Source organism: Heterodontus francisci, chromosome 11 (assembly GCF_036365525.1).
Source record: "Heterodontus francisci isolate sHetFra1 chromosome 11, sHetFra1.hap1, whole genome shotgun sequence".
Taxonomy (NCBI): domain Eukaryota; kingdom Metazoa; phylum Chordata; class Chondrichthyes; order Heterodontiformes; family Heterodontidae; genus Heterodontus; species Heterodontus francisci.
The window spans coordinates 101,377,764-101,438,711 of NC_090381.1; the positions used below are offsets into that span (position 1 = coordinate 101,377,764).

Below are 60,948 nucleotides of genomic sequence, written 5' to 3' on the forward strand. Positions count from 1 at the left end.
TAAGAGGTGGTCATTTTGAAAGCTGCAGTTTCTTTTCTCGTAAAAAGCGATACCTATAATCTTGGAAAGGCTTGAATGTGCACGGCATTTTGCAGTGTGCAAAATTGCTGCCACATTTTCCTACATAATGATGGCCAGCACACTTTAAAAAGTAATTCATTGTGAGTGAAAGTCCTTGAAATGGTTCCAAGAGAGACAATCAGGCATTGTGTCAATGCAAGTGTTTCTTGCTTTTTTTTTAACTTCAGGAATATTCTATAAAATTAAGGAAGCTGGGCAGCAGTGTGGGCGAACACTGACCTTTCAGCTCTCAGGACTGAATGTGAACCTCACCCAGACTGACTGAATTAAAGTTTCTTCTCCCCAGTGTCAGTAAGGGTCCAAAGTGAAATTAAGTTAGGTAGTCATAATCCAATTGTCAATGAATATGACTCCACAGCATGAGATTGTGTAGTAGTTAGCACTATTGTTACTAAGTTGGGAACTCCGCACAGAGAGACCACAAAATTAACCAATGTAGGAAATGGAAAGGTCACATATCCAGCCGTGGTTGCTTTTCTGATGTTGCATTTATGATTGACTATGGGACCATCTGAGGGGAGGTTTTTTACCTTATATCATAACAAGAACTTACAGTTATATAGCATCTTTAACATAGAAAAACATCCTAAGGTTCTTCACAGAAATGTACACCAAGTTGAAGAAGTTCAGAGGGCGGGGGTAGGGAGTGGGTGGCGGAGGCTGACCAAAAGCTTGGTTAAACATGTGGGTTTTCAGGAGGGTCTTAAAGGGGAAGATAAAAGAGGGTGAGGCAGGGAGATTGAGGAGGGAATTTCAGAGATTAGTGCTATACAGCTGAAGGCATGGCCATCAATGGTGAGACGAAGGGAGTGGGGGATGCACAAGAGACCAAAGTTGGAAGAATGCAGAGTTCTCAGAACATTGTAAATTACAGAGATAGGGCAAGATAAGGCCATGAAGAAAGTTAAAGATGAGAATTTTAAATTTAAGATGTTGGAGGACCGGGAGAGAAGATAGGTCAGCGAGCAGAGGGGTAATGGATGAGCAGGAGTTAATGCGGACAGCAGAGTTTTGGATGACTTCAAGTTTAACAGTGTGGGAGGCCAACCAGGGAAGCATTAGAATAGTCGAGTTTGGAGATGACAAAAGCTTGGATGAGGGTTTCAGAAGCAGATGAGCAATATTACAGAGGTGGAAGTAGACGGTCTTTGTGATGGCGACGATATGGAGTTGCAAGTTCAGCTCAGGATCAAATAGGAAGCTGAGGTTGCAAACAGTCTGGTTCAACCTGACACAGTAACCGGGAAGGCAGATGGAATCAGTAGCAAGGGTAGAGAGATTTTGGCAGGGGCCAAGGACGATGGTTTTGTTCTTTCCAGGGTTTAACTGGAGGAAATTGTGACTCATCCAGAAATGGATATGCTGTCAAACATCATAGAGGCAGTGGAGGAGCATAGTAAACCTGAGCTGTAGATTGGTGGGGGGGAAGGATCCCACAGGCTCATTCAATCAAAATCATCAATCCTTAATTAAACAGAATTTGTTCGTTAGAGTCATAGAGTTATACAGCACAGAAACAGGCCCTTCGGCCCATCATTCTTTTTCAAGGGAGCCAAATTTTGTATCTATCAAAAGGAGGGGTCACAGCACAGAGTGCCTAATGCTGACACTGTATCATACATCACTTGTCCATGTTGATTGTAATAGTGGGGTAAGAGGGAGGAAGAGAAAATCAGAAGATTCATTTCAGGCCCTTTTTCAATATCCTCCCAATGACTGCCTTGTAATAGTCCTGAAGGACATTTCAGAACAGTTTACATCTGCATCTTAACCCTATCATAGAGTACAGTAGAATCATTATGGCACAGAAGGAGGCCATTCAGCCCATCAAGTCCATACCGGCCTTATCCATAACCCTTAATACCCTCATCTAACAAAAATCTATTTACCCACTGGCTCTCTCTGCTAGAGGACATTCCCAGTTTGGGAAGTTTAGGGAAATGGGTAGAAAGTAGCAGGCTTAAAATATTTCACAAAAAATGCTTTTATACAGTAATGTGATTAAAAATGAATTAATTTGTTGGTTCATCCCAACTGTTATGTCTTTATAATGATATTTAACTTTACATTTGGATTATTTATTTGTAAGAGTTATGTTCCTGGTAATTTTTACTAGAAAACATTATTGCTCAGGATCTCCTCAATTGTCCACGGACCCTGTGTTATGTCAGACTTTCTTGCCTTTTGTTAGGATTTTCAATCAACCTGTAAGAAATATACAAATCAGTTTTATTACTAATTCAATATCCTTTCACTTCTAACATGAAATATTTTCCCCTAAAATAAAAGCAAAATACTGCGGATGCTAGAAATCCGAAATAAAAACAAGAAATGCTGGAACCACTCAGCAGGTCTGGCAGCATCTGTGAAAAGAGAAGCAGAGTTAACGTTTCGGGTCAGTGACCCTTCTTCGGAACTGACAAATATTAGAAAAGTCACAGGTTATAAGCAAGTGAGGTGGGGGTGGGGCAAGAGATAACAAAGGAGAAGGTGTAGATTGGACAAGGCCACATAGCTGACCAAAATGTCATGGAGCAAAGGCAAACAATATGTTAATGGTGTGTTGAAAGACAAAGCATTAGTACAGATTAGGTGTTAACGGACTGAATATTGAACAGCAGCGAGTGCAAACCTGAAAAAAAACAGTGGGTAAGCAAACTGAACAAACTAAGATGAAATGAAATAAATGCAAAAAAACAAAAAAAAAAGATTGCCAAACATGTAAAAAAGAAAAAAGAAAAAAAAAGAAAAAAGAACTAAAAATGAAAGTAAAATGGGGGGCTGTCATGCTCTGAAATTATTGAACTCAATGTTCAGTCCGGCAGGCTGTAGTGTGCCTAATCGGTAGATGAGATGCTGTTCCTCGAGCTTGCGTTGATGTTCACTGGAACACTGCAGCAATCCCAGGACAGAGATGTGCGCATGAGAGCAGGGGGGAGTGTTGAAATGGCAAGCAACCGGAAGCTCAGGGTCCTGCTTGCGGACTGAGCGGAGATGTTCCGCAAAGCGGTCACCCAGTCTGCGCTTGGTCTCCCCAATGTGGAGGAGACCACATTGTGAGCAGCGAATACAGTATACTACATTGAAAGAAGTACAAGTAAATCGCTGCTTCACCTGAAATGAGTGTTTGGGGCCTGGGATAGTGAGGAGAGAGGAGGTAAATGGGCAGGTATTACACCTCCTGCGATTGCAGGGGAAGGTGCCATGGGACGGGGACGAGGTGGTGGGGGTAATGGAGGAGTGGACCAGGGTGTCGCGGAGGGAACGATCCCTTCGGAATGCTGACAGGGGAAGGGAGGGGAAGATGCGACTGGTAGTGGCTTCACGCTGGAGGTGGCGGAAATGGCGGAGGATGATCCTTTGGATATGGAGGCTGATGGGGTGGAAAGTGAGGACAAGGGGAACCCTGTCACGGTTCTGGGAGGGAGGGGAAGGGGTGAGGGTAGAGGTGCGGGAAATGGGCCAGACACGGTTGAGGGCCCTGTCAACCACAGTGGGGGAAAATCCTCGGTTGAGGAAAAAGGAGGTCATATCAGAAGCACCGTCATGGAAGGTAGCATCAACAGAGCAGATGCGTCGGAGATGGCGAAACTGGGAGAATGGAATGGAGTCCTTCCAGGAGGTATTTCCCCTGATGGCACAGTAGGCAAAGATGTTAGTACTAAACCACCCTGGCCATAATATCTAAGTTTGATGCCTGGTTTATGCTGCTTTAGCTCATCTCAGGTATTAGGATTCTTAAATTGGCTTTGGCATCCCTGGTCTAGGGACGGGAAAAATCTCCTATTCTACTTCGCTATTCACTGACTCCTGCTGGATAGTGTACATGTGTAGACGTTAGGTAAATGCAGGGCTGGTGCTGTTGCACTCCTACTCACAATTAAACATGAGAAATGGCCACTGAGGTATTCAGTTGAGTCAATGATATAGAAGATCTGGCACAATGTAAAATGAGCTGAAGATTTGTAATGAACCCCTTTTGTACTACTGGCAAAGACTAATTTCACTCCCAGGCCCTTCAGGAAAGGAGGAAAGACTGGGACTAGAAAATTGGGAAAATAATAATTTCAGGTAATATTTTAAAATTTCAATGAACAGTACTTGCTTATTAAGGATGTTTAATAGTCTACACATAGTCTTGGTTCATTGTTAACAATTGCTCTGTAAATTGCACTGTGCATATACAGATGGTACTTAAATTTGCCTTATCCCAGTTATCTAATAAGAACATGAGAATTTTTATGACTAGAAGAAAGGGGGCTATTGAACTTAACCAATCCTGTCCCTTTTTCATAGTTCATTGGCTAACAGGCATTTTAATTGCAGCACCCTTGGTGGCCATGCCTAGCCCCTAAACTCTGGAATTCCCTCCCTAAATCTCTCTGCCTCTCTACCTCCCACTCCTTCAAAACATTGACCAAAACTTTAGTCAACTGTCCTAATATCTTCTTATGTGTCTCAGTATCAAATTGTGTCTGATAACGTTCTTGTGAAGAGCTTTGGGACATTTTACTACGATAAAGATGCTGCATAATAGTGAGTTGTTGCTATTGGATATTGCTAGCTAGCCACTCAGTTCACCGATATAAAATTCCTACTCTATCTGAGGTGTCATGTGGGGAACTAGTAGATGTAGTATACCAGGATTTCCAAAAGGCATTCAATAAAGAGCCACACATAAGGTTAATAGGCAAGATAAGGGTTCATGGTGTTGGGGGTAATATATTAGCATGGATAGACAATTGGTTAACGGACAGGAAACAAAGAGTGGGCATAAACGGGGCATTTTCAAGTTGGCAGGCAGTGAATAGTGAGGTGCTGCAAGGATCGTTTTGGGGCTTCAGCTATTTACAATCTATATCAATGACTTCGATGAAGAGACAGAGAGTAATGTATCTAAGTTTTTTGATGATACAAATCTAGATGGAAAAGTAAGCTTTGGGGAGTAGACAGGCTGCAAAGAGATATAGAGGGTTAACTGAGTGGGCAACAAGATAGCAAATGTAGTATAATGTAGGGAAGTGTGAAGTTATTCACTTTAGTCGGAAGAATGGAAAAGCAGAATATTTTTTAAAAGGTGTGAAACCTGTAAGTGGTGATGTTCAAAGAGACTTGGGTGTGCTTGTACAAGGAACGCGAAAAGTTAACATGCAGGTACAGCAAGCAATTAGGAAGGCAAATGGCATGTTGGCCTTTATTGCAAGGGGATTGGAGTACAGGAATAAAAACAATTATACAGGATTTTGCTAAGACCGCATCTGGAGTGCTGTGTGCAGTTTTGATCTCCACATTTAAGAAAGGATATACGAGCACTGGAGATGGTACAGTAAAGGTTTGCTAAATTGGTCCATGGGGTGAGGGAGTTGTCCTATGATGAGAGGCTGAGTAAATTGGGACTATATTCTCTGGAATTTAGAAGAATGAGAGGCAATTTCATTGAAACGTACAAGATTCTGAAGGGGTTGGATAGGGTAGATGCTGAGAGATTGTTTCTGCTGTTCGGGGAGTCTAAAACACAGGGGCACAGTTTCAGGATAAGGGGCCGATCATTTAGGACTGAGATGAGGAGAAATTACTTCACTCAAAGGGTTGTGAATCTTCGGAATTCTCTACCCCTGAGGGTTGTGGTGCTCCATCGTTGAAAACATTTAAGGCTGGGATAGCCTTTTTGGTCTTTCAGGGAATCAAGGGCTATGGGGAGCAGACCAGAAAGTGGAGTTGAAGCCTAAGATCAGCCACAGTCATATTGAGTGGTGAAGTAGGCTTGACGGGCCTATGGTGTACTCCTGCTCCTATTTCTTGTGTTCTTATGTTGATTTGGAGCAGAGGCAAAGTAGCTTAACATAGGAAGGAGGTTAAAGTTGCTCTTGTGTACCTCCTTGATTGCAGGTTAACAAATAATTAAAAATATAATGCAATTGTCTCTTTTTTTACGGATATAGATGATCTTCCCTGCATGGGTGTTCTTGGAATTTTGGGATACAAATGAATGCACAGACTGTTGTGACTCCTGTCAATGCCCACCACTGTGCTGTCAAAGCTGTGATTGCCAGGGATGCCGTGAATGCCTCATCTGCAAGCCTTGTCCTACCTGTGACTGCCCATACTGCCGGAAATGTCAGTCGTGTGACCCTTGTCCTGCCTGTGACTGCAGACCTTGCCGTGACTGCCCTCCATGCCAATCCTGTGCCACCTGTGAGTGCCCGCGTTGCCGTGATTGCCAGATATGCAAACCTTGCCCCACCTGCGAGTGCCCGAGCTGCCGTGCTTGCCCGGAATGCAAGCCCTGCGAGTCCTGTGATTGCAAGCGCCTCTGTGAATGCCCGCCATGCAAGCCCTGTGAGATTTGTAACTGCCAACACTGCCGTGAGTGCCCACCGTGCAAACCTTGTCCCAAGTGTGAATGCAAACAGTGCAATTGCTGTCCCAAATGTGAATGCCCGCCCTGCTGTGAATGCCCACCCTGCTGTCAATGCCCACCCTGCTGTCAATGCCCACCCTGCAATTGCTGTCCCAACTGCGATTGCAAGACCTGCTGTAAGAACTTTTGTGGATGTGTGCTCCTTTGTGCATGCCTTGCTGCCATCGGTGAAGCCTGTAAAAGCCTCTGTAACTGCCCAGAATCCTGTAGGTGCAAGCCAAGCAGATGTATCAGAAATTTTCCGGTAAGGAATGCAAGCAGAAGGTTTTGTATTGCAATTGTTTAATGATATTTTCTTTGTTTTTATCCATCTTCCCATTCCCCCGCCCCCCCCAAGTTGCTTGCAATGTAGGTAGTTGACTGACGATTTAGCCTCTTCCAATGTAATCTGTCACTGGGTATTAAGAGATGCACATAGAAGACCCAGAGTGATTCTTTCTTGTGGAGAAGCATCTAGTTCTACCCTCCCCATGGTACAGTTGATATTGGGGGGAAGTGCAGGTCAGTCCATTGTGTTGGGGCTGCAATGCACTTTGTCATGCTGGTGCCCTAGTATATCTTTTTATGATAATTTTAGAACCAAACTCTAACTATATTAGTTACAGCTCAAAGGGCTGTCCATTTGGACCATGATACCTTTGTCAACCTTTTGCAATAGCTATAACTAACTTCATTGCCACATTCTCTCTTCATATCCCTGCCTCAAATGCTTATTTATTCTTCTCCTAAAAGATGCAATGGTCTCCACCTCAACTACTTCCAGTGGCAAAGCATTCCATGCTGCAGCCAACTTACTGAACAAAGACTTATCTGTTAATCTTCTCTCCACACTCACTTAGTGACAATTTTAAATTGATGATCCCTTGTCACAGAATCCCCAACCAGAGAAAATAACATTATCAAAGTCCTTCAAATTTTTTTAAGACTCTCTTCCTCTCTTACTTCCCCTCTTAGTCTTTGCTCCCATGGAGATAGTTCTCATTCAAGTTTGGCCTCCTAATGTGTTTTTCGTCCCTGGAATCATCCTGGTGAAACTATGTTATAAGCTCTTTGTGGGTTTAATGCCCTTTCTTTAAAGGAATGCACAAAATTGCAAACATTGCTATAACTGTAGCCTAGTCTCACCTTGCAAAAAAGATTATCATAAAAACTCTTATCTAATGTACTCTATGCCCCAGTTATAGAGTTCAAAATGCTATTGGCTTTTTGTGACTTACGTATTTGCACTCCTACATCTCTACGTTTATTCACACCTTTCAGCATCTTTCCATTAAATGCCGGCTCCTATTCATTAAAAATGCATCAGCTCACACTTCTCTGCATTAAGTTGCATCTGTCATCTCTTTGATCATTCTGTTCACCTGACTATGTCCACCTGAAGTCTTTTACAATTGTATTCACTATTTGCCATATGTCTAGGTTTGTGTCATCCACAAATTTCAATATCGTGCTCCCTATCTTCTAAAATGTCAAAGGTAAATTTAGGCCAGGCACTGATCCAAGGATACACCATTTCCAAATCTACTTCAATATCAGCAAGAGCCATTAACTCTAACCTTTTGTTTCTGATCAGTCAATCAATGTTCTGTCCATGCTGTCACATCTTCTCTTACACCGTAAACCACATAGCCTGAGAACTAATAAAAAAAGATAGAGCAAAGACTTCTTGGAATGGAAATTTTTTCCAAAGATTCTGGTGAAGCCCATGTTTTGAATGAGGGATCTGCACCCAGAAATGTACTGTCTAAAGGAGGATAAAGGAATTCACTGCTGAGGTCAGGTACCTGGGAAAGGAAGAAAAGAGATCCAAAGTTACAAGGGAGTGGAGTAAAGGACAAAGATAGGCAGACACAGCCAATAAAGTATGGTAGCATTGTGGTTATGTTACTAGATCAGTAATTCTAGAGGCATGAGTTCAAATCAGACCATGGCAACTGAGAAATTAATTTTCATTGTGGGATTATCTTAAAAATCCATCTGGTTCACTAATGCCCTTTAGGAAAGGAAATTTGTCATCCTTACCCAGTCTGCTCTATTTGTGACTCCAGAAACACAGCAATGTGGTTTGTTAGGGTCTGAAGTTCTGTTAATGGATAATAAATACCTGGTAGTTCAAGATAGGTGTTGGGTGTTAATTAGTTAATTGTATTCAAATGTGTATATATAAAGAAGAGCCAGCCAACACTGGCTGAGGGTTGTTAGGAGTGGAGAGGTAAGTTCTGTGGCAAACAATAAACAATCTCCACCTAAGCTTCCTGGTCTCAGTGTCTTCTTTGTAATCGGGCTTTGAGGTTCTATAACATGGTTAACTCTTAACTGAAACGGCCTAGCAAGGCACTCAGTTATATTCAAGAAGGTGATGCACCAGCACTTTCTCAAGGGATGGGTAATAAATGCTGGTTTTGTAGTAATCCCCATGTCTTGTGAATGAGTAAAAATAAAAACTGAAATGAGCATATGTGAGTGGAGAAATTAGACAAAAGATATCTTAGGAAGAAGAGTAGGTCACTCAGCCTCTTGAGCCCGTTCTGCCATTCAATGTGCTTATGGCTGATTTGTCTCTTAAATCCATCTACCTGCTGTGGTTCTGATACCCCAGCTAAACAAAAATCTATCAATCGCAGCTTTGAAATTTTCAATTGATCCCAACCTCAAAAGCATTTTGGGGGATGCTGTCCCATGTTTCCATTGCCCTTTGTTTCCTGACGTCACCCCTGAGCGACCTAACTCTAATTTGAACCTTAGATAAAATTTTTACCTTTGCTGTCACCTACTCTCGCAGAATCAAAGATAAAGGTTGAGAAAGAAAGAAAAAAGAGCCTAGGATGTGCTGCACTGAAACAAAAGGAGTGATAACTCCAAAACAAATCAGAAAAATTGTATTAAACGTGCTGATCAGTTAAAGTATTATGAAAGAGTCCGTTCCAAATTCTTGTGACAAGCTAAGTGTCTAGTGATTTAATTCAGCTCCTCTCTGTGGTTCTTTGTCTTTCACTTCATTTTTTTATTTGTTCATGAGATGCGGGCATCACTGGAAAGGCCAGTATTTATTGCCCATCCCTAATTGCCTTTGAGAAGATGGTGGTGAGATATCTTCTTGAATACAACTGAATGGCTTGAGAGTCCATTTCAGAGGGCAGTTAAGAGTCAACAATATTGCTGTGGATCTGGGGTCACATATAGGACAGACTGGGAAAGGACAGCAGATTTCCTTCCCTAAAGGGCATTAGTGAACCAGATGGGTTTTACAACAATCCAGTAGTTTCATGGTCACCATTACTGAGACTAGCTTTTTATGGCAGATTTATTTAATTGACTGAATTTAAATTCCCCAGCTGCTGTGGTGGGATTGAGCTCTTGTCTTTGGATGAATAAAAATGAAAGACTTGCATCTACATGGATTTTAGCAAGGCTTTTGACAAGGTCCCACATGGCAGACTGGTTAAAAAAATTAAATCCCATGGGATCCACGGAAATGCAGCAAGGTGGATACAAAATTGGCTCAGTGGCAGGAAACAAAGGATAATTGTTGACGGCTGTTTTAGCGACTGGAGGGCTGTTTCCAGTGGCGTTCCACAGGGCTCAGTACTAGGTCCCCTGCTTTTTGTGGTGGTAGCAGGACAGGTCGATAAGTTGGTTAAGAAGATATATGGAATCCTTACCTTTATTAGCTGAGGTATAAAATACAAGAGCAGGGAGGTTATGCTGGAACTGTATAACTCATTGGTTAGACCACAACTTGAGTACTGTGTGCAGTTCTGGTCACCTCATGACAGAAAGGATATAATTGCACTAGAGAGGGTGCAGAGGAGATTTACGAGGATGTTGCCAGGACTGGAAAAATTCAGCTATGAGGAAAGATTGGATAGGATGGGTTGTTCTCCTTGGAACAGAGAAGGCTGAGGGGAGATCTGATTAAAATGAACAAAATTTTGACGGGCCTGGATACAGTGGAGGTGAAGGGTCTATTCACCTTAGCAAAGAGATCAGTGATGAGGGGGCATAGATTTAAAGTGATTGGTAGAAAAATTAGAGGGGAGATGAGGAAAATCTTTTTCACCCAGAGGGTGGTGATGGTCTGGAACTCACAGCCTAAAAGGATAGTTGAGGCAGAAACCCTTAACTCGTTCAAAAGGAGTCTGGATATGCACCTCAAGTGCCGTAATCTGCAGGGCTAAGGACCAAATGCTGGAAGGTGGGATTAGAATAGGTGGATTGTTTTTCAGCCAGCACAGACACGATGGGCTAAGTGGCCTCTTTCTGTGCCTTAAACGTTCTATGATTCGATATAGTGCCTTTCCCAAACACAGACCATCTCAAAGCGCTTTACAGCCAATGAAATACTTTTAAAGTATAGTCATTGTTGTAATGTAAGAAAGGCAGGAGCAACTTTCTACACAGCAAGCTCCCACTAACGGCAATTATCATTATCAAACAATCTTTTTTTGTGATGTTGATTGAGGGGTAAATATTGGCCAGGGCACCGGGAATAACCCCCCTGCTCGTCTTCAAAATAGTGCTATGGGAGCTATACCCACATGACAGAGAGCAGGCAGGATCTTGGTATAACACCTTATCTAAAAGATGCCATTCCTGACAGTGCAGTACTCCCTCAATACTACACTGGAGTGTCAGTCTAGATTTTTGTGCTCAATGCCTGGGGCCTAAACCTACAACCTTCTGGTGCAGTATGAGAGTGCTACCAACTGAGCCAAAGCTGACAGCGTGACTAGCTCAGGCCTCTGAATTACTAGCCCAGTACATAGTCACTATGCTGCTGCAACCCCATCTTCGTGGTTTGCTTCTGGATCCTTGAAATTTCTCTTTTAATTGCACTTCAAATGAGCATATTAACTGAATTTCTTTCCTTCCACCCTTTGTTCTTATGAGTTAATTTATTTTCTCTCTTGTCTTGCTTTAGCTGTGCACACTAATTTTCACTGTGCTTGGAGTGATTGGATCTGCATATGGTTTCATTGTGTCATCTGTGGCTTTAGATGTTGGTCCATTATGTCGTGTGACACAGTTGGGAGAGTGGAGGCATCCTTTTAACAAGGGGTAAGAGCAGTGCTTCAGGTTGGCTTTGCTGTAAACAGGTAAATTGGTTCCAATTAAGAAGGAAAGCATGAAGTTTGATTCTCATCAGCAATCTTAACGTAACAATTTATGGTTCTATTATCTGCATTTTTAGATGATAAATTTTTACGATTGGAGCTTATTATTGAACTTCATTTTTTTAAATGTTCTTTAACCACAGACTTATAACCATCATTAGTTTTTTACATATAGATTTGCTACCTTATTTAATATGTTTTTTTGACAGGAATTACCTGAATGATCCCAATTTATGGATCAAGTGTCTGGAACCTGAAAATGTGATCCCTTGGCATGTCAGGTTATTCTCCATCTTGCTGGTGACCAGTGCTGTTCAGTTCATTATTTGTGTCGCTCTACTCGTCAACATTCTGTTTGGATTGTTCTGCAGAGATTGTAATTGTTTCAAGGTATCCAGCAGAAGTTCTAACTCTGTTTAGAAGTATAGCTGAACATGTCTTAACAGACTCACATATTGACCAAGGAATGACAGCCTCAGTGATATAGCAATGATTCAAGCTTGAACCTGTGATAGACCAGATGCAATTTTATTTGTGGTAAATCACTGAGAAATAGAACAAAGCGAGTTATTTATATATACTTGTGGATTTAAGAATCACGATGGGCCAAAGGGCCTGTTTCTGTGCTGTATAACTCTATGACTCGATGACTCAATGTTCTCTTGTGTTGGCTGTGTCTGCTGTGGCTGAGAGGTCAGGCAAGAGACATATCCCAAGTCTAATGTCTTTTGGACTTATTGCTTTTTTTAAAAAAAATCCTTGGGAAATGTGGAATTCTGGCAACGTTGAATTCATTGTCCATTTCTGCTGTGAGAAAGTGCAATGAGCCTTTTTTTCTTGAACTGCTGCAGTCCTGTGATGATGATCCTCTGTCATGATGTTTGGTGAGAAATTCCAGGACCCAACCATGTTGAAGAAACAATGATATATGTCTGAGTCAGGATGTTATGTGATTTGCAGGGTGTTTGGAGAGTTGATGGTACTCCTATTATGTTTCAATCCTGGCCTCTTGCACATCCCCGATTTTCTTCACTCCATCATTGGCAGCCATGCCTTCAGCTGCCTGAGACTTAAGCTCTGGAATTTCCTTCCTAAACCTCTCTACCTCGCTCTCCTCCTTTAAGATACTCCTTAAAACCCACCTCTTTGACCAAGCTTCCGGTCACCTGTCCTAAAATCTCCTTATGTGACTCAATGTTAGATTTCCCTTCATTACACTTAGACTTGCCAGCAGGCTTTCTATGGGCTTTTACACTGAGACTTGCTGCGATTGAATTCATTTTGGCGTGGCACCCTCTACAGGGGCTCTGGGACCTGTGTGAATAGGGCAAGCAACTGTGTATCTCCTTAACCAATCAAATTAATGAATACTTAATGAGACTTGCAGACTCTAAACCAGGAAGTGTCAGTTAATTCAACGCCAAATTATGTACAGAGAGTGACATAAAGAGGGGGAAAGAAAGATGTAAGTAAGAGAGAGAGAAAGATACAGAAAGAAAAAGTCTTAAAAAATCACTTTTTTAAAAATCTCCAATAATAATTAAAATCTGAAGGAATGAGACTCCATACCTTTAAAAATTAAATTTCAGTGCCAGAGAGTAAGTTTGGCCATGATTAAAACTGATCACCTTCTGTTCCCTATAAGCTGTGCATGTGGGCAGCCATGCAGCAACCCAGAAGGTACCATGCAGGCCGCTCATAAGTTGTTCCCTTTAAGATATTGTGTGCGTGTGGCCATGTAAAAAGAAATTCAATGTACTGTACATTGAAATGAACAGGCCGCACACAATGAAAACATTTTAGAGGGGATATGGCTTATCATGGCATTAAAAATCCCCTTACACTAGTTCAGGGGGTAAGTATCCCAACTTCATGCTGCTGCACATGTTTCAGTGCTGAGTCTGTTGGCAGTTTACCAGGATAGTGAAGCTTCTGGAGGAGCAAGACAACTCGGACAACAGCTTTCTGATTTCCATGCTTAACTGTACATGTGCAGTTACTGGACGTTACTGACATATTTACACTTTGAAAATGGTGAGCGCTGATAGATTCACCAGTATTTCTACTACAAAATCTGGGCCATTATGTTGTCATTGAGTGATATTGCCAACTTAGTGCCAGCTAGTGTCAGTTTTGTATCATAAGCCCAAGCCTGGTGGGAAGTGAATGGATATTGCCCAAGTTCACAACATGTAAGATCACTACAGATATTAGAGAAAGGACACTTGCATTCTCTCATGTCCAACACAGTACTTGAGGTTAAGGTGATTACTCGGAAAAGAATTGAATAAATATCGATTTGGACGTAGGATCGAATACTAGAATGACTACTGCTGATTGAGATGATGAAATACTTCATTGGACATGATGGCTCTGTGCTGTTGCAGTCATGGAGAGAGGGTTACTTGACTGTGGAGAGTAGAAGGCCAGTGAGAGTCATAGAATCATAGAGTCATTTGCGGCACAGAAGGAGGCTGTTTGGCCCATCAAGTCCATGCCGGCTCTCTGTGGAATGAGGGACTGGTGGATTTTCCGGTGCTTTGCTTGATTGTGTTTGCAGGTCAGTGAGTATTATGAAGAACTTTGCCTGAGAAGATTAAATGGGTAGAGTAAACTCCTGAGGCTAGATTCTGCATTATCTGTGGAAAGAGCTACCTAGATGGGCTGAATGGCCGATTTTCATTCCACAATTTCTTGTACTATTATGACATTTGGGACCAGCCAATATGAGGTTGTAAATAATTCCACAAGTAAGACCATTCTGAACTAAGTCATGAGCGTTGAAGTCTTAATGGTTAGGATCAACTTCTAGTGAAAAGGTAATGGCCCGGATATTTTTGTCAGTAGCAAAGGAATGCCTCTCACCGTTCACCTCACTGGCAGTTGCCACAGATTTTTTTGCAGGCGCGGCACCCTCTACAGGGGATCTGTGGCATCTGTGAACATGGCAGGAAATGGGGAGGCTCTTCAACCAATCAGATTAAAATATCCTCACTGAGACAGGTAGACACCAAACTAGGGAGTATAAAGCAAGAAATATAAAATAGACTTAAATGATGTACAGCAAGCAAAATAATGATTGGGAAATACAGTGGGATTAAGGGAGAGAGATAAAAAAGAATGAGTAGAAAGAAAAACTTGATTCCTTTTTTAAAATCTGCAACAATGCTTTTCCTCTGAGGGAATGAGACTCCTCACTTGTAAAATCAATTTTTCAGGGCCAGTGAGGTTAATTGGTAGCAATTATCACTTATCACTTCATTAGAAATGTATTTAATCCTAAATCTACCAGCCCTAACCTTTTCAGCCATTGTGGTGCAGAACTACTAGATAAGTAAACCATGTTCACACCATTACAGTGATTTCAGTGTCGTGTTTATCAGGGAGGACTGCGACCGTGCATCCTGTGGAGGTGCAGGGTATCTCTGATAGCAATTTCTGGATTTCTGTGTTTAACTGGGCATGTGTGGATGCCAGAAATTTCTGTCAGATTGATCCTGCAATAAGGGTGAGCATTGATGGCCTCACCATGGTTATTGCAGCAATATCTGGGCCACTGGGCCATAATCTTCAGTAGAGGGACATCTGCATCTGCCATTAGTTATACTTGCCCTTGCATGTTTAGGTTTTAACATTTTTGGGGTGGCAATTTGATAGAAGTGTGAACTGATAACAGCGCAGCGAGAAAAAGTGGGCAAACACCTGCTATCTCATTCGCCAATCAGATTGAAATTAACAATGTGGACTTAAAAGGAAATGTAAATTAGAGTGGGTGAATTCCATGGCCCGGATTTTGCGGTCAATGGCAAAGTGACAGCGCTAGCAGCTGACCCCAAAGCCTGCAAAGGTTAAGTGATTTCTGTAGCATGGATTTCCCCTTTCCCAATATTAGTTTGAATCTTTCACCAAGTCCAGAGGACCTTCAGGCAGTCAGCAACAGGGATGTCATCAAGCAGCCAATCTCATGGAAGTATTCTCATAGACTTCAATCCAGGAAGTAAAATGCACTGATTATCAGATGTTTGCCCAGTTTTTCTCGTTGCACTGTTATCAGTTCACACTTCCATCAAATTGCCACCCCAAAAATGTTAAAACCTAAACATGCAAGGGCAAGTATAACTAATGGCAGATACAGATGTCTACTGAAAATTATGGCCCAGTGGCCCAGATCATTTTTAATTTATTTTTACCAAGAATGAAATAAATAATTTAAGGAGGGACATTTTTGCTTTGGAAGCAGTTCAGAGAAGATTCACTGATTCCTGGGATGAGGGGTTTATGAGGAAAGGTTGAGTGGGTTGAGCCTATACACATTGGAGTTTAGAATACTGAGAGGTAATCTTATTGAAATGTTTAAGATTCTGAGGGGGCTTGACAGGGTAGATGCTGAGAGGATGTTTCCCCTTGTGGAAGAATCTAGAACTAGGGGGCACAATTTCAAATTAAGGGGTCTCTGATTTAACCCAGAGATGAGGAGGAATTTCTTCAATCAGAGGGTTGTTAGTGTTAGGAATTCTCTTCCCCAGAGACCAGTGGAGACTGAGTCATTAAATATATTCAAGATTGAGGTAAACAGATTTTTGATCTGCCAGGGAGTAAAAGATTATGGGGGGCTGGCAGGAAAGTGGAGTTAAGGCCACTATCAGATCAGCCATGATCTTATTAAATGACAGAGCAGGGTCGTGGCGTCAAATGGCCTACTCCTGCTCCTATTTTTTATGTTCTTATAATTGGGACATACACATGGGATTAAGGTAGAAGCTCCAGGACATCACTGCAGGAGTTCCTCAGGGTAGTGGCCGAGGTCCAACTACCTTCAGCTGCTTCATCAATGACCTTCCTTCAATCATAAAGTCAGAAGTGGGGATGTTCACTGATGATTGCGCAATGTTCAGCACCATTCGCGACTCCTCAGATACTGAAGTAGAAATGCAGCAAGACCTGGACAATGTCCAGGCTTGGGCTGATAAGCGGCAAGTAACGTTCATGCCCCACAAGTGCCAGGCAATAACCATCTCCAACAAGAGAGAATCTCACCATCTCCCCTTGACATTCAATGGCATTACCATCGCTGAATCCCCCACTATCAACATCTTAGGGGTTACAATAGACCAGAAACAATCATTGAATTGGAGTAGCCATATAAATACCGTGGCTACAAGAGCAGGTCAGAGGCTAGGATTCCTGCAGCGGGTAACTCACCTCCTGACTCCCAAAATCCTGTCCACCATCTGCAAGGCGCAAGTCAGGAGTGTGATGGAATACTCTCCACTTGCCTGAATGGGTGCAGCTCCAACAACACTCAAGGAGCTCGACACCATCCAGGACAAAGCAGCCCACTTGATTGGCACCCCATCCACAAACATTCACTCCCTCCACCACCGACGCACAGTGGCAGCAGTGTGTACCATCTACAAGATGCACTGCAGCAACGCACCAAGGTTCTTAGACAGCACCTTCCTAACCCGTGATCTCTACCACCTAGAAGGACATGGGCAGCAAATGCATGGCAACACACGTGCAAGTTCCCCTCCAAGTCACACACCATCCTGACGTGGAACTATATTGTCGTTCCTTCACTGTCGCTGGATCAAAATCCTGGAACAACCTTCCAAACAGCACAGTTGGTGTACCTACCCCACATGGACTGCAGCGGTTCAAGAAGGCAGCTCACCACCACCTTCTCAAGGGCAATTAGGGTTGGGCAATAAATGCGGGCCTAGCCAGCGACGTGCACATCCCATGATCGAATAAGAAAAAATGTGATTCTTTCCCTGCCACAAACCTCTTTCCCTCGTACTGGTCTTTGACTGAGGCTTTATCAGACTGTTCAGTGCCTTGGCATCCTAAGTGACCCAGATAAGAGCTTCTGACCACATTTTTGCTTCATCACCAAGAATGCCTACTACCACCTTTGTAACATTGCCGATCTCCAACTCTGCCTCAACACATTTGCTGTTGAAACCCTCATCCGTAGCTTTGTTGCCTCTACACTTGATTATTCCAAAGCTCTCCTGGCTGGCCTGCCATCTTCAGCCTCCATAAACTTGAACATCCAAAATTCTGCTGCCCGTATTCTTACACCACTTTCCGTTAACCCATCACCTTGTGCTTGCTGATCGATATTAGTTCCTGCTCTGGCATTGCCTCTATTTTAAAATTCTCATCCTTGTTTTCAAATTCCTCCATGGTCTCACTCCTCCCTATCTCCATAACTTATTCCAGCTCTACTTGTGTCCTTGTATAACCCTCCAAGATCCCTACAATCCTCCAATTCTGGCCTCTTGCATGCCCTCAAATTTAATCATTCCATCAATGGTGGGTGTCCCTTCAGTTTCCTGCGCCCTAGGCTCTGGAATTTCTTCACTAAGCCTCTCTACCTCTCTCTCCTTCTTCAACGCGTGCCTTAAAACCTATCTCTTTGACCAAGCTTTTGGTCACCTGTCCTAATATTTCCTTATGTGGCTCAGTGTCAATTTTGCTTGATAATGCTCCTGTGAAGCACTTTGGAAGGTTTTACTACTTAGATTTGAAATGACTTGGCTTAACATTCCGTGGCAAGTTTAATTCTTTATCAACCGCACAAATACAGCAACTTCAAGCCAATCAATGCAGTTCCATGGTGAGGCAATAGCAAGATGCTGTTTTCACAAAGCTAACTATTTGCACATCAGTAACAACCGGTGCCATTAGCCTCACCGTTATTTTGACAACAAAATCTCACCCATTTGATCATTTCAGCACAGCAATAGTCCTGAAATAGACTTTGTGTAATGTCTACGGTAGACTGGAGCTCAACTGAAAAAACTAAGTCAAGTGTTTATCTGGAGCTTTTGTAGTTCCTGAAAATTAGTTGCAACCATAGCGAAATAGCTTTGTCAACTTGATACCAAACCTGCAGATATGTGATTTAATCTCTACTGGTGTTCTTGCCATTTGCTTTACATTCTCAGTGATACCTTGTCAGCTTTGCTTTAACTGAAAATATGCCTTTTTTTAAATAACTTGTACTGAATAAGAAAAAAACCTTTACTATGATATTGATGCTCTTTTCTCTCCTTAGGGCTATGGTCCCATCTAACTCCAGGCTGAAGTACATTCTATTTAAATGAACACACATTTTTGTATCTTATTTTGAAAAGAATGCGAATGGATTCACTGAGATTTCTATATCGTACAGTCTTGCAATATTGAAGAGGTTAATGCATTGAAGTATTTTGCCTTTAAAATTTCTACAAATCTATGATAATAAATCATGCCATTGGCATTATCTTACAAAAAAATAAAAAAAATCTGTGCAAAAGGAAATGTTAGTTCTCACATGACTTATCCCCCAAATATGGGTGTGTAAAGTATGTTTAATATTCTGTGTGTAAGGAAGTTAGTTTTAAAATTTTTTTAACATAGTTGCACCAAATGTGAAATGAAATGCTTGTAAAATGAGAAATAAACTAGCGGGCTGTGTGCTCATTATTCAGCCTCAGGGTCAAGAACATCCAGGATTCTTGCTTGGGAGTGACGTTGGGATGGATAATTTTAGCCATTGATCTGACCATCTGCTGCTTATGATAGGATTATTGGTTGAGAAATGTAAAATCATATTACAGCAGCCCAAGAAGCTTCTGGCACAATAACATCACTTTTAATCACATGTACATGATACAGAAGGGATCACTCCTAGAAAGAAGTGGGAGTGCTTCCATTTAAGGAGACTCCCCTCACATTCCAGTGCAGAACCACCTTCATTAGATATTCAAAGATTATCAAGTGATGAGGAGTGGTGGCTTGTTCAGCCTATTCAGTTCCTGCATGTAGTGATATGATGGCAGAGAGCCAATCAAAAATGGAACTTGGTCTATATTATCCAGTGAAATCTCCATAATTTTAGTATAACAGACATTTGCTGCTGTGAGTGTGAGCAATCGGGTGTTACATTTGACCCTGAGCTGAGCTTCCGACTCCAAATTTTCGTTAATCATGGATAAATATTAAACATATGGTGGATGCTATCAGTTGACTGAGGTCATGTATTGATAAAACCTCCAAAGATATGAATAAACAAATTACTCTGGATTTCTCTCTAAAGGCTATTAAATAAACTGCAATAAGAGCTGAGTATTCTGGGACTGCTTTCAGAATCGTATTGAAACATTCAAAATTTTGCTGATTTTATTTTAAAGCTAAATGATGTGCTATTATGTGGTTGGTTGAATGTGCCGTTAAAACTTTGTATTTTCTATACTGCATTTTTACAGGTGTATATAACAGTTAGCAATTTCACTGGAAGAAACGACAAATAAAGTAATGGAAACAGTGTCCTTAGCATCTAATATCTGAACTGCTTTTCGTAAGGGTGTGAATTCTGTTGGGGTCTGGTAACCTGACTCAATGATCTCACTGAAATTGCTTTCTGAAAAGGGTGCAAATGAGTTTATTTTCAAGAATGAATCATTTTTTTACTTTGCCGATCTTGAAAGATTTTCAGAAAGATTGGCTACCACTTTAATCAATTGTTGCCAGAATAAAAGACAGCAAAGCTAAGTTGGTTAAATTGCTTTCTAGGAAGAAGACAGCTCATTTAGGTATAACTGATATAGATAGTACATTCCAAAAGATAACTTCAGATGAAGTGAGGACCAAAGTGTTGTGATTCCCTCTTCTTCTCAACGCCTTTTGTTGTTTATTGCTTGATGACAGATTCTAGATGGCAACCAAGGGCTGTATTTTCCTCTGCTGTACCATCACTAGGGAAGAAAATTGGCCTGTAAAGCCTACCATCACATTCCAGCCTGGACCTCTATTTTCTTTCCATCCTTTAGTTTAGTTTAGTTTAGTTTAGAGATACAGCACTGAAACAGGCCCTTCGGCCCACCGGGTCTGTGCCAAACATCAACCACCCATTTATACTAATCCTACACTAATCCCATATTCCTACCACATCCCCACCTGTCCCTATATTTCCCTACCACCTACCTATACTAGGGGCAATTTATAATGGCCAATTTACCTATCAACCTGCAAGTCTTTGGCATGTGGGAGGAAACCGGAGCACCCGGAGGAAACCCACGCAGACACAGGGAGAACTTGCAAACTCCACACAGACAGTACCCAGTATTGAACCCGGGTCGCTGGAGCTGTGAGGCTGCAGTGCATTGGGCACCCAAGGTAAAAGGGGTGAATTTCCTTGGGGCTTTCCCTGCGCATCACTGTAACTTGGTGGAAGGTCAATGACATTTGCATGTGTAAATGAGGTTTCTGTCAAACCTCCACTGAAATTATGGTGGTGAAGTAGGCAAAGCCCCAAGGGAATTCACCCTCAAAGGGCGAAAGAAAATGGCAGCCCACGCCACCGCCAGTGGGCATTGCTTGCAGCGGCATATTATAATATGCAAGGCAGCCGCTCCCTCAATTACATGGCGGGGGCAGCCTCGGCGATGCCTGTTTCTGCGCAGGCGCTGGTGCCATTTTTAAAAGGGCTGCCAGGAATGCGTTGACAGAGCAAAGTTGACTCCGTTCCCCCCCAACTGCAACAAAAAATAAAGTTTGACCCACTCCCCCGCCCCAACTACAGCAGAAAAGCCCAGATTACCCCTTTTTCCATCCCAACTTCCACCCCACCCTCCCCCCCCACCCCGTCCCCACTTCACCTCAAATCCCCACGTCACTACAAATGCAAAGCTCCCCCCTCCCCACCTCGGTGGCACCAGCTTTCCCTGTACGGGAATGCCGCATGTCACTCAGAAGATCCAGAACTGCCATAAGATCGCTCTGGCTTCCATTGAAATGTATTGAAATAGATAATTTGAATATTGACTGCGGAGTAGCGGATGTGCCGCCATCAGAGCATCCCCGCTGCCTGGAAGATTGGGCTCGGCATTCCGGGCATCGGGCTCCGTGGCGGGCTGCTGCTGCTGCTGAGATCTTCTGGCCCCTCCCCCTCCCCACCCCCTCCCCACCCCCTCCCCACCCCCACCAGGGAGCCTGAAGTCAGGAGCTGAACAAAATTCAGCCCAAAGTGTATTGTTATATACGAAGATTGCTGTTCTTACTCTCTTCGTTTCCTATGCAGAGGCAAAGAGAATTAAGAATAAAATGCCCACAAGAAAACAATTAAATTAAAAGGATACATTTCTTTTGGTGTTCCGGATATCACCCATCAGGTTTGATGCATCGTATATTAAAGTAATCATGGTGTCTCATCCCATTTGCTATGAAGGAATTTGCATTTATACAGCATTTCTTATTGCCTCAAACATCCCAAATACTTTACAGCTAATAAAATTCTTTTGATGTGCAGTCATCTATGTTTTGCATGTAACACATAGCAACCAATTTGCACAAGGTGATGAATAACCAATTAAGCTGTGTTGGTGGTGTTGGTTGAAGGATGAATGTTATCTAGCATGCTAGTCTGTGTGGCTCCTCATCAGAGCCCTTTCCTATCCTGAGTGGTGTGAAACAGGGCTGTGTTCTCGCACCCACACTTTTTGGGATTTTCTTCTCCCTGCTGCTTTCACATGCGTTCAAGTCCTCTGAAGAAGGAATTTTCCCCCACACAAGATCAGGGGGCAGGTTGTTCAACCTTGCCCGTCGAAGAGCGAAGTCCAAAGTACGGAAAGTCCTCATCAGAGAACTCCTCTTTGCTGACGATGCTGCTTTAACATCTCACACTGAAGAGTGCCTGCAGAGTCTCATCGACAGGTTTGCGTCTGCCTGCAATGAATTTGGCCTAACCATCAGCCTCAAGAAAACGAACATCATGGGGCAGGACGTCAGAAATGCTCCATCCATCAATATTGGCGACCACGCTCTGGAAGTGGTTCAAGAGTTCACCTACCTAGGCTCAACTATCACCAGTAACCTGTCTCTAGATGCAGAAATCAACAAGCGCATGGGTAAGGCTTCCACTGCTATGTCCAGACTGGCCAAGAGAGTGTGGGAAAATGGCGCACTGACACGGAACACAAAAGTCCGAGTGTATCAGGCCTGTGTCCTCAGTACCTTGCTCTACGGCAGCGAGGCCTGGACAACGTATGCCAGCCAAGAGCGACGTCTCAATTCATTCCATCTTCGCTGCCTTCGGAGAATACTTGGCATCAGGTGGCAGGACTATATCTCCAACACAGAAGTCCTTGAAGCGGCCAACACCCCCAGCTTATACACACTACTGAGTCAGCGGCGCTTGAGATGGCTTGGCCATGTGAGCCGCATGGAAGATGGCAGGATCCCCAAAGACACATTGTACAGCGAACTCGCCACTGGTATCAGATCCACCGGCCGCCCATGTCTCCGCTATAAAGACGTCTGCAAACGCGACATGAAATCGTGTGACATTGATCACAAGTCGTGGGAGTCAGTTGCCAGCATTCGCCAGAGCTGGCGGGCAGCCATAAAGACAGGGCTAAATTGTGGCGAGTCGAAGAGACTTATTAGTTGGCAGGAAAAAAGACAGAGGCGCAAGGGGAGAGCCAACTGTGCAACAGCCCCGACAAACAAATTTCTCTGCAGCACCTGTGGAAGAGCCTGTCACTCCAGAATTGGCCTTTATAGCCACTCCAGGCGCTGCTTCACAAACCACTGACCACCTCTAGGCGCGTATCCATTGTCTCTCGAGATAAGGAGGCCCAAAAGAAGTCTGTGTTGTTCTTCAGGAAAGTACAATGGTATCCTTTATGCCCACCGTCATGAGTCATCAATTTAACCTCTCACCTGAAACAGCACCTCCACCAAGGCAGTGACAGCCTCGTCAAATGTTTCAAAATTCCTTGGGATTACACTGGTCTCCTTTCATAACTCCAGCAAGTGGCAGAGACTCTGTTCCATCAGGTCTCTGTAGTTTCTGGGAGATTCCTTGGAAGGGACCGAACCTCCATTTGCCCCATTACAAGGTAAATAATAGCCAGGGAGTAGTGGCAGTAGTGGGGATTCCCTATAATAGCAGCTCCTGCCCCTCAGGCTGGATAGTGGCACAGGGTATCTGCAGATGCCTACTAAGTGGAGACGTATTGGCTCCCACAAGAGCATACATAGGTGGCCTGGACCCAAAAGAGAGGACATATTAAAATAAACTTTGCTCAGTGCTCTGGCAGGTGCCAATGTTTCTTTGGGAATGGGCAGGCAGGCACCAGAGAAGTACCTATAGGGACACGTGCACCCACTTACCTCAGGCAAACTAGGTACCATCTAGTGCTGACCCTGTTGGACTTTGTAGGCATGATCTTGGCACAACTGCTGGAATTGCATCCTGAGGAATTTCAGAACCCATGGAGTGCGTTATAGGGTAGTTAAATTTCTAAGTCAGGTGAGAGTGCTACCAGCTGAGCCATCCTGTCACTGGGCAAAGGATTTAACAATGGTGGATCAAATAGCCATTTTCATCCAGCAGTTAACTCATAGATTCTGGAACACTTGTCCTTACCCCAGCCTCATGCCAACACTTTTACTTCAAACATAACTAGAATTTGATTAATGTTTGAACACTGCTTTTTGAGGCTTTGATAAAAACAAACCAACTCTGATTTCCGATTGCACTTTTCCAACGAAGCAATGAGAGTCCATCGTAAGGTTAGTACATCTTTAAAATAATACATAAACAAGGTGTACAAGGTATAATCATCTCACAGCGTGAAAATTCTATTTTCATCCCATGGGGGGCATGACATAAAGTTGGTGAGAAATTATTTTAAGATAGCTTTTAAAAAAGAATTTGTTCACTTCAGGAGCAATAAATGTTTGGAATAATCTGTCAGATGAGATAAAGAAGCTAAAAAAACTTTAATGGCATTAAAATGCTATAATGCATATAGCGCTATAATGGAAGAGTTAGGATAAAAGAATTATAGGAACATAGAAACAGGAGAATGCCTTTTAGCCACTTTACTGCTGTTCTTATGTGCCTGAGGTTTACTGTGGCACTCTGCTTAAAGAAAGCTGACTTCATTTCATTCTCCTTGCCAGAGACAAGCAGGCAGAGTAAGCATCAGGGTTTGCTTAGATTGCAGGCTTCCTCATGGTGCAGGGTGCCATTGACTTCATGCACATCGCTTTGCGGGCGCAGCTTGTCAACTCTGCAATGCACCAGAACCGAACGAGATTCCACTCCCTCAAAGTCCAGCTGGTGTGTGACCATAGGCGATGCATCATACAGGTCACTGCCATGTATCCTGGCAATAGTCATGATGTCTGTATTCTGTGGCTGTATTTCAGCCACCACAGCCAATTTATGGATGGCTATTGAGCAACAAGGGCTATCCACTGAGGACAGGCCTCATGACTCTTGCTTGCAACTCATGTACATGTGAGCATCATGCATAAAATGAGAACCATGCTGCCACAAAAAATGTAATGGTGCAGACCGTTGGTGTGTTGAAGCAATGATTCAGCTGTCTGGGCCGCTCTGGAGGAGCCTTGCAGTACTTGGCTGAGCAGGTCGCAAAATTCATGAGCTATATTGCACAACCTCACCATCATTTGGGGATGGCTGTTGCCACCAGCTATCAGTATAGAAGCTGACGAGTAGGAACACGAGGAAGAGGAGGAGGAGGAGAAGGATGATGTGGAAGAGGAAGAAGCAGAAGGGGAGGAAGAGGAAGGGAGGTGGCAACCTAGACAGCCCCCGCCTGCCTGCCTGTCTGCCTGGGCTGTACACGAAGAATTAATTTGAGCGAGATAAAGATCACCAACAGTCCCACATTCCTTACCTGCCCTCTGTCACTGACCATCACATCATCCCCTTGGCCACAATGAAAATAAAACCCACCACAAATAAACATTCCAAACCAAATTTAGAAATGAAATCATACCATATTACATACAAATGTAAACCTTTGAGCATTCCCTTAATGCCTATATTCCATCTGCCTTTGCCTGTCCTAGTGCTCCTACGCAGTGCTACCCCAGTGGCTGCAGCATGGCTGGTGGAAGGCTGCTGACTTTCAGTGGAGGAGAATGCAGAAGACCCTAGAGGGTGACCTCGAGCAGCTCTGGGTCTAGAAATCCTGATTGCTGCCTGCTCCATCTCAGCATGGGCACTGGGCTGGCTGGCTGACATGCTACAGCAAGGGCATTGGTGGAGTTTTTTAGGATTCTCCTTTATCTTATTTGCCAGGGAAATCTCATGGCCCCTTTTCGCCCTCCTAATTTTCTTCTTAAGTGTAGTCCTACATCCCCTATACTCCTCGAGGGACTCGCTCGATCCCAGCTGCCTATACCTGACATCTGCCTCCTTCTTTGTCCTGACCAGACCCTCAATATCCCTCGTCAACCAAGGTTCCCTAAACTTGCCAGCCTTGCCCTTCCATCTAACAGGAACATGCTGGCTCTGAATTCTTCCTATCTCACTTTTAAAAGCCTCCCACTTGCCAGACGTCCCTTTACCTGTAAATAGCCCTTCCCATTCAACTTTTGAGAGTTCCTGTCTGATGCCATCGAAACTAGCTTTCCCCCAATTTAGGACTTCAACCTGAGGACCAGTCCTATCCTTTTCCATAACTATCTTGAAGCTAATAGAGTTATGGTCACTGGTCCCAAAGTGCTCCCCCACTGACACATCAACCACCTGCCCATCCTCATTTCCTAGGAGGAGGTCGAGTATAGCCCCTTCTCTAGTAGGGCCATCCACAAACTGCTTCAGAAAACTATCCTGGACACACTTAACAAATTCTTCCCCATCTGATCCCTTAGCACTAAGGCAGTCCCAATCAATATTAGGGAAGTTAAAATCACCGACTATTACAACCCTATAATTCTTACACCTATCTGTGATTTCCTTACATATATGCTACTCCACTTCCCTCTGATATTTGGGGGGCCTATAGTATAATCCCATCAAAGTGATCACCCCTTTCTTATTTCCAAGTTCTACCCATATGGCCTCGCTGGACATTCCCCCCGGGATATCCTCTCTAAGTACTGCAGTGATGTCCTCCCTAATCAATAGTGCAACTCTCCCTCCTCTCTTTCCTCTACCTGTGTCATGCCGGAAGGAACTGTACCCCGGAACATTGAACTGCCAGTCCTGCCCATCCCTCAACCACGTTCCCGTAATAGTAATAATATCACAATCCCATTTACCGATCCATGCTCTGAGTTCATCTGCCTTACCTGTAAGGCTTCTTGCATTGAAGTAAATGCAGTTTAGCCTACCAGACCCTCCACGCTCCCTGTCCTGCCCCTGCCCGGCATGCCTACTGGACCTGCTTGCTTTAACCTCTACATTTGCCTCAACTATCTCATCGGAGAGACTACTACTTTGGGTACCAACCCCCTGCAAGACTAGTTTAAACCCTCCCGAGTAGTACTAGCAAACATCCCCGCAAGGATATTGGTCCCCCTCCAGTTTAGATACAACCCATCCTTCTTGTACAGGTCACCTCTGCACCAGAAGAGATGCCAATGATCCAAGTAGCTGAAGCCCTCCCGCCTACACCAACTCTTCAGCCACGCATTCGTTTGCCTACTCCTCCTATTCCTACCCTCACTAGCATGTGACACAGGGAGTAATCCTGAGATTACAACCCTAGAGGTCCTGCTTTTTACTCTTCTGCCTAACTCCCTATATTCACTTTGCAGGACCTCATCTCTCTTCCTGCCTATGTCATTAGTACCAATATGGATCACAACCTCTGGCTGCTCACCCTCCCCTTTCAGAATGTCCTGCAGCCGCTCCGAGACATCCTTGACCCTAGCACCAGGGAGGCAACATACCATCCTGGAGTCTCATTTGTGGCCACAGAAACGCCTATCTGCACCACTTACGATAGAATCCCCTATCACTATAGCTCTTCCAATCCTTTTCCTCCCCTGCTGTGCAGCAGAGGCCTCCGTGGTGCCACGAACTTGGCTGTTGCTGCTTTCCCCTGGAAGGTCATCCCCCCAACAGTATCCAAAGTGGTATATCTGTTTGAGAGGGGGATGGCCACAGGGGACTCCTGCACTACCTGTCTGCGCCTACTACTCCGTCTGGTGGTCACCCATCTCTTTTCTGCCTGTGCAGCCATTACCTGTGATGTGACCACCTCGCTAAACGTGCTCGCCACGACGTCCTCAGCATCGTAGATGCTCCACAGTGAATCTACCCGCAGCTCCAGCTCCGTAATGTGGGTAGCCAGAAGCTGCAGATGGATACACTTCCTGCACTCATGGTCACCAGGGACACTGGAAACATCCCTGATTTCCCACCTAGCGCAGGAGGAGCCAATCACGGGGCTGAGCTCTCCTGCCGTGACTTACCCTTAGGTTAATTAGTTACTCCCTTAATTAAAAAATACTAATTACACTAGGGGCCTTGTTCTACCCACGACAATCTAAAGTCATTTAAAAAAAACACTTTAGTAGTACTCACCTTATCCCCAGAGGTTTTATTTTCAACAAAAAAAAATTCCCCTTATTTTTAAAAATATTCTAACAGCTGCTACTCACCAACCAATCACCTTGCTGCTCTTCTCTGACGTCACTGTTTGCCTTTTTTTCAAAACTCCGGCGCGCTGGAAGAGGTTCGACTGCTGTCCGCTCCGCTCCCGGAAGGTAAGAGAGTGGGCCTCGATCCTCGGGGTCGATTTATAGGCTCAGCACTTGGCGTTCTCCCTACAGGTCCACTCCAGTCCGCTCCCGGAAGGTAAGAGTGCTGATTGGCTGGCAAGTGAATTCTGATTGGTAAAGGTGTTGCCATGGAGAATGCACAAGTTTACCTGAAACAGGCGCAATGTTTGTACATATTAAACAAAATAAGTGACAGCCATTCACTGGTTCATTCCTCAGGGCAATACCTTGACCAATCAGAGTCAAGCTGCCTGTTTTAAATTTCAAACAAAGCTTGACAGTTAACTGTCAGTCACCGTAAACTGGTGCATTCTCCATGGCAATGCCTCTACCAATCAGAGTTCACTTGTCAACCAATCAGCACTCTCTTCTCATACAGTATAAAGTTGTTGTTTTCCCTTACATTGGTGTTGTTGTGGATTGTTCTGATGAGTGCAAGACGAAAAGCTTCGGCAGCGTGTCTCTATTTTCAGCAATACACAAGTTCTGTACTACCAAACAATTATCTATATCCCTTTGCAGACTCTTTGTGTCCTTCTCACAACTTGCTTTCCTACCTATCTTTGTGTAGTCTGCAAATTTGGCTACAATATACTCAGTCCCTTCATCCTAGTCAAGTCATTTATATAGATCGTAAATAGTTGAGGCCCCAGCACTGATCCCTATGGCACTCCACTAGTTACAGTTTGCCACCCTGATATTGCCCCATTGACCCCGACGCTCTGTTTCCTGTTATCCCATCCTCTATCAATGTCAATATAATATCCCAATATCGTGAGCTCTTATCTTGTGTAGTAATATTTTATGTGGCACCTTATTGAATGCCCTTTGGAAATCCAAATACACTACATACTGGTTTCCCTTTATCCACCCTTCTTGTTACGTCCTCAAAGAACTCTAATAAATTTGTCAAACACGATTTCATTTTCATAAAACCATGTTGACTCTGTCTAATTGTATAATGATTTTCTAAATATCCTGCTCCTACTTCCTTAATAATGGATTCTACCATTTTCCCAATGACAGATGTTAGGCTAACTAGCCTGCAGTTGAAGGCATGCAAAATTTTTCCTTATATTTAAAACAGAATGAGATACACTAGACCTTACAGAACTCTTCTTTTAATTCACAAATAGCGCTTAGTCAATGGCATATTTTTCATGTACATAAACATTTGCTAGCTAAATTTTGTGGCCTTTTTCACAGGTGTCCTTAATTTATTAGATGCGAACCTCTTCGCTCCTATTTTGAATTGTCACTGATTTATTCTTTGTGGAAAAATGTGATCTCATCGTGTTTTTAATAAAATAATCCCTATTCTCTCTTTGGCCTCCTTGTCTTGAGAGACAATGGGTAAGCGCCTGGGGGTGGTCAGTGATTTGTGAAGCAGCGCCTGGAGTGGCTATAAAGGCCAATTTTAGAGTTACAGACTCTTCCACAGGCACTGCAGATAAAATTGGTTGTCGGGGCTGTTACACAGTTGGCTCTCTCTTTGCGCTTCTGTCTTTTTTCCTGCCAACAGCTAAGTCTCTTCGACTCGCCACTCTTTAGCCCCGACTTTATGGCTGTCCGCCAGCTCTGGCAATCATTGTCAACTGACTCCCATGACTTGTGATCAGTGTCACAAGACTTCATGTCGCATTTGCAGATGTTTTTAAAGCGGAGACATGGATGGTCGGTGGGTCTGATACCAGTGACGAGCTCGCTATACAATGTGTCCTTGGGGATCCTGCCATCTTCCATGCGGCTCACATGGCCGAGCCATCTCAAGCCCCACTGGCTCAGTAGGGTGTATATGCTGGGATGTTGGCCGTCTCGAGGACTTCTGCGTTGGAGATACGGTCCTGCCACCTGATGCCAAGGATTGTCCGGAGGCAGCGAAGATGGAATGAATTCAGACATCGCTCTTGGCTGACATACGTTATCCAGGCCTCGCTGCTGTAGAGCAAGGTACTGAGGACACAGGCTTGAAACACTCGGACTTTTGTGTTCCATGTCAGTGCGTCATTTTCCCACACTCTCTTGGCCTGTCTGGACAAAGCAGCGGAAGACTTTCCCATGCACATGTTGATTTCTGCATCGAGAGACAGGTTACTGGCGATAGTTGAGCGTAGGTGGGTGAACTCTTGAACCACTTCCAGGGCGTGGTCACCGATATTGATGGATGGAGCATTTCTGACGTCCTGTCCCATGATGTTCGTTTTCTTGAGGCTGATGGTTAGGCCAAATTCATTGCAGGCAGCCGCAATCCTGTCGATGAGTCTATAATTCCTATACCCAGTTCTATTCATGCAAAATATTTCCAACTTATATCACTGCCTTCCCGCCTCTTAATATCGAACCATGTGACCTTGGTTACACTGTACATTGTGTGAGATAAGAACACACCTGCTCACATAGTTTTCTTAATTATCTTCTCTGTTGGAGAATAAAGAGAAACTGAATGAAAATTATCCTTAAATATGTAAATCATTAATTCATGCAAAACCAAAAGGTGAACAGTACTTTATTCACTACAGTCACTTTTTATCACCTATCTAATCCTTAATGTATAATATTGATACTGAAAGAGATGTGATGTATCGTTTAATGTAGAGTTTTACTGTCTCCATTTTCCACACATTGACTTATAGACTAGTTTGGAAATCAGCATCAGAAAAAACATGAAAAAGCAACATTCTATTGCGTTTCCAAAGCAACATTAGTTAAACTTAAAAGATTCCTTAAGTTGATATTCATTGCTGATTCAAAAACCTGGGATTGGAGATGACAGAGGGATGCCTTTTTTCATATTTTTAGCATCAAAATCTATGAGGGAAAATTGGATGAAAACATCCAGATGAATTTACAGTGCCTGGTGCCATGTGCCTGATAACAGCACCAAGGTGATACCTATGCATCTCAGGCTGTCATTTTCAGAGCAAAGACCATAGAGAATTCAGACCTTAGAATTGTAAATATCAAGAGAAAATCCATTTTTACCAATCTACCTAACCACTCCCCACCCCCCAAAAAAAATTGAGAATCTATCATGGATATTGGTAACAAAAAACAACTTTGTTGATTCCTACTTCAATACAATAAAATAAATCAATGTATATCTGAGATAGAGAAAGGATTACAGAGACAGACAGAGGGACAGAGAAACGGACAGAGATAAACAGCCCAGCACATCAGAGAAAAAGATAAGGCTACAGCATTTGCATCAATCTTCGCCAGAAGTGTCGAGTTGATAATCCATCTCAGCCTCCTCCTGAGGTCCCCAGCATCACAGATGCCAGTCTTCAGCCAATACGATTCACTCCGCATGATATCAAGAAACGACTGAAGACACTGGATATTGCAAAGGGTATGAGCCCTGACAATGTTCCAGCAACAGTACTGAAGACCTGTGCCCCAGAACTTGCTGCGCCCCTAGCCAAGCTGTTCCAATACAGCTATAACACTGGCATCTACCCAGCAATGTGAAAAATTTCCCAGGTATGTCCTGTACACAAAAGTCAGGGCAAGTTCAACCCAGCCAATTACTGCCCCATCAGTCTACTCTCAATCATCAGTAAAGTGATGGAAGGTGTCGTCGACAGTGCTATCAAGCGGCACTTGCTTAGCAATAACCTTCTCACTGACGCTCAATTTGGGTTCCGTTAGGGCCACTCAGCTCCTGACATCATCACAGCCTTGGTTCAAACATGGACAAAAGAGCTGAACTCAAGAGGTGAGGTGAGAGTGACTGCCCTTGACATCAAGGCAGCGTTTGACTGAGTATGGCATCAAGGAGCCCTAGCAAAACTGAGGTCAATGGGAATCAGGGGGAAACCCTCCGCTGGTTGGAATCATACCTAGTGCAAAGGAAGATGGTTGTGGTTGTTGGAGGTCATTCATCTCTGCTCCAGGACATCACTGCAGGAGTTCCTCAGACCCAACCATCTTCAGCTGCTTCATCAATGACCTTCCTTCAAGCATAAGGTCAGAAGTGGGGATGTTCACTGATGACTGCACAATGTTCAGCACCATTTGCAACTGCTCAGATACTGAAGCAGTCCGTGTAGAAATACAACAAGACTTGGACAATATTGGCTTGGGCTGATAAGTGGCAAGTAACATTCACCCCACACAAGTATCAGGCAATGACCATCTCCAACAAGAGAGAATCTAACCATCACCTCTTGACATTCAATGGCATTACCATCGCTGAATCGCCCACTATCCTGGGGTGTACCATTGACCAGAAACTGAACTGCAGTAGCCATATAAATAGCACGGCTACAAGAGCAGGTCAGAGGCTAGGAATCCTGCGGCAAATAACTCACCACCTGACTCCAGAAAGCCTGTCCACCATCTACAAGGCATAAGTAAGGAGTGTGATGGAATACTTTCCACTTGTCTGGATGAGTGAAGCATCAACAACACTCAAGAAGCTCGACACCATCCAGGACAAAGCAACCCGCTTGATTGGCACCCCGTCCACAAACATTCACTCCCTCTACCCCTGACGCACAGTGGCAGCAGTGTGTACCATCTACAAGATGCACTGCAACAATGCACCAAGGCACCTTAGAAAGCACCTTCCAAACCCGCAACCTCTACCAACTAGAAGGACAAGGGCAGCAAATGCATGGAAACACCACCACCTGCAAGTTCGCCTCCAAGTCACACACCATCCTGACTTGGAACTGTATCGCCGTTCCTTCACTGTCACTGGGTCAAAATCCTGGAACTCCCTTCCTAACAACACTGTGGGTGTACCTACCTGCAGCAGTTCAAAAAGGCAGCTCACCACCACCTTCTCAATTAGGGATGGGCAATAGCTGCTGGCCTAGTCAGCAATGCCCACATCCCATGAATGAATAAAAAAAACAGAGAGAGACACAAGGAGAGATAGACGGAGAGGGGGACAGAGACAGACAGACAGAATTTTACTCAATCACTTATAAACTGTCCAACAATTCCAAACCGAAGGAGATTCCTTCTGGGTCATGTTTTTACCAAAACCATTTATCCATTCCTTTAGAATGCTTTCAGAGTTTTGTTAGAATTTCTCACATTAATTCTGTCATCAGAAAACTTCTTGCTACAGAAACACCTATCAAGAATTTGGGAATAGAGGTAAAATGTCCAATTGTGGCCTGTACAAATCGTATCCACTTTATTAGGGCCAAAAGATATGGTCCCCTCCCCAAAATTTGGTCAAGTCAAAGGATGAGTAACCCTGCTAGCACTGAATATACTCCCTTACTCTGCCTGTTACCTGGAGTGCTAAACGCTTACAAATATTGATGTAACAGATAATTGGGATTAGATCCCCCCCCCTCCCCCGCCCCCGCCTCCCATATTGCAATGCTAAACGCAAGAATAATCTTAGCAAAGTGGGGAAGGGAGTGAGATGAAACTGAGATCTTGAGCAAGAATTTTTTTCAGGTATTGATTGAGTCATAGTGATAAAATATTTGGGTGGAAGGGAGCACGCACTGAGCCACTGCAAGTTCTGCTTTGCAGGTTTACATATTTCAAACAAAGCGACTTCATGAACCCTGAATGTGACGCTGGACATGGTGGATTATTAACAGAAACAAGATAGTTGTCATGGTAAATGAGGACCTTTTGGGTTTCCCTCCCTCCTCTCTGCACGTAGCCAAGGCAATATCTGACCAAAACGTAATGCCACCAATATGTTATCTGAGGCTGCAGTATATAAACTCCCTCGATGTTCAGTGACCGTGTCTGTCATCAACGCTTAACCAAGTCAAGTGGATTTTGCCCACTTTTTAAAAAAGTTTCTCCTGCTCGGAGCAGATCAGAGGGTGAAATTAACACCGGACCATCCTAGTTACCACCATGTGCACCGGAAAATGTGCTAGGTGTCTTGGCATCACTCTCATCCCTCTAGCTCTTCTCTGCATCATTGCGAATACTTTGCTTTTTTTCCCGAATGGAGAAACGGGATATAATTCTCCAGAGAAACTGTCCGACAGTGTCTGGTGTTTCAGTGGAATTTTAGGATCTGGATTACTGGTGAGTCACATTTTGGAAAAACTTGTCAGAATTGCCGCTGGGTGGGGGGGTGATTATTTTGAAGACGAGTTTAGTTCATCATTGTTCAAACAAAACTTCTTGTAAAACTTATATAACGAATAAATAAATTATAAGCTCGCTTTAAAATTACCCCGTGCAATATTCGAGCACAAACACTTTGCTGAGTTTCTGTCACCATTAACAATGGTGTGTGTCTCCTCAAACACAGAAATTTGCGATGAACTCTTTTAAGCTTTGCTGTCCTGTCATTCCACTGTATCATTTCAAACTTTTCTCTCTGTTTAAAAAGTTTTAAGCTGGATTAGCACCTGCCTCAATTAAAGTCACGAAACGAAGACATTTTATTCCATGTATGGTGTTGTAATTTTATTCTTGCTTTTGTAAAATATTTCTGATCGTACAATTTCAAATTTGTCCTCGTCCGTTCATTCTTATTCTCTATTATCAAATGGTTAAATAGTTGAACTGCTCAGATATTTATTTGGCCGATCTAATATTTGTCTTTTGAACTGAGGACAGATGGTGTTCCCAATTCTGGTGTTTATGGGCATGGAAAATAACGACTGCTGTGGCTGTTGTGGAAACGAAAGCTGCGGGAAACGATTTGCGGTAAGAATTGCGCCTATTTCGTGGCCTTTTCCCTACTTTTATGTTTATAAGCCTTTCCTCCCCGCTCTCTGACTTCTACCAAAATTGCTCCCCAGCCCTGCAGAAGAGCTTAGGTGAAGGAACTGGCGGGTAAAAAGCAGCGGTAATATGCTAAAACTCCACCCCGCCAATACAGGCAGTTTTGTAATTCAGGGGGAGATTTCCTCTGCTTTTGGACGTGTTATGCAGAGAAGTTTCCAAATGAAGAAGGTCCATCTAGTATTGCCTACTACCATCCTGGTAGCTGCATGATACAATCATAATGGAGTTGTTAACTAATCATAGCAATCAATCTCTGTCAATGTAGTCTGCAAGAGACACTGAAACGACCAGAGATCACTGAAATATTGTTTCCAAAGAACTAGTTTTAATTCCCCCACTTCAAGCATGTCCCCTTTCTACTGTTCTGGACGTGGTGAAATCCTTCCAGTTTTTCCCCTCTCCTCTCCTGATTTTAGTGACCTTCACTGTTATTACAGGTGCCAGGCATCCTCCCGTATCTCATCTTACTGGCCAATCAGGTGTAAGTCTGGATAACCAGGTATTGTCAGCTGGACATTTGACCATGGGGAGCACCACCATTCCAGGCTGATTATTCCCTTCCTAATCCGGGGACACTGAGGTCCATTCTTGTACGGCATTCTTGGGCGTCACAGTGGCGCAGTGGTTAGCACTGCAGCCTCACAGCTCCAGCAACCCAGGTTCAATTCCGGGTACTGCATTTGTGGAGTTTGCAAGTTCTCCCTGTGTCTGCGTGGGTTTTCTCCGGGTGCTCCGGTTTCCTCCCACAAGCCAAAAAGACTTGCAGGTTGATAGGTAAATTGGCCATTATAAAAAATTGTCACTAGTATAGGTAGGTGGTAGGGAAATATAGGGACAGGTGGGGATGTTTGGTGGGAATATGGGATTAGTGTAGGATTAGTCTCAATGGGTGGTTGACGGTCGGCACAGACTCGGTGGGCCGAAGGGCCTGTTTCAGTGCTGTATCTCTAATCTAATCTAATCTAAATAGCCTCCTTCAGTCGTTAGATTCTATGGGCTGAATTTAATGCTGGTGGTAGTGGTCCCAACACCAGGCTGGAAAGTCAGGGGCAACCGCAGTGCAGCTGTTTCTGGGATTCCCGATGCCCATCCGGCAATTGACTGCCTGGCATCAGGGCTAATGTCCATTTAAGGACAGCGAGCGGGCAGCTCTTCAGTCCCACCAGTGCCACTGGGAGCAGTGGCCACTGCTGGGACTGCAACCAGGCTGGAGCAGCTTCATGGACGCCACCTCGGAACCCAGGTAAATGGGGTCAGGCTTGCTAGGGCCAGTCAGGCAGGCTGTAGTAAGGGGGTGGGGTGGGTCGTTAGTGAGGGCAGGGAGGAATGTTTCTGCAGGCGCGGTCCTTTCCACCAGTGGGGGCGCTGGCCCACCTGCCCGATCAGGAGGGACCCCCACCCTGAGTGCCCACACAGCGGGGGGCCCAACACCACTGGTAGAATACCAGCGGCAATGGGAAGAGGCCCTTAATTGGCCACTTAAGGGCCTCAATTTGCCTCTGGATGAGAAGGCCGTCCTCGACCTTCCCCGCCACTGATAAAACTGCCCTGCATTGGGACGGCGATGGGCACTCCATGCCCTGCCTTCCCTCCTGATTTTACAGCATCCCCACCTTGCAACCCACTCCTTTGGGGCACATTAAATTCCACCCTATGATTTCCTAGAGAATTTATTTGCTTTGAATGGTGAAACTGAGAGATCCGCACTATTCTGGTCGAACCTACCCCTCTTTTCCAGTTTTCAACTTGCTGTCTGGGTGTTGAACTGGTGTTCCAGAGGAGCTGGCCTTGATGGAAACTGCATGGTTTTCATTGCCATTTAAAATTAATGATCTGTGACCTCAGTTTTAGTGCTCCTCATGCCAAGTTTTGCAGAGCAGCTACATATATCACAAATGCTTTCCCCATGATTTTCTGTTATCCATTTTATTGGCTTTTAAACCATGCTCGAGTTCCCAATGTGGACTACCAGTGCCCAAAGGTCTGTGCCAGGAGCGCTAAAGATGAACATTTGGCTCTAAAGCTCTCAGCTCTAACATCACCTTCAATACAGTCTAAGCCTGTGCTTTCTTGGTTTTGGTCTTTATCCTTCCCTGTAAGAATGCAGAATGACCTTCACCAATCTAACATTTCTCACTCTTGTTCATATGTCCGAACCACCCGAGACATCTTTCAATTATCCTCTCTTCAACCATATTGTTGAATCCAAATTTCTTCAGTAGCATGTTGTTCCTGAGCTGGTGCTAGAAATATCTAGTGTGTGGCTCAAGTTACCATTTCTGGCGTGTCCAATTTTTGTTCCTGAATCACTGTAGGCAGCACCAAAATTTCCTACAGGTAAAATTCCTCTGCAGCCCTCCTTGGTGCACACTAGGGTCCTGTGTCATTCATTTGGGCACTCTTAGTCCTCAATTATCAGCCTCTTCACTTTAATGCACCAATAATGGTGATGTGGGAGTGCTCCAGGAGTGCACAGCATCAAGGATAGATGCAACAGAACACCTTCCCCATATAATCTATGATTGGTCTGAAAGAAAACAACACTCCTTACTTTCCATATCTGATCATTATCAGAGCTTGCTGTGTGCAAATTGGCTGCAGTGTTCCTATGTTACAACAGTGACTACACTTCAAAAAGTACTTCATTGGCTGTAAAGTGCTTTGGGATGCCCAGTGGTTGTGAAAGGCACCAAATAGGTATGCAAGTTTTTTTTTAATTAGCCCACTGAATCATGGAATTTATTCAATGGCTTGCATGAATAAGATTGTGAATTCATTGTGTGGGATTATAGGTACCACCCGAAGGTAAAGCATTTGAGTAAATTTTTAACATTTGCTCTTTGTAGCTGGATTTACACTGCCATTTTCCATTGATGTAATGTAATTTATGATGTAATCAGTGCAATAATTGCAGTATGAATCAGAAGATGATCCAATGTCCTAAAGCGTTGAGGTATTTGACCCCCCCCCCCCACCCTCTCCAAGAAATATCAGGTGCTGGAAAGTGGGATTAGATTGGGCAGCTAGTTTTTTTTTCAGCCGGCACGGACACGATGGGCTGAATGGCCTCCTTCTGTGCCATAATTTTTCAATGGTTCTATGGTTCTAAATGATTTCCCATTAGTGCACTATAAATTCAGCCTATGTTGCTGAATCCTGGCCATGACTGAAAAGTCAGGTTATTGAAAAGAATGCGTGGGGAAAGGTAGGATTGCCAATTCTGGTTTGAAGCATTCCTGGAGGTTCACCATATGATGCTCAAGCCATATGATATTTGACCATGTGACATCTGCAAATGTTATCGCATTTCCATGGACTCTGCTTTGGACTTGAATTCTCTGTGAAGGTGACAGCTCTCAACTGGGAGCCTCAGTCAGAGACGGTCTGTACTTCCACTTCACATGTCAAAACCAGCTGGCTTAAACCAACCTGAATCAAACCGAGAGATCTAATAAATTGACAGCAGGCTCAGGGTTTAGGATACTTCTCATGGAGCACATCACTTAGCATCACTAAACTCAGTTTAGCACCAACATTTCTAAACCACACCCTGAACTTTGACTCAATGGAACAGTTTTTCTAGAAATTACAGCACAAGAGAAGACTGTTAGGTTCCTGGTGCTTTTGCCAATGCTGACACACTCTTCTGTAACCCCATTCTCTCCGCATCCTTTGATATTCTTCCCTTTCAAATATTTATCCCATTCCTTTTTATATGATGTTCTAGTTACTACCGCAATAGCAATCTGTCTTTAAGTACTATCCCATGTTCTAATACCCCATCAGTTTATGAATCTTCCTTCTCCCTTTCCCCCTTAGTTCTTCCAATGGGAACCCTCAGTCTCTGAGCACAGTAAATCCATTGATTTAACTTATTGATTTCTGGATGCTCCTCTAAAAGAGGAGCCACTCCCGGCTCTACAAAAAATGCTGGTCCCCGTACCCACACCATTACCCAGTCTCCCTCTCTCCTCCTGAACACTATTCTCATTCCCCAGTCTCTCTCTCTCTCTATTACTGACCCAATTCATATACTGCCTCTCTCCTCCCGACCACCATTCTCCATAACTAGTCTCTCTCTCTCGCTCTTTCTCCTTGACCCCATTCCCCGCTCATCATCTCTCCGTGAGCCCCCCCACCAACGTCTGATTGTTTCCAGCTGGAGCCAATTCTTTCTCTGATGTTACAAAATGGGTCGGCGCATTGCCAAGGCAGGAAATTTAAAGCATAACAATTGCCCGGACTAAATAGCAGCAATGTCCAGACAATCCTTGCCCCATTCCGGTAGACTCCCAGGTGATCCGGGAGGGTTTGCAAACCTAAAAAGGGAAAACAAGATGAGGACTCTTGCCTTTAAAAGGAGACTTCCGAGTGGAACATCCAGGATAGGAAATTGTAACTGAAAGTAATCACCAGCACAGTTACAAGGCAAAACTCATGCTTATTTAGTCAATCTTGCTTTTTTGTGCTTGAATAATAAAAGGCCTTGTAAATCTGATTTAATGGGTATTTTAATGAAAAGCTGCACTTAAAGAATTGTCTATGAAGCTAATAAACTCAGCAGGTATATGCTTCAATTAATGGGCCCCTTATATTGGGTAACAAATTTGCAGTACAGACTGGAAATAAAACTTAAAACAAAATGCAGAATAATATATTAGTCAGTTCAAATGGGCTATTTGTAGTTTGCAATTATTGGGATGGTGTAATCCTGATTTAGCAATAATGTAAAATGGCTGCTGATTCAATGGAAATAAAAAAAATAGGTGAGTAAAAAGGGATGTTGATTTTCTATCACCCATGTTACAATATTGCACAAAGCCAAGTTTACCCCCCCCACCACCGCCCCCCCCCCCACCCCCGTTTTAAGACACATATGGTCTTCCATGTTTCTAAAAGGCAAAGGATTAGGAGAAAAGAATTTGATCACACCTAAAGTCACTCCTCAATTGGTGTTTGTTTCTTGGGACATAATATTATAAATATTTTAAATTTCATTTTTAATGTCTTCAAAATTAATAACTGTTTTGTGCACTGTTCAACAATTATGACAAAATCCCTAAACCAATCCTAATGAACTCCCATTGGGTTTTGGAGGCCAGAATGAATCAGTGCTCCAAAATCAACATGAACTCGGCAGTGATTCCTCTGCGTTTGATTGCTGGTGTGTGAATGTGCTGTAACAAAGCTGTTGTGCTGTAAACTTGAGATAAAAACTTTGACTTTTTAAAGATCCGAATATTCACATATTAGAATTCTAACTATCTGTTGGTCCCTGTTTCTCCAGCCATACTTGGCTTGTAACAGTTAAACTTGTGGTGCAGCAATTCACACCTGGGCTGGGATTTCACAAAGTGGACGGGATCCGGACACCAACTGAAAAGTCGGTGGCGAACCCACTTCCTCCTCACCTAGAGATCCAACCCACACTTTACGGGACCCCAGGCATTAACTGTTCCGAGGCGGGACTTCCACCCGCTCGAGGGAGCAGGTCCCACCTCATTAAGCTGTCGGCCAATCAGCAGCTGGTGGCCACTGCTGAGATGGCAGCCCAGCTGAAGACATGGAGCCGGGAAGACAGGTAGGTTTTGGTTGCCTCGCCGGGGGAAATCGATCGCGCCCCGGTGAGGCAAGGATGTTCAGTTCGGGGGAAGGGGGGCGGTTGGGGTATCGGGGGGGGGGGGGGGGGGGGCGGCCCTCCATCGAGCACCCTGTACCCAATGAGCAGACCCCACCCCCCATCCCCAGGACGCTGAGGAGCCGCCTGCTTTTCCCAGGCGGCTTTTCCCAGCTCCAGGATGTCTGCTTGCCACGCGTAAAATCCGGGTGGAGGCAGGTGAAGGCCCTTAAGTGGACTCTTAAGGGTCTTGATTGGCCTTGGGCGGGCGGGCCATTTTTCGCCCACCCTGCCCTATGTAAAGGGGGGGGGGGTGGAAGCGGGAGAGGGTTGGGAAAGTCACCCGGAGCCTTCCGCTCTGTTTTATGCCACCACCCCCCACCCCAACCACCATCCGGCTCGTTGGCGTGCTGTAAAATTGCAGCCCTGGACGTTCACAAACAGGTGTGTGCAGCATTTCTATTTGCACCGATCATAAACCTTCTTTCAGAAACAACGGGCTGAATTTTACGCCGCCCCAGCGGGTCGGATGATGGCGTGGGGACGGCGTAAAATTGAGCATGAGGCTCCGGGCGGCCTACCCGCCCCGCTGCTGCCTCCGGTAACTTTACGGCAGGCGGGCAGGGGGAGGAAATGGCCTGCCCCCCGAAGCCAATCAAGGCTCTTAAGGGCCCTCGCCCGCCTCCACAAGTATTTTACCCTTGGCAAGTGGGCGTGCTGGGGGCATGAAAGGCCTGATTGAGGGCCGCCCCTGCCTCCCAACCCACGCCCGGGACCCAAGACGCCCCCTCCCCCAAACGACCACCCTAGCCTCACCAGGGCACGACCGATACCCCTGGTGAGGCATGCCCAACTTACCCACTCTCTAGAGTCCATGGTGTCGGCTGGGCTGCAGTCCCAGCAGTGGCCACCGCTCCAGGTGGCGCTGCTGGGACTAAGAGCTGCCGGCCCGCTAATTGGCCGGAAGCTCACTGAGGCGGGACCTCCGCCCTCAAGTGGGTGGAAGCCCCGCCTCTGGACAATTAAAGCCCGGGGATCCGTAAAATACGGGACGGATCCCTGGGCTAGGCGGAAGCGGGCTCCCCACCGACTTTTGCGTGGGTGGCGAATTCCCATCCGCCAAGTGTAAAATCCAGCCCAATGGTTCCTGGATGCAGACCAAGGTAAACGTTATATTAGCTAAATTGCAATGCAATATGGGAGTAAATTCAAACTAAAGCAAAATAGTGTGGATGTTGGAAACCTGACATAAAGGCAGAAAATGCTGGAAATATTCAGCAAGGCTGGCAGCTGGTGGGCTGGATTTTCAAGTGGCCGCGGAGGCAGAACCAGAGGCGGCTGGGCAGAAAAATCGCCGTGGGAGAGCGGTGAGCCAGTTTGCCAGCATGTTCCCGCCTCTGGGTCATTTTCAAGGATGCTGGGTCGCAGTTGCAACGGCTACTCGCCCGCGCGTGGTGGGTAGCTAATTGAAGCAACTGATAGGCATATTAAGGCCCCTCTCCCGAGAAGGCTGGAATTTTTCAGTTAGTAGGCAGACCTCCCCTGGTGGCCAATACATGGCCAGTGAAAGGAGGCACCCTCCCATCGGCAGTCAAGGGGTCCAGTGCTCCAAAAACAGTTAACCTCACTCCACCCTTAGTGCTGGTGCAGAAAGATGGCCACAGCTGCGGCCTATGCAGGGGAATTCCCCTCCACAATGACAGTCTGGCAGATGTGGCCATTTTTATTTTCAAAACTTTTAAAAGTGCTGAGAATTCACTTCCATCTTGAGGCGTCCTCTCTCTCCATTACCTGCATTGGCAGACTGCCACGCTGACAGTGCTGGAAGGCCTCCTATTGGTCCTCCAGCGTCGAAAGCCTGCCCGGCATCCTTAATTGGATGGCAAGCATGCCCTCTGACCATCAATTGGCCATTCCTTGGAAAATCATGTTGGGTGACTATTTCTGACACGGTGCGGGTTCGGGACCCACATTTGATCCTGGTGTCGGGATTCCGATCCAAAAACAAAAATCCTGCCCAGCGCTGTAACAGATTTTAAGCAAGGCAGAGGTGGGGAGGGACGAAAGAACACAAGGGAAGGTCTGTGATAGGATGGAAGGCAGGACAGATTAAATGAAAAAAGGATGTTGGTGCAAGGGAAAAGCATTCTATCTATTCTAAAGGATGTGATAAATGGACACTTGGATAATAATGATCTGATTGGGCAGAGTCAACATGGATTTATGAATGGGAAATCATGTTTGATGAACCTGTTGGAGTTTTTTGAGAATGTTACTGACAGAATTGATAAAGGGGAGTCAGTGTATTTAGTATACTTGGATTTTCAGAAGACTTTACATCAAGTCCCCCACAGGAGGTTGGTTAGCAAAATTAAAGCACATGGGATAGGAGGTAATATACTGGCATGGATTAACGATTGGTTAACAGGCAGAAAACTGAGAGTAGGAATAAATGGGTTACTCTCGCAATGGCAGGCAGTGACTAGAGGGGCGGCACAGTGGCGCAGTGGTTAGCACTGCAGCCTCACAGCTCCAGGGACCCGGGTTCAATTCTGGGTACTGCCTGTGCGGAGTTTGAAAGTTCTCCCTGTGACCGTGTGGGTTTTCACCGGGTGCTCTGGTTTCCTCCCACTGCCAAAGACTTGCTGGTGATAGGTAAATTGGCCGTTGTAAATTGCCCCTAGTGTAGGTAGGGAATATGGGATTACTGTAGGGTTAGTATAAATGGGTGGTTGTTGGTCGGCACAGACTCGGTGGGCCGAAGGGCCTGTTTCAGTCCTGTATCTCTAAATAAAAATGAATAACAAAATCAGTACTTGGGCCCCAGCTGTTCACAATATATATCAATGATTTGTCTGTGGGAATCAAATATAATATTTCCAAGTTCGCAGATGATACAAAACTAGGTGGGAATGTGTGTTGTGAGGAAGATGCAAAGTGGCTGCAAGGGGATTTGGACAGACTTGGTGAGTGGGCAAGAATGTGCCAGATGGAATATAATGTGGAAAAAAGTGAGGTTATCCATTTTGGTTGGCAGAATAAATGTGCAAAATATTTCTTAAATGGTAAGAGATTAGAAAGTATATTTGTATAAAGGGGCCTGGGTGTCCTCATCAATAAGTCACTGAAAGCTAACATGCAGGTGCAGCAAGCAATTAGGAAGGCTAATGATATGTTAGCCTTTATTGCAAGAGGATTTGAGTACAGTAGTGAAGTCTTGCTTCAAATGTATAGAACTTTGGTTCGACCGTACTTGCAGTTTTGGTCACCCTTACCTTAGGAAGGATATTATTACCATAGAGGGAGTGCAACGAAGGTTCACCAGACTTGTTCCCTGGATGGCAGGATTGTCCTATGAAGAGTGATTGGGGAAACTGGGCCAGTATTCTCTAGAGTTTCGAAGAATGAGAGGTGATCTTATTGAAACCTACAAAATACTTAATGGGATAGAAGGGTAGATGCAGGTAAGATGTTTCCCCTGGTTGGGGAGTCTAGAACCAGGAGACACAATTTCAAAATAAGAGGAAGCCACTTAGGATGGAGATGAGGAGAAATGTCTTTACTCAGAGGGTTGTGAATCTCTGGAATTCTCTACCCCAGAGGGCTGTGGAAGCTCAGTCATTGGGTATGTTTAAAATAGAGATTGACAGATTTCTAAACACCAATTACGTAAAGGGATATGGGGATAGTGTGGGAAAAAGGCATTGAAGTGGATGATCAGCCATGATCGTATTGAATGGCATAGCAGGATCGATGGGCTGAAAGGCCTACTCCTGCTCCTATATTCCTATATCATCTTTAACATGCAGTTGCAGTCTCAACAACCCTTCTTTTGATACTACACCTCCCACTTTCAGAAAGCATTCTACCAAGGTGTACAAATTCATCGACATCTTCATTCTTAAAAATTCTTTCATGGGATGTGGGCATCATGGAAAGACCAACATTTATTTGTTGCCCATCCCTAATTGCCCACAAAATGAGTGGCTTGCTCAGCCATTTCAGAGGGCAGTTAAGAACCACATTCCTGTGGGCCTGGAGTCACAGATAGGCCAGGCCGGGTAAGGACAGCAGATTTCCTTCTCTAAAGGACATTAGTGAACCAGATGGGTTTTTACAACAATCAATGATAGTTTATGGCACTATTACTGAGTCTAGCTTTCAATTCCAGACTTTTCAATTATTGAACTGAATTTATTAATTGAATTTCAATTCCACTAGCTACCATGGTGGGATTTGAACCCATGGCCCAAGGGCAGTAGCCTGGTCTTTGGATTACTAGTCCAGTGACAATACCACTACACTACCATCTCAGGACCTCCATGACAAGAACTGTTCAACCTCGCTGTGTTTATGCTTAGCCTAAGTTGTTTGCTTGTGTTTTCTAAATTCTGTTTATTTGGTCCTTGTGATTATTCCTTACCTTGATCGTAGGAACAGGAGTAGGCCATTCAGCCCCTCAAAGCTGCTCCACCATTCAATTAGATCATGGCTGATCTGTATCATAACTCCATTTACCCACCTTGTCTCTGTAACGCTTAATGCCCTTGCCTAACAAAAGTCTATCAATCTCAGTTTTGAAATGTTTTTATTAACCCTGAGCCTCATCAGCTCTTTGGGGGAGAGAGTTCCAATTTCCACTACCTTTTGTGTGAGGAAGTGCTTCCTGAAATCACCCCTAACTGCCTAGTTTTAATTTTAATGTTGGGTTCCTGTGTTCTGGACTCCTTTAGCAGAGGGAATAGCTTTTCTCTATCTACCCTATCAAATCCTTTAATCATCTTAAACACCTCTATTAGATCACCTATTAAACTTGGATACTCATGGATCAGCTTCCTTTATCCAAGAAAAACACAGTTAAACTTTCTTGTATTTAGAACCATAGATGTTTACAGCAGAGAAGGAAGCCATTTGGCCCATTGCATCTGTACCCACTCTTTGCTGGAGTAATCTAAAATGAACCTCACTGCCCTGCTCTCTCTCTCTCTAGCTCTCTGTACGAATGGACCTGTACCTTCCTTGGCTTCAAGTACTGGTGTCCAGTTTGCCTTAAATGATGCAATGGTCTCTGCCTCAACCATTTCCTGGGGCAAAGCATTTGAACAAGACAAGCAAGACTAAAACATAATTCTATTTAACTATTTTCAACTTAAATCTTTCAACCTAGAATGACTTATTATTTTTGCATTCGGAGCTCATATCAGAATTTCTGGCATGTGTTCTCTCCAATGATTTTCCATCTATTAAAGTTAAATGGCTGAAAATTGTGGTGGTGAGCCGTGAACCCCGATCTTAACAGCAAGAGGGAGGTTCAGGAAAGTTGTGCAAGGCTGGGGACATGGAGGCCTTAACGGCAAAGCCTTATGTGGCTAACTTTGGGCTGGCACTCCGCCAATAGTCAGCCAGATTGACTGCATGGCCAGTGGGAGGGAGTGGTAATGGCAGCAGGAGGCTGCAGCTGGGGACCCATGGGGACAATTGGGACTACAAGATTAGGACTGGTGGGTGAGGATGAGTGACCAGGGTCATCATTGGGCCAAGGCTTCCTTGTGAGACCCAGGAGGGAGGATTCCTGCTCCTCCTGGCCCACAAGGAGTGCTAAAAAGAGCTGATCTTGGACTGATCTCAAGCACTCGGCACCTCCCGATCTTCTGCCGGGCAGCCAATGATGGTGACCTCCCCTGACATGCAGTTAAGTTTAAGTTGTGGAGCTGATGGTCCCTCATCGATGGCCTGATTTGGGTTTGTGCTATCCGCCCACCCCCAGATCCTTTGCTGCTCCTTGGATGGGATTAAAATCAAGGCCCAAGAATCTGATATGTACTCCCGGTATACAAAGCTCTGGGTCGTGAGTAGAAATGACAACAATCTTGATTTAATGGAGCTGACAAACAGAAGCTAATATCCTTCACAGTTAACAGACTGAATTTACAGAGCAAGTCAATAAATGGGCCACAGCGATACCAAGTGTCGAAAAATGGCTTGCCCGTTTAGTGCCAACCTCTGTGTCATACTTTCTTGCTTTAACGTTTTTAAAATGCTTCTGTGACAGTCCGCCTCATTTCAAAGATATAAATTTGAATTAATGAAATACGTTTTATCCCTCAATGGATCGTGATTGTTCATTTTGTATGTGAAGAGAGTTTGAAATACAGTGAAAAGGAGTATTGGAGATCTACTTTTGATCCAATGAAACTTTGCTTTCTTCAATCTTTATGTTTGTTAACATCATATTTTAATTAACATAATGTTTTGTCTTTACCTAGAATTTCTCCTCTATAATCTTTGCTGGGATAGGTGTGGCAGGAGCTGCTTATTGTTTCATCGTTTCTGCAGTGGGCCTCAATGTTGGTCCAAAATGTACTACAAAGGACAACAGCAATTACACCTACCATTTTAATGATGGGTAAGAAACAGCACTCATTGAGACTCTCATGGATTTGCCATCATTGAACCAGTTTGTTGAACTTCTAACTCCTCCACTGTGTAAACTATTACTTAGAGCTGGGGCTGGCCTCTGAAATGCATCTGTGAACTCACTTTAATTACTCTTTTATTACAATTACCCAGTTATTAAGCACACATGACCATTTCAAGTTGCTTTAGTATACTTAACACCACTTTATACACACAGATGATGACCGTGTGTGACATCATTCTGTCAGCTCATGCACAAGTTATGAGGAAGTAGAATTTTGTCGAGAAAATCATTGGGGATGAAATGTCTGTTGCACTGTGCCAATCTTAGTGTCAGTATACAGTTCCAGGAGCCCAACCTGGCAAATTGAGATCAACTCCCTTTGAGGGTGATCATTTTGCATGAATGATTATTCTAAAACCTGCTTTCTCTCCCGTGTAAATTACATTTTGCTCTCCTCTTTCGGATCTCCCTGAGAATGTTCAATGGTGAATACTGTTCCGATATCAGGGGAATGTCTTCTCGTAGCTGTCTCACATTCCTGAACAGGAACCTGTCCCTACATTACAACAGTGACTACACTTAATTGGCTGTAATGTGCCTTGCGAACATCCTGAAGTTGTGAAATGTGCTATAAAAATGAAAGTTCTATCTTTCTTTGTCTTCTGAAATGTAATCTCCCATTCACTTTTCACTCGCTCTGTTGCAATCTTTCAGTATTTTATCAGAACTACAGTCACTGTTCACCGAACACTCCAGTTTGGCTGCTTCCAAGCTCTAAATACTTCATTCCATAGACTGTTTCCTTCTTGCTTCCTCACTATGTTGAAGTCAGGACGAATAGTGCAGGGGGATGGAACATCTGTAGTCATTTTGGCAGCATCAGCAGCAGAGATTGTGGGCAGGCACATCCCAGCAATTATATTGGAATGGAATACACTTCCCTTCCCCCTTCTCCACTGATCCTGACATTGCTCTAATGCAATATTTTTCTCCATGACCGCAAAAGTATGGATCACCTTAACTGTTCCATGCCTTTGTTACCTCTAGACGCGACTATTCCAATGCTTTCCTGGCTGGCCTCCCATCTTCCACCCTCCATAAATTTTAACTCATCCTAAACTCTGCTACCCATGTCCTAACTTGCACTAAGTCCCATTCACCCATCATCCCTGTGCTCACTGACCTACATTGGCGCCCAGTCTGGCAACACCTGGATTTTAAAATTCTCATCTTTGTTTTCCATCCATCAATGGCCTTAAACGTTCCCCCCACCCCACCACCACCAATCTCTGCAAACTCCTCCAGCCCTACAACCCTCCAAGATATCTGTGCTCTTCCAAATCTGAGCCCTTGCCCATCCCCAATTTTAATCACTCCACTATTGGCAGCCATACCTTCAGCTGCCTGGGCTGTAAGCTCTGGAATTCCCTCCCTAAACCTCTCTGCCTCTCTGTACTCCTTTAAGATGCTACTTGAAACCCACCTCTTTGACCAAGCTTTTGGCCATCTGCCCTAATGTCACCTTATGTGGCTCGATGTAAGTGCAAGTTGTTGTTCAGTCTTTCCCTTCCTCTGCAATCTTCATCTTCTCAAAGCCAATACTGATAGGGAATTTTAGCTCTCTCTACCCAACAGAAACCAGGCAGAACAGAAGTTTATACCCAAGAGGTTCACTTACCACTTATTTCCCGCCCTGCTGCTATTTTAATGCCACTGTTTTCTCGCACAGCTGAGGCACCCACTGGACTCATGCAGGAACCTCATAAATAACTAGGGGCTCCATCACTGAGATAGGACCCTCATTCTATTTTAACTGATTATTGAGGGGCAATCACCACCGATGCCCTGCTCAATAAAACCTAGCAGACACCCAAAGGACGTTTTACACAATGTTAGCGTAAAACATATCTTTGCAGGGCCTGGAGGAGCATGAGGCTCCCCACAAACCATACCCCCCCCCCCCCACCAATCCATTCTGAAACCTCCCTGTGACGACTGACTGCCAGCATGGTAGCATTATATATTGTTATATTATCTGTAAAGAGCTAGGAACTAATTAGCTAGGAACCAGTTGTTATGTGTAAGTGTGTTGCAGGGTGACAAATTTCACTGCTGCACTGGAGTCAAGGGATGCGTAACATAAAGCAGTCCTAACCAGGCAGCATGGAAGCTGAATGAAATAAACAAAGAGCTCCAGCTTTTCCAAATCTAAAGTGTGATTATTTATAACTTATGGGAACCAGAACACAGCCAAGAGACATAATATGGTGGTAGCAGGTGTCTGTGAGTAAAACTTAAAGCATTTTAAACAAATCTAATGCTGAATTGGATTGAAAAAAATCGACTCAAATTAGTGCCATAGAGAAAGAAAGAGAAAAGACTGAGTGAATCGTGCAAAATCAAAAATGACTGCCAGCAATAAATGCACAGCTACAGCCCATAATGAATTGGGAAGCTAATGATGTCGTAGAGGCATTTGAGAAGTTTAAGTAAAAGTGCAGATTGACATTCAGTAGTTTTCCAAAAGCCACTAGTAAACTGGAGAGGGTCAAGTATATCCATCTGTGGGCAGGAGATAAATGATTAAATTTGTTTAATAGCCGGGAACTAAGTGAAAAGGACAGCAGAAACCCAGACAAAATTTTTGAAAAATTCAGCACCCATCTTCAGCCAAAATCAAATCATCAGATCTACCGATATGAATTTCAAGGCCTCAGACAGGAATTTGGCGAGCCTATCGGCAATCTCATAAGATGATTGAAAAATTCAGCCAGAAGATGTAAATTTAAGGACACAGGTGGAAGGCTGATAGACCAGCTAATTTGGGGTTCTGAACACCCTGAAGTACAAAAAGCGCGAACTGGAAAAGACAAGCTTACAATATCGCAGGCTGTAGACATTGCCAGAGCACATGAAACCACGAACAGACAGATGAAGACACTGACTACCCAAATGGCTAGCCTTCAGTTAAGCCAAGAGAAAGGCAGAAGGGTTGATGCAGTGAAACAGTGACAAAAGAATGCACACCAGACAGAGAGAAAGACGTGCAGGAGCTGTGGACGACCACATGAATTCACAGATAGAAGGAAATGTCCCGCATATGGTTCAATCTGCAGAGCTTATGGAAAAGCCAATCACTGGCAAAAGATGTGCTAAACAAAGGAAGAAGGTGCAAGAAAAGTAGTGGGGAAAATGCGAGCGTCTATTATAAAGGATGTGATAGCAGAACACCTGGAAAACATAAACGGGATTGGGCAAAGCTAGCATGGGTTTACGAAAGGGAAATCATGCTTAACAAATCTACTGAAATTTTTTGAGGATGTAACTAGTAGAATAGATAAGGGAGAACCAGTGGAAGTGGTGTATTTGGATTTTCAGAAGGCTTTTGATGAGGTCCCACATAAGAGATAATGTGCAGAATTAAAGCACGTGGGATTGAGGGTAATATACTGGCATGGATTGAGAATTAGTTGACAGACAGGAAACAGAGAGTAGGAATAAATGGGTCTTTTTCCAGGTGGCAGGCAGTGACTAGTGGGGTACCGCAGGGATCAGTGCTTGGGCCCCAGCTATTCACAATATATATTAATGACTTGGGTGAGGGACCTAAATGTAACATTTCCAAGTTTGCAGATAACACAAAGCTGGGGGGAAATGTGAGCTTTGAGGAGGATACAAAGAGGCTCCAATGTGATTTGGACAAGTTGGGTGAGTGGGCAAATGCATGGCAGATGCAGTATAAAGTGGATAAATGTGAGGTTATCCACTTTGGTTGTAAAAACAGAAAGGTAGATTATTATCTGAATGGTGATAGATTGGGAAAGGGAGAGGTGCAACGAGACCTGGGTGTCCTTGAACACCAGTCGCTGAAAGCAAGCATTCAGGTGCAGCAAGCACTTAGGAAGGCGAATGGTATGTTGACCTTCATTGCAAGAGGGTTGATTACAGGAACAAGGATAGCTTACTGCAGTTATACAGGGCCTTGGTGAGACCACATCTGGAGTATTGTGTTCAGTTTTGGTCTCCTTATCTGAGGAAGGATGTTCTTGCCATGGAGGGAGTGCCAAAAAGATTTACTAGGCTGATTCCTGGGATGGCAGGATTGATGTATGAGGAGAGATTGGGTCGACTAGGCCTATATTCACTAGAGTTTAGAAGAATGAGAGGGGATCTCATAGAAACCTATAAAATTCTAACAGGACTAGACAGGCTAGATGCAGGGAGGATGTTCCCAATGGCTGGGGAGTCTAGAACCAGGGGTCACAATCTCAGGATATGGGGTATGCTGTTTAGGATCTAGATAAGGAGAAATTTCTTCACTCAGAGGGTGGTGAACCTGTGGAATTCTCTACCGCAGAAGGCAGTGGAGGCCAAGTCATTAAATATATTCAAGAAAGAGAGAGATACATTTCTTAATGCCAAAGGGATCAAGGGATATGGGGAGAAAGCAGGAACAGGGTACTGAATTAGACGATCAGCCATGATCTTTTTTTGAATGGCGGAGCAGGCCCGAAGGGCTGAATGGTCTACTCCTGCTCCTATTTTCTATGTTTCTATGAGTCACTAGAGACAAGGCAACAGGGGGAAAGAGTAGGAAAAGAAACCAAAACAGCCATATCCTGGAAGATGACAATGAGTTTGAGAACAGATAGACATAGGAACCATACAACAGCATGAAATATCTGGATTTGACAGTTCCCAGAGAAAAGAAATTCACACAACCATTCAGATCAGGAAGAGGGTGAGAAATAAGCCCACAATCTGAAGGTGAAGATTGATACTGGAGCACAAAGTAACATCATCCCAATCAGACTAAGCCGGAAGATCTTTCCTGAAAATTTGGAAGGAAGTGGTTATCCAAGGAAACCGAACAATGTCATGCTAACAGCATATGGGGGCACTAAGATTCAACAGCTAGGATCAACCCAAATCAGAGGGGCATACAAAGGAAAAGATGTTAACTGTATATTCTACGTCACTGAAACAGATGGTCATACTATCCTAGGGTTGAGCAGTTGCGAAGAGCTGCAGATTATCTCAGTAAACCATGAGGTGAAGGAGGTGACACTGATGTTTGAAGATCGTACACCCATTGAAAAGCACCCTCCGATCAGAAGCAAAGAAGATCTAAGTATAAAGATTCAGCACCTGGTGATTGTCACCCCACTGAGTCAAATTAGAGATGAGATCAGCAAAGACAAGGAGTTACAGATGTTTTCTCAGAAGTGATTCAGGGATGGCCTGATAAAATACAGCAAACACAGCCAACAAAACAGCAGTACTGGTCTATCAGAGATGATATCTCACTTGAAGATGGTGTTCTGCTGGTTGGGTCAGAATAATCATACCCAAAACAATGCAGGAAGAACTTCTCCAAAAGATACATGAAGGCCACATGGGAATGGAGAAGTGTAAGCTCAGAGCCAGATCAGCTGTGTACTGGATAGACATATACAAAGACATCGAAAATATGGTGTCTACATGCAATGTATGCCAGAAGTACAGAAACACACAACAGAAAGAGGAGATGATAGCTACTAAAGTATCACCCAGACCATGGCATACTGTAGGAGTCGATTTATTCACACATAATCAAGAATGGTATCTCATAGTCGCAGACTACTACTCAAAGTTCCCTTTAATCCGGAAGGTGAAAGACTTGATCAACAATCATCTCAGCAATACGAGTCCTGTTCGCTGAGCAAGGGATTCCTGAAAGATTAATATGTGACAATGGCACCTAATTCACCTCCAGAGAATTTAAGGAATTCGCTAAACAGTGTGGGTTCAACACCATCACCTCATCATCCATGGGGACACGGATTTACAGAAAGACATGTCCAGATGGTCAAAAGAACCCTTGCGAAATACCAAGAGACGAAGGAAGACTCAAACCTGGCCTTATTGTCACTCTGATCTATACCTCCCAAGGCTGACATGAAATCACCTGCAGAGCTGTAGATTGGAAGAAAGTTTCAGGCAACAAGCAAAATACATCCTCCAAGTGACAAGAAGGAAGTGAGACAACAACTTACTGAAGCACAGGTAAGAGGAGATCAACACTTCAACAAGCATGCTAAATCCCTACCTGAGCTGTTGAAAGGACAAACTGTACTCGTACAGGATCCAATCATGAAAACTTGGAGCCCAGCAAAAGTTATTGGTGAAGCTGAGACTCCAAGGTCATACATCATTGAGACTGAAACCGGTAACCGAATGAGAAGAAACAGAATCCATATTCGAACTACAGCTTAGCTGGAAAAACAGAAAAGAGCATCAACACCACCGGAAACATCACTATCCAGCGAGACAACATTGACTATGTCACCAGCAAGTGGCATAACATGAGCAACAGCAAGCATAGCGCTTGCAACACCAGGAGCAACACCAAGAACATTGCCTGTGCAGCATGCCAACTCACCACTGAGAGCATCGAATGCCAAGTCTACAAGATGGAGATGCAACATCTTACCACCTAAGTGATACAGTGAATACTATTTTTAGAAAGGAATGCATGCTATAAAAGACCCTAAAAGGGGTTCAGTTTATTTCTAAAAATCAATTGTTAATCTTCTTTAGTGTAGAAAAAAAGTTAATAAGTAGAACAGTTATATTGATATACAGGCAGTGTGTTTTTTAAAGAAAGAGGGATGTTATATTATCAGTAAAGAGCTAGGAACTAATTAGCTAGACCAGTTGTAATGTGCAAGTGTGCTGCAGGGTGACATATTTCACTGCTGTACTGGAGTCATGTGAAGCATAGCACGACACCAGTCTAAGTCAGTCCTTACCAGACGGCATGGAAACTGAATGAAATAATCAAAGAGCTCCATTCTTTCCAAGTCTAATGTGTGACTATTTCTAACATATGGGAACCAAAAGACAGTCAGGACACATAACAGGTAGCCTTTGAGCCTTCCTATTTTTGTAGACCCAAAGTCACTCAGCTGTCTCTGGATATAATGAGGCCTACCTGCTAAAATGGACTAGGCCTCTTATTGCAGCACCCAGACAGGCGGGTGGCCTGTACTGGCTAGCTGTCCGCGCATTGAAATTTCCCCTTTATTGTTGTATAACCAGTACACGCTACTCTAAAAACAAAATGAAGAATTGTCCCAGATATAGGATTCAAACCCAGGCAAACCAGCAGCACAATATGCCTCAGGTTATATACTCCAGGCAGTGCTACAAAGTAAGGCTGCATTTGAATACAGTATTTAATTCATTCCAAAGATTAAAAATAATGAACAGTAGTGTTGGCTCATTCTGTAAGTCTGATCAGATTTGCTGTAAAGATTATTGACCACTTCCCATCTGCTCAAAATGGTCAATGTTGATATTTGGGAGTAATTACACAGGTATAATCTAAAAGGAGACAGTCAGGTGATATCATAAACTTTAATAGCCTGCCTCTGGCAATCAAGAAACACCAGGCCTGTTCCCATGTCCTGGGTAGACTTCTCTGGAAAATCCCTTACTTGCCCCTTGTATTTTCATTCAATTTGCTCTTACCATAAGGTGACTGACTTCCAGTTCAAGAGGCTTGGGACTCTTCCCAAAGATGATTTATCTCTGACTTTCATTTTTGTACTTTGATAAAGAAAACACAGTTTCCCAGTCTATCTGTAACGGGCACGTGATCAATTTTCAGGTGGCACTAGGCAGACAAATTTCCACGGGGTTATCTCCCTATTGTCCGCTGTAACTAGCACTGAAAATCTGCGGAAATCCCAGAGAAACATGGCAAGCACCTGGGGTTTCCACAAATTTTCCACCAAGCTGTAGTGGAAAATCGGGAGAAATGGGAATTCTACTCCAGAAGCACAGAGTATAGAAGATAAGATAACAATAAATGCTACAGTTTTAAAGGAAGAGAGACCTGGGTGTATACGTTCACAAATCTTTTAAGGTGGAAGGATAAATTGATAAAGGTATTAAAGATATCAAATGGGTTCCTTACTTTGCAAATAGAGGCATGGAGTACAAAACCAAGTAAGCTATGCGAAACCTTCATAAATCAGTTGTTAGGCCTCAGCTGGAGTATTGTGTCCAGTGCTGGGTGCCACACTTTAGGAAGGATGTCAAGGCCTTGGAGAAGGTGCAAAGGAGATTTGTTAGAATGGTACCAGGGATGAGAGACTTCAGCAATGTGGGGAAATTGGAGAAGCTGGGATTGTTCTCCAAGGAGCAAAGAAGGTTAAGGGGAGATTTAATAGAGGTGCTCAAATTTATGAAGGATTTTCATTGAGTAGACAATGAAAAACTTTTCCATTGGCAGGAGGGTCGGTAACCAGAGGACACAGATTTAAGATTTAAAGCAAGCAAAATACTGCAGATGCCGAAAATCTGGAATAAAAATATAAAATGCAGGAAATACTCAACAGGTCAGATAGCCTTTGTGAAGAGAGAAACCGAGTTAATGTTTCAGGTCAATGATCATTAGAACGCTATTGTGATTAAAAGGTCATTAACCTGAAATATTGCTTGTTTCTCTCTCTATAGATGCTGCCTGACCTGCTGAGTGTTTTCCAGCACTTTAGATTTTTATTTCAGATTTTAGGTAATTGGCAAAATAACTAAGGGGGAAGATAAGCAGTTTTTTAAAGGAGCAAGTTGTTCACTACACTGCCCAAAAGGGAAGCGTATCAATGGTAATTTTTAAAAGGGAATTGGATGTATAGTTGAGATGGAAAAAATTTGCAAGGGAGCAGAACTAATTGGATAACTCCTTCAAGGAGACTTGATGGGCCAAATGGCCTCCTTCTGCACTGTATGCTTCGATAAATAAGCTTGATGACAGGTTTTCACTCTTTGTGTTTTGACTTTTTTCTTTGGCAGCAATTACCTGGGAAATTACTCCATGTGGGATATCTGCGTAAAGCCCCCCCAGATAGTCACCTGGCACGTCACATTGTTCTCGCTCCTGTTGGTGATGAGTGGGATCCAACTCGTTCTTTGTGCCATTCAAGTTATCAATGGACTGTTTGGATTTATCTGTGGAGAGTGCAACTGCTGTTCGTGCTGTGAATCAGGTAATCCACATCATTACTTCACTGTTAAAGGTTAACTTATTTGCCTCAGTTTTCTTTCCAAACCAATTTATGTACTTTATAGATAGCAGGAAAATAGGATTAAACAGCTAAAGCAAATATCTATGACTGTTATGCTACTTTATGAGGCAAGGATACTTAAAATAAATCCTTATCTGCCTACTCTGCAGGGAGGATCTGATCCAGTTGTGTTAGAAACAGCCGAGTTGCAATTGTACTGAGCCCTGATTAGTAAGAGATGGGTTAAAATTTCATTAACTCATTCTTGTGTTCACTATTACAAGAAAGAGTTTAACCTGCTCAAAATGAAGAGTGCATGCCGTCATTAAAATAACAGGCAAAGGAAGTTCAGACAAGCAGGTTAACATGCTCATTACTAATATCATGCAACGTCACAGATCTGTAACAATTTCTGGTTCGGAGCAACTGATGGTGAAGCAGAAGGCATGTGCTTGGTCCAGATAGGCAAATTGCATATAGCGACAGGGTGCAGAGCACTGGGTTAGGCTTTATGGTTTGGTGCAGTTTGGTTTGGTTACTTCCTATGCATTGGTATAGAATAATCAGTGGCTCGGTGTAGATTGTGTGGTCAATCCATGGCACATACCTCCACTAAGCCACTATTAAAACATTCCCTTTCTTTCTAAAAATAACTTTGAGGATGAGATAAATGTAATTACTTTCAAACTGGCAATGTGCATCCCGATTTTTAAACATCGACGAGACACTCTACAGAGGTAAAAGGCCTCTTTTTAAAAATTGTATGAAAATACTTTTCACTCCATTCTATTTAAGCCTTCCTACAAAATGTGCCACATTCTGACAAATACGGATGGCAATCATCTTGTTTCCAGGCCTCTGCCTCAGCCATTCTGGAACTGACTATTCAGCCATGCACCAATTTCTTGGGCGTTCTACCAATCTTGCACCAGAAGTTCTGGTGAGAGACTGGCAGAACCCCCCAGGCAGAAAAAAGAGATTTGCTTTTATATAGTACCTTTTCTGAAGTTGAGGGAAAAGTGTAATCTTTACTGGATGAATATTCTTTACAGCGTTGTGAATAAATGGATTTAAGATAATTGGCAAAAGAACCAGAGGGTAAATGAGGGGATTTATTTTTTCCACAGCAAGTTGCTAAGATCTGGAATGCACTGCCTTGAAGAGTGGTGAAAGTAGATTTAATAGTAACTTTCAAAAGGGAATTGGATATTTGCTTGGAAATGAAAAAGAAATACAGGGCTTTGGTGAAAGAGCAGGTTAGTGAGAGTAATTTGGATAGCTCTTTCAAAGAGCCAGCATAAGCACGATGGGTAGAATGACCTCCTTCTGTGCTGTACCCATTCTATTAATTTTTCAGGATGCAGTACCAATGATATGTGTTGACTATTTTACTTCACAAAACACTGAACTAACCAGATATGTGTAAATAAATTGTGGCAAACAATTTAATCTGATTACGGTTAACTGTTGCAATGCCTCCAAAATAAAAATATAGGGATAGAATGTCCTCAACTCCCCACAGTTTCCCAGTGGACCTGGAGCAGGTGTAGATGGAAGCTTGCTCTGTTGTGTCCCCAATTCCCATGCCCGCCTTTCCCAGTGCGTCAATCCAGTTGTCCAAAATGAGCCTACCCAAAAGATGCAGACGTGTACAATTTAAATTCACATAAGGGAAAGGTGGCATCTGACTTTCCTTCTGCTGCAGTTGGACACTGAGCACTACGGGGTTGATGTTTGTCTTGTGTGGTAGCGTTAAACGGGCCTAATTACATCAACCCACATTATACGCCAGGCCCGACATACAAGTGCATTGAAACCAATGGAGCTGAATATCGAGTGGGGTGTATAATGGGATCTGATTTGATGCCAACTGTTTTGTGCCAGAGTCCAACAGGAATTTTCAATGCTGTGGCTCTCTGTTAATCTGCTGTGTCCAGCATTGTGAAGAGAGGGGGCTCGAAGCGCAACAGCCTGTACTCACGACCACAGAGTCCTGCTCCGCTGAAGATGCTTCCCTCCCCAACCCAGTGTTCTGCTGGATATCAATATCAGATATCAATAAACTACTTTGTTTTGAAAATATGCCTTTTACTCACTCCATTCCTCTCTCTTTAGCCTAACGGTGCTGCAAGATGAATCAAATTGCTCTACACCTGCACGAGATGACCAATAATTGGGGCTAAACAGCTACAGGAAACTTTCTTTTGACTCTTTGCCACACGGACTTGCAATACCTCTGAATAAAAAACGCGTGGATTTTATTTTATTCCCTGCAGGAAACTGCTAAGCCCAGAATGAGGAAGCGAGCCTATTGAATTCGTGTGACTTTCCTTGGACACTGATTTTAAGAGAGGCATTAACCTGTTTAGTTTAAACTCATTTTAAAGTAGATGAATTTCATACGATGTTGTGCATTGATATCGCTAACTATTTCTGGGTGACTAGAGCAAATGTTGATCACACTTTGGCTTGAGGGGATCCTGCTAACAAAATGTATGTATGTGTAAAAAAGTATGTGTAAAGTTTATTTCTGACATGAGCTGACTCCCTAATACAAGACTCTGGGTTTAAGTCTTCAACTCACCGCCTTGTGTGTTGGACAGGCTTTGTAGATTGTCCACCCCTTATTGATTTAAATGGATGGAAACATGAGTGGTTTCTGTAACAGGAAGCTGATCTGATCCGCAATGCCATGATAACACCTGTCAGTGAGTTGGAAAACCTGCCCCCGCTCAAATCTATCAATTTCCATCCAACCAGCATAAATTTCAACTTCACAGTTTCAGCATTCGGGGTATCTTGAAGATGATGGAAAAGGTGATCAATAATTTTTTTTTGTCGTGTAATTTAGAACAGAAAGATTCTTACAAATCAGAGCAGATGGGAAAGTCTCAGCTAATGGGGTAATAAGCATTCCACGATGGGCTGAATGGCCTCCTTCTGGCCTGTATGATTCCGTGATTCTAAAATGAGATTACAGTGAAATTGGCTGTCAAGGCCATTTATTAATTGCAGCCACCATCAGTAACAATAAGAAGTGTCCCCAACTGAGATTGGGTTAATGCACAATTGGTTGCTTAGTCCATGCCTTTTGGTTAAGAGAAATGATGCATTGATAGAGGCTGTGTGGTAGTTACAGTGTTAGAAGATGGACTTCTAGACAAGAAAGCTGTATGAAGATCAAAAACAGAGAACTGTTGGAAACACTCAGCAAGTCAGGCAGCATCAGTAGAGAAAACAGATGAGCTAACATCTTGGGCACGGGCTCTTCACCAGAAGCAACGCCTTGAAATGCTTACGGACGAGAAAACTCATCAGTCTTGGCTGATTTTCTGTGGGAGGGGATGTAAATTTCCTGGAGACAGAAGGAGACAGGGTCCTTTTCTCACATCATTCCAGTCGATTTCTATTTGTACCACTAAAGGAATTGGGCAAACCTGCGGAAATAACCAAGTGTTGTACCAATGGACCTCTTGTCCAAGGCTGTATGGATAACTATGGGGATGATTCCTTCTGGTTACAATGTGTAGCAATGTCATGAACAAGTTTCCATTTTTGCTGCATTCATAATTTCATTTGTAGTAGCGACCAGAGAAAACCTTCTCACATCTGTCGTGCAACTAAATCTAATGACTAGAGGAACTCTTCCCCATAGATGAGTGAATAAAATTAGGAAAAATGTTCTTGAAACATATTTCCTACCCCTACCCCCTAATTAAGGAAGAATGAATTACATCGGACTTTACAGCCCAGAGATAGGTCATTCAGCCCAACGCATCTATTCTGCTCCATATGGACCACATCCCACTCTACTTCGTCTAACCCTTCTGAAAAGCAGAAAGAGGTCTCCACTCTTCATCCAGAAACACGGACAGACAAGTGTTCCATCCCAGATTAACAAACCCTTTTGTTAGATATGCTTAATCCAACTTTAGGTGCACAATGAGCTTAAGATCAGTCCCTAACCTCTTGTTTTGAGGATCTGTATCTTATGAAAAATGAGAGTTTGCTGTAATAAACAAAAGTACACAAATCAAGCCTTGTAATAAATTCATGGTGAACTATTAAACACTCATTGGAGTCTCTGCTTCTCTCTCTTATAATTGTTCAATTTATTTGAGAAAAAGCTGACTGACATTCTCACGTTATCTTTTCAGTATCCAGGAGCAATTGTACTTAGGCACAGATTGAGGAATGAGTAAGGATCGTATAATGGTCCTTAATAGCTGATTAAGACCAACAACAACTTGTATTTATATGGCACCTTTAACGTAGTAAAAATGTCCCAAGGTGTTTCACAGGAGCGTTACCAGACAAAATGTGACACCGAGCCACAAAAGGAGATATTAGGACAGGCGACCAAAAGCTTGGTCAGAGAGGTGGGTTTTAAGGAGTGTCTTAAAGAAGGAGAGAGAGGTGGAAGGAGAATTCAAGAGTTTAGAGCCTAAGCAGCTGCCAATGATCAAACAAAAAAAAAATAAGGGATGTACAAGAGGCCAGAATTGGAGGAGCGCAGAGATCTCATTGTAGGTCTGGAGGAGGTTACGGACACCGGGAGGGCCGAAGCCAAGGAAGAGAATTTTAAATTTGCAACTTTGCGGGACAAGGAGCACAGTGGTAATGGGTGAATGGGGCTTAGTGTGAGTTAGTATAAAGGCAGCAGAGTTTTCTATGAGCTCAATTTTGTGAAGGATAAGCTATACCTATGCACCACAAATGTTATCACAATGATTAAAAAGGAATGAGACCTGAACTGAGGAATTATAGGCCTGTTAATCATTGCTCAGCATAATAGAGCCACCTTCAAATGGCTTGGAACGCATACTGTCCATCCGACTGCTCACCGCCTCTGGTCCAGTACACCCACTCAGCATCTATGCTCCAACACTCTGCTCCCCACCTGAAGCTAAAGACCAGTTCTACGAGGAACTCCATAATATCATTAGTAGCCTCCCCAATACCGAACACCTGTTCCTGCTGGG

At 43.7% G+C, this 60,948-nt stretch overlaps 1 protein-coding gene across 1 annotated transcript; it reads left to right on the forward strand.

Moving 5' to 3' along the window:
- Window positions 1-33,812: 33,812 nt before the first annotated feature.
- On the forward strand, window positions 33,813-60,069 carry tm4sf4 (transmembrane 4 L six family member 4). The gene is made up of 5 exons (XM_068042617.1): window positions 33,813-34,167; window positions 34,708-34,797; window positions 46,762-46,901; window positions 55,755-55,948; window positions 58,082-60,069. Exons 1-5 carry the CDS (start codon window positions 33,991-33,993, stop codon window positions 58,084-58,086), a joined length of 606 nt encoding a protein of 201 aa, XP_067898718.1. The 5' UTR covers window positions 33,813-33,990; the 3' UTR covers window positions 58,087-60,069.
- The last annotated feature ends 879 nt before the right edge of the window (window positions 60,070-60,948 follow it).

What these genes read in the sequence shown, in the direction of transcription:
- tm4sf4 (XM_068042617.1), top strand. Translation starts at nt 33,991, where the DNA reads ATGTGCACCGGAAAATGTGCTAGGTGTCTTGGCATCACTCTCATCCCT. An exon ending in TTTTAGGATCTGGATTACTG is followed by an intron (nt 34,168 to 34,707) that starts GTGAGTCACATT and finishes AACTGAGGACAG; the next exon opens with ATGGTGTTCCCAATTCTGGT. An exon ending in ACCTACCATTTTAATGATGG is followed by an intron (nt 46,902 to 55,754) that starts GTAAGAAACAGC and finishes TTTCTTTGGCAG; the next exon opens with CAATTACCTGGGAAATTACT.